We start from the raw sequence: 72,089 nt of genomic DNA on the forward strand, positions 1-72,089 counted from the left end.
TCAACAAGAAGGACATTGTGGATAAAGGTTTGACCATTCTTACCAACATCACCAATACCAACAGTTTTGGCTTTGTTATCATCTCCAAACGTTACCTTTCCACTTGCCTTTGGCTCGAGTTTAATGAATTATGATGCATCACCAGTCATATGTCTTGAACATCCACTATCAATGAACCATTTTGATTCTTTAGCAATGTTGTCCAGATTCACCTACACATAGACCCACAAGATAATACTTGGTGCCCTTTACATGTTGGGTCCTTGAGAGTTAGTAGTATGTCTAACCATCCACATGCATCTCATGCCATTTCTCATGTTTTTCTTAACATAATAGTTGCTATTCATGTGACCAAATTGACAGCAGAAACTGCACATAGTTGATAAATCACTCGAGTGAACAGGTTTAATGAATATGACTTGCCTTCTCCTGTGGATAGCAAACTTATTTGCATTTTGATTCAGTCTTACTTGATGAGTGTTAAAGTGAGGTGCAGTGTCATTCTTTTGAAGATGGTTCTGTTTCATATGGTGTAACAATTGACATAAATCATCCATCCTTTTTCTTAGGCTACATTGTTCACTCCTAAGTATGTCACAGAAATTTTTCTTTTTGTTAAGTTCAGCAAGCACATCAGTTTCAATCCTTTTCAGGTTCTCATTTTCATGCTTAAGACACCTGTTTTGTCGAAAAAGATTTGCATTGTCTTGTATTGGAAAGCTAATTTTCTGCTTTAGTTCCTTGTTTCTAACATGGGATTCTTTCAAGCTATTATGCATTTTTTCTAGGAAGGAAGTAACATCAACATCAGACTCACTATCACTATCAGTTTGAGAGTTACATTGGGTTACCTCATTGTGACGACCCCACCTCACCCTAAGGCGAACCAGAGGGTTCGGCGGGCCGCCTGCCCAGCTCTCGCCGGGACTCAGTCGCTCACTACAGTCCTCAAACAAATAATAATATAAATCTCAAATATACATCAAATTCTCCACAAATATACATCCAAGTCTCCAATAATTACATGTCACAAATGCAGCGGAAACTAATTCCCAACTATACATCAAATGATTCCAAATCCAAAACTGTACAAGATATAGGCCATCCATACACGTGCACAAGTACTACAAGTCCTTCCTTCGCCACGAGCCCTGTGGAGGGGAATAAAATAGTTTTTGGGGTGAGCTAGAAGCTCAGCGAGTAACCATTAAAATCAGTAATCAAATCGGTTTCACAATAGTTCATTTCAATGATGTCATGAATCAAATGATAAGTCCAGAAACAATTACATCATTTGCAAAACAGTAAATATGGATTATCAATAATTCAAGAAACATTTACAATGGAAAGCGATAGTAACATTCATGAAAGGATACATTCATTCTCCTGACATTTCCTCGCTCATTTGGTCATTCATTTCATTTCATTCACCCCGTCCCTGGCTTTTGGCCAGGCTCCACCAACCTACATAGGTAATACTCGAGTATACCAAACGTTCACCCAAGTTCCTAATCGCCTGACCGAGTCCGCTTCTGGCTCAAGACGACCGGTAACAAGGGGCAATGGCCAGTTCAGCCCAAAAGGCTTACATTCTTGCGCAAGTAACATTTCAATCGAAAATTTCACATTTATCGAGATCGAGTGCGATAAAGTACACACTCGCCTCGAAAACTCGTTTTGGAAATCATTATAAGCGCTTAACACGTTATCAACTAAAATACAAGTCATGAAGTCAAGAAATATAGCAAACAAGGCACACTCAAATGCCAGCACACATGATATGCAAGAAAACATTTCAAAAGTGACTTTGGAAACAGTTCAAAAGTAAATAATGTAAGAAACGGTTCATAAATAACTTTAGAAGTAGTTTGAGGTCACTCACCTCCATGGCTCAGAAATCATCCATCATATAACATTGCCTTGCTCAAATCCCAGTCTTAGATCACAAACTCAATTCAATCAAACCCTTTAAAACTTCGGACAGCACTTCCCCTAAATTTGCTTACTTTCCCAGCCATCATGGCTTCATTATTTCTTCAGCCAGTCCCAAAGGTACACACACAACAACAAGTTCATCCAATAGCCATTCAGCAAGCTCCAAGTAGTACAAAGACAAGTCAAGCTAGGAAAAAGTCCGGAAATGAAAGTTAAGCCCAAAACCAGAAAAACAGTTTTGACGTCATTTTACGGTAATGGTTCCAAAGGCGCTACGATTGTCAGATGAAGGTTCAAGACCCACCGTTTCGAAGCTAAGAGATAGGATTACAATATTACAGAAGGTCACTCAACTCAGTTTCGAGTGTAACCAGGTCAAAAATGCAAGAAACTACACCAGAACCGAAAAAACAGATTCACAGATCGCATTGTAGCGGAAACATCATAAATCAGGCTATCCAAGTCCAAATCTAGAAATTCCAAAACCAGCTGAAAGCTAAGAAACAGGGCTAAATTTCATCAGAAGACCTGAACAACCAATTCCGAAGCATTCCCAACCGAAATAACCAATTACAGACGCAACTATCAAATTCGGATAGAAACAGGGCAGCAGGGGTAATTCAGTCTTTTCACAAGCTACGTTGCTCCGATTGACCTGAAATTTTGTAGGCATCTCTGAAATATCATTCCCTACAACTTTCATGTTTTAACCCAAGGCCAAATCATGTATTTTCAGGATCAAAAATGGAAAACTACACGAAAACAGAATTCTGGGCGCGAAGCAGGTTTCATGGACAGTCAATGGTATTTCGGTCATTTCACATGCTACAGTGGTCCGATCAAGCTAAACTTTTGCAGGCAGCTAGATTATACCCTTGGATACAACTTTCATGTTTTGGCCAAAATCTAATTCTGTAAGGATCATGGTGAAAAGTCACGATCAGATTGGGTGAAAAGACAACCCTGTTCACTGAACTCCTACCTAGATCAGTCTGGGTATTTCTGTCTTATCTCAGGCTACCGAGCTCGGATTGGGCTGAAAATTTACAGGCAACTAGAAAACATCATTCTCTACAACTTTCATGTTTTGTTCTAAGGCCAATTCGGCCTCTAACTAGGTGCTATAGGGCCGAGCAGAATTGGAAACAAAATGAAACCCTAATCTGAAATTCATGCATTCAAGTGTTAATCCTCCATAAAATCACATCTTTAACCAATACAAACCATTAATTTGACATCATCAAGACCAAAGAAGGAATCCATTAGCTACTCACCTTGGAACCTCAAGAAAGGAAGCAACTTAGCACCACTTTCTTCCAAACCACTTCACAACCAACCTCACAACCACTAAACTAAGGGTTTTTATGGAGAAATTGGAAGTTTAAACGGTTGATTTGCTAGATCCAAGCAAGAAATTGAAGAAACAAGTTGAGAGCTTTCTTTCCATTGCTTGTAGAGAGAGAGAGTCGGCCAAGCAAGGTAAAATGAAGAAAATTAGGTCAAAATTAGCTTTAAGAAGATATAAATATCTTGGTCAAAAGTCCAAGGATGAATTGGATGGTGACACTTGTCACCTTTTGGTTTAAATCTTATCTTTTGTCTCTCCAATGATAATCCATATAAGTAACATCTAATTATCTCTTACCACCTTGTAAAATAATATCATTTAATACAAAACTCCAACAAGTTATCAAAAATATATTGCGTTTACCGCACTAGCGGGTCCCACGTCCAGTATAAGCTCTTAATTTCTCAAAAACTAACCGATACTAGAAAAATCATTTTAAAACTATTTTTGCTTATAAACTTTATCTGGGGAATTTTTCTAATCAAGAAAATGTAGAAAAGGCGGGCGTTAAAAAAAAATAAACCCTAGAAAATTAGAAAATTTCCGGGTTCTCAAACTCATTTTTTTCGAGGCGTCACACTCATCATCTCCAATGACCATGAAAGCTACTTGAGCGGGTTCCTCTTCTTCCTCAACTTCACTTTCTGAGTTGCAATCATTCCAGGTAATCAGGAAATTGTTGTACTTTGGTTTTCGTTCAACCTTGTTCTCCTTATTTTTCTTCATTGGACACTCATTTGCATAGTGTCCTGGTTGACCACATTCGAAACACTTATCAGTCTGCTTCTTGTTGAACTCCAGTTTTCCTTTGTTTCTGAAGTCATTGGACTAATTTGGGAAGGAATTGCTGGATCCACCTTTCCTGAATCTTCTCTTGTTGAGTATTCTTTTGAAGCCTCGTGTGATAAGTGCAATATCACTGTCATCATCTTTCAAATCATTCCCATCCTGTGAGGTTGTTTCATTTTCGTCTTGTGATGCTTTCAGAGCAATACTCTTTCTTACCTTGGTGTCTTCTTCATCCTGCATCTTAGACTTAAGTTTCAGTTCGTAAGAAGTTAGAGAGTTAATCAGAGATTCAATGGGTAAAGTATTCAGATCCTTGGCTTCCTCAATGGCTGTCACTTTGCTTTTCCAGTCCTTTGATAGAGCATTCAGGATTTTTCTATTCTTCTCACCTAGAGAGTACTCCTTGTCAAGCACCTCTAAATCCTTAATCAGATCATTAAATCTACAATACATTTTGTCAATGTTCTCATGAGGCTCCATCTTAAAAGATTCATACTTAGTGACCAGAATGGATTTCTTTTGCTCTCTCACATTCTTGCTTCCCTCATGAATCTCTCTAAGTTTATCCCAAATTTCTTTTGCAGATCTGTAGCATTTGACTCTAATGGACTCACTTGAGTCTAACGCACTGTATAGAACATTCATAGCCTTGGCATTTAGAGTGAGATGAGTTCTATCTTCAGCAGTCAACTCACTTCTGGTTTTTTGTCTCGGCCTATGAGTAGTTTCATCAATAATAGTTGCGTCATATGGACCTTCACTAACAATAAACCACAACTCAATATCAATAGATTGTAAGAATATAATCATCCTTTCCTTGCACCTCACATAGTTTGATCCATTGAACATTGGAGGTCTAGTGACAGATTGTCCCTCAAAGAACATGGCATTGTTGGTTGTCATGTTTACTCCCAAGCCGATTGAGCTTAATCTCTAGGAGACCAAGCTCTGATACCAATTGTAAGGATCGAAGACAACCTAATCGGGGGGGTGAATTAGGTTTTCTAAAACCAGCTAAGATATAGGTAACTCTTTTTCAAGCCTACCCTTCTTTTCTCAAAAACTACTCAATGGATCAGTTTATAAGAGAGCACAGATGTTCGTGAGATGAAGAGGTGAACAGTTTATATAGAAAAGCTATAAACAAAAGTAGAGAAACAAACCAGGTTTCAAACTCCACTTGAGTTTAAACTACACTTTATATAACAAGCTACTTCAAGTTGAGAAAACTTGCAACCAATATCTTGTGTACAAGGGAAGGATCACTTCCTTCTTGCCCCAAACCACACTTGGTCAAGCAAGGAAGTTTTGCAAACACTCGGATAACAGTCGTAATGCTACACTATTGAATAAGCTGTGTCACACCTGAAAAGCTACAAGAAAATTGCACAAGCTGAGAATACAAGAGTTCCTTTTGAGTATTCTAACGCTTGAATCACTCACGATTTGATGTAGACTTGATGTGCAAAGTTGCTCTGAGGTGGTTGATTTTTTTTCCTTTTATAGGAGACCAAGAAATTCTTCAATTAATGCTATCAACGGATAGAAGGCAACTGAAGAGTGAACTAGCCGTTGGTGCTGTCGGACATCCGATATTCAGTTTTTATGCGACCGAGCGAAGTCAATGAGTTTGAGAAATTTTCTTGAACCTCATAGGACGAGTCTGAGTTCTTCATACGTCCGAAGTTACGCAATGGATGTCGAACGTCCGATACTCTCCTTTTGTGCGTTCGACATCTTCCTTAGCACTTTTCACCTTTTTTTGATCTTCTTTTTGCTTTAAGTCCACAGACCTGTTTAGTGTCATTTCTGAAAAGGGTCTCTACAAAAAGTATTAGTAACATCCGTTTGTTTTGTAATCATCAAAAGATATGAATTGAGATAAACATTAAGGTTCTCACATCCTCCCCCCCTTAAATGAATTTTGTCCTCAAAATTCTCACCTTCTAATGAAAATTCAGGGTATTTCCTCTGTACATCTTCTTCCAGTTCCCAAGTTGTATCTTCTATTTCATGATTTTTTCATAGAATCTTCACCAAAGGAATTTTCTTATTTCGCAATTCCTTCACTTCTCTTTCCAAAATCTTAACTGGTCCTTTTTCATAAGTTAATGATTCATCCACTTCAATTCCTTCCAATTGCAACACGTGGCTTGGATCGGGGTGATATTTCTTGAGCATAGAAACATGAAATACATTGTGAATCTTGGCCATGCTCGAAGGCAATTGCAGTTGATACGCCACCTTTCTGATTCGTTTCAAAATTTCAAAAGGTCCAATATACCTCGGCTTTAACTTTTTACCCTTTTTGGACCCTACTCCTCCCTTCACGAGTTTAACTCTTAGGAACACTTTGTCTCCTACTTCAAATTCCAGATCTTTCCTCCTTGTGTCAGCGTAGCTTGTGAGAACCTGTAATTTTCTCATTTTCTAGGTTTTATTCTTTTTAATGGCATGTTTTCTGCATTTTCTTTATTAGGAAAATTTTTTCGATAATTTTTATGAGTAAATATAGTTTTTAGATGATTTTTCTAGTATCGGTTAGTTTTTGAGAAATTAAGAGCATATACCGGACGTGGGACCCGCTAGTGCGAAAAGTTTGGAAAAATATGGCCAACTAGGTTAAGATTTGGATACTGGGTTTAATTTACCGGGTGTTATGAGATAATTAGAGATTACCAAGTGGATTGGTGTGAGAGGAACAAGGAGATAACCATGCCTTGACTAAAAGTGACAAGTGTCACTTGGAGGTTGATTTCACTTTTTGACCACTATTCATTCTTTTACCAATAAATCAAAATATTGACCCAAAAATCCCTCAAATTTGCAAGCTCGAAGCCGGCTCTCTCCAAGGAAGAAAGAAAGGAAAACTCTCCAAATTCCAAGCTCTACTCTTGCTCAAATCCACCAAAACAACCATTTAATCTTGCATTTGTTCCATAAAACCCCTTCATTTAGTGATTGTGAGGTGATTGGTGGAGTTGTTTGGAAGGCTAAGGTGGTTAGTTGCTCCTTCTCTTGCATTACAAGGTGAGAAGCTAAGGGACTTCTCTTTTCTTTCCAATAATGCTTAATGAGTGACCTTTGTGAGTTGAAGTGATGATATTAGGTGTTATTTTGTGATTTTTGGTTGAAATTGGTGAAGTTTTATATTTATTTGTGATTTTTCTGTTTTCATATGATTATTATTTTGTGGCCATATATGATGATTGGAAATGATATTGAAGGAAGCTAGAAGGTGGAAAGTGTGGTTAAATGCAGAAAATTTCTGTTTTGGAAGGAAATTGTGGAAACTAGGGTTTCATTTCCTCTCATTCTGCCTGACACTGTTCATCATAGTTAGAGGCCGAATTAGCCTTGGGTTAAAACATGAAAGTTGTAGGGACTGATATTTTAGAGTTTCCTACAAAATTTCAGGCCAATCGGAGTAGCGTAGCTTGTGAAAAGACCAAAATACCCCTGCTGCCCTGTTTCTACCCGAACTTGATAATTGCTTCTGTAATTGATTAATTTGGTTGGGAATACTTCTGATTTGGTTGTTGATGTCTTCTTAAGAAATGTATCATGGTTTCTTAGCTTTCGGATGGCTTTGGAATCACTTGATTTGGGCTTTGGTAGCCTGAATTACAGTTCATTAGCCAGAATGCGGTTTGTTAACCTATTTTTGCAGTTCCGGTTTAGTATATTGAATTTTTGACCTGGTCTCACTAGAAACTGGATTGAGTGGCCTTCTTCAACATTGTATCCTTATCTGTTAGCTTCGAAACGGTGTATCTTGCACCTCCATTCGATAATTGTAGTGTCAATGGTGCCAAAACCGCAAAATGATGTCAAAAACTATTTTTAGGGTTTAAAGTTTAATTCCATTTCCGGATTTCTCTGGTTTACTCTAGTGCTTATACATTCTAGTGGAACCTTGTTTTGGTGGTATGTGGATTTGGTTATGACTTGTAATCGAGTCTTATTATGCTTATTTGAATATTTTAGGACGTGACGGTGGTCCAAGACGCTCTTTGAGAGGAAGTTGATGAAATTTCACTTGCTTGCTTGGTGAGTGTACTACTCACTTGTTTGTTTACAATGTGGCTTTGCTATATTTGAACTTGATGCCTTGAGGGCCTATGTGCCATTGAAACTGATTAAAGTGAGGGTGTACTTGATCGCCCTCACCCCTTTTGGTACTATATAAGACTGTCTACTGTTTTACTGTGGTATTTAAATGATACCTGATATACTGGATTTGGTGTCGTTTGGATGAGTATCCAACGGCCATTACTGTTACTACTGAGCTCAACCCCATTGGTAGTCGATTGAATTGAGCCGGCGAGGGCTTGGTCGTGAAAATTGACGAGCCATGGGGACTGTTATATGGAATCTTGTAGTAGTGAGACTCTTGATTCCGGTATACTCGAGTATTACTAAATTTCTACTGTTTGGAGTTCGGGCCCGGTAGGGGTATGTAGGGTGGAAGGAATGGAAATAAAGTGGAGCCTACGGTTGGTTACTCTTAAACATTGACGGAGGGTCAATGAGGTTCGATCAAGAATGCAAGCGAGGAAAGGGGCTTTTGAGACCCGCCCGTATCCTTTTATCAACTCTATTAATGTGTGCTCCTGGTTTACTTTTGATAATTTGAAATGAAAAGCTTTATGCTTATATGAACTTGGTTGCTTGAGTGATAGTATCTCACTGGGCATAAGCTCACTCTATTCCGTTTGTTTTCCTTACAATAAATTGAATACTTTTGGAAAGGCGATGAATATGGATTGCCGAGTTGAGATTATGTATATATATATTTTGAATAGCTCCTTTTGGGCAAAACCCTAAACTCATTTTGACCCAACCCATCGTTGAATTGTAATTTGCAACCGTACATGTATAAACTTATGGGATAATTTGGTATGCCATTTTGGTATGTAAATATTGAATTTCAAGATGTGTATGTTTGCGTGATGTGTGGCCGGATTCTGACGTGGCCGGTACTATTCACGGCCGGCTCCAATTTTCATTTTTTATTTTGTGATTGTGACTTGTAAGAGCACTTGTATGTTTCGGAACGTCTTGGATCGCGTTGAACTGTCCCGTAGTCCTGGCGAGAGCTGGGCAGGCAGTCCGCTAACCCATTTGGTTCGCCTTAGGGGAAGGTGGGGCTGTCACATAGCTTTTTTGCCGACTTTGGGCAGTTTGAAGCCTTTCCCTAATTAGTTTCACTTTCTTATGAGCTTCTTCCATCCAAGGTATAACCGTTGGATCTAAAATTTTCTTCTTTCCTATTTCATCCCAATGAATCGAAGACCGACACCTTCTCCCATACAAAGCTTCATAAGGTGCCATTTGAATTGATGCGTGATAGCTATTATTATAGGCAAATTCTACTAAGGCCATATATTGACTCCATTTACCTCCAAAATCCAATATACACAACCTCAGCATATTCTCCAAAGTCTAAATCGTCCTTTCCGACTGCCCGTCTGTTTGGGGATGATAAGCGGTACTAAACTTCAATTTGGTCCCCAATGTCTCTTGAAATTTCTGCCAAAAACACGAGACAAACCTTGGATCATGATCTGACACAATGCTTGTAGGAATACCATGCAATCTCATGATCTCTTCTGTGTATAACTTGGCCAATTTTTCCAAAGAAAAGCTCATATTCACAGGTAGAAAATGTGCGGACTTGGTAAGCCTGTCAACTATTACCCAAACCGCATCAAATCCTTTTTGACTTCGAGGCAACCCCGTTACAAAATCCATGGTTATGTGTTCCCACTTCCATTCTGGAATTTCTAGTGGCTGCAATAAACCAGAAAGTTTCTAATGTTCAGCTTTTACTTGTTGGCATATCAGACATTTTTGTACAAACTTTGCCACGTCTTTTTTCAAACCATCCCACCAGTATAATTCCTTCACATCGTGATACATTTTGTTCACTCCTGGGTGTATAGTATACCTTGATCGATGTGATTCTTTTAGAATCTCTTTCCTTAATTCTTCATCAATTGGAACCACAATTCGATCTCGAAACCTTAACACCCCTTCAAACCCTAATTTAAAGTCTAGGTTTTCTCCGTTTTGTACTTTCTCCAACTTTTCCTGGATCATAGGGTCCGTTTTCTATGCTTCCTTAATACGCTCCAACAATGTTGATTTCAACGTCAGGTTCCCAAATAAAACCTTCAATCTCTCCAAGCGAGGGTTCCAACTACTAACCTCTTCTAACATGCCCCATTCTTTTACCATTAACCCTGCTACTTGGGCCTTTCTGCTTAAAGCGTCTGCCACCACATTGGCTTTTCCTGGGTGGTAGTTTATTGAATAATCATAATCGTCCAAAAATTCTACCCATCGTCTTTGTCTCAAATTCAATTCCTTTTGGGAGAACAGGTACTTAAGGCTCTTATGGTTCATATAAACTTCAAAGGTCACACCGTACAAGTAATGTCTCCATTTCTTTAGGGCAAAGACTACTGCGGCCAGTTCCAGGTCATGCGTTAGATAATTTTGTTCGTGAGGCTTCAATTTTCTAGAGCCATAGGCAACCACTTTACACTTTTGCATTAGCACGCATCCTAGACCTTCCCTAGAAGCACCGGTGTGACGGCCCCACCTCCCCCTAAGGCGTACCAAAGGGTTCGGCGGGTCGCCTACCCAGTTCTCGCCGGGACTCACTCACTCACTACAGTCCTCCAATGAAGTATAAAATAAATATCAAGTATTACATCCAACTCTCCAAGAATTACATATCACGAGTACCAGAATGTAAAACCTAGAAAAATTGATAACTACAACCACCACGCCAACTATATACATCTTACTCGTCAACTTTTAACAAATACAAATTCAAGTATTCTATAGCTCAAAATCTAACCACCTTCCCGAGCGATCCCCGCGTCGGCCCCCTGCTAAGGAAAACAAAAGGAAAGGGGTAAGCTATATGCTTAGTAAGTAAACAGGGGAAAAAGTGTAAATTTCACGTAACAACAGTTACACAGTAAGAGTAAAGCAAAAGCAGAAAAGTAACATCACATAATAAGGATACAGGTGGCTCCAAAGACAAATCGTTTGCCATGCGTGACCTCCTGCCGACACTCCGTCGACCACAAATAATGGTCCGTAGAACTTCACTTGTACTCCCACCGTACACCTTATCACCCTCTCTAGCCAGACACCTCACAAACTTGCTCGAGCGAACGAAATTGAGCTTGGTTCACAAGCTCGGGTCACAAACTTGGTCCACATAATCGGTGAACCGGATTCACAAACTTGGTGACCTCAAATCAGATTGGACTGACTTCGACCAAGCCCTAACCGGCTCGAATAGTCCATCTAGGTCATGAGATCGGGCCCCAAACTCAGAAACTTCACAAAATTTACTCAAAAGTCACCCCGAACCACAAGCTCAAGGGGTTTAGTTCCAAAATGATTTATATACATATGCCATGTGTGACATCCCGAATATTAGGAGTTTATTTGTAAAGAAAATACTAAAGTGCATTTCTTTGGGTTTGATTTGAAACCTTATTTTGTTCCAAAAGACTGGAAACCCTAAACTTTAATCGAAAACCCTAATCTCGGCTAAGATTGAAAACCCTAACTTTGCTTATGATAAAACCCTAGTTTATGCGGTATTCTAGTGTGTGTTTTGGCACAAGAAAAAAATAGGATTCGTTATAGTTTACAGAGGTTTAACAAGTTTGAAAATGGTTAGTAAACTCTGGATTAGCAAACCTCTAGTGTTACAATATTAGAAAGCTTAAGTGGAGTTTTGTTTATCGCCCGTCTTTTCCACATTTTCTTTATTAGAAAATTCCCCAGATAATTTTATTGAGTGAATATAGGTTTTAGATGATTTTTCTAGTATCGGTTAGTTTTTGAGACATTAAGAACGTATGTCGGACGTGGGACCCACTAGTGCGAAAAGTTCGGAAAAATTCGGCCAACTAGGTTAAGTTTTGAATACCGGGTTTAAATTACCGGGTGTGATGAGATATTTATAGGTATCAAGTGGATTAGTGTGAGAGAGACAAAAAGTTAGGCATGAAATAATTATAGTGACAAGTGTCACTTTGTGATTGGGTTGGACTTTGACCTTTGGACCAACTTTACCAATAAATCAAAAATTGACCAAAATTCATTCATTTTCTTGTCTTCCTTGGCTGAATTAGAGAGAGAGAAAAGAGAGAAAATCCCTTCATCTTCCACTTCAATTTCTTGTCCAAATTTTGAGTTTTAACCGATTAATTTGCAAACTACTCCATAAAACTTGCTTTCCAAGTAGTTTCCAAGGTGTTTATGGAAGGATTTTTGGAGGACAAAGCCTAAGCTACCATTTTTCTTGAGTTTTCAAGGTATTTTACCAAGAACCTCTTCTTTACTTCAATTAATTGGTAATTAGTGGTTGAAAGTTGTAGTTTTGGTAGTTTATGAGTATATTTCATAGTTGGAAGTAGTATTATGGAAATTCCAGTTTAAGGTTTCATTTTTCCCCTTTCTATCCGTTTCTGTTCGACCAGGTTAGAGGCCGAATTGGCCTTAGTACAAAACATGAAAGTTGTATAGAATGATGTTTTCTAGTTTCCTGTAAAATTTCAGCCCAATCGGAGCAACGTAGCCTATGAAAAGACCGAAATACCCCTGCTGCCCTGTTTCTATCCGAGAATGATAATCAGCTTCTGTAATTGGTTGTTTTGACCAGGAATACTACTGATTTGGTTGTTGACGTCTTCTTAAAATTTATAGCCTTGTATCTTAACTTTCTAATGGCTTTGGAATCACTTCAATTGGAGTTGTAGGTGCTGAGATATGACTGCATAAGTCAGGACTGCTGCAGTACACTTTGAACTGGAAAATCTGGGGTTGTTTTGGTAAATATGACCTAGTTAGGATGAGAACTGGAATGTATTGTCTTCATGAAAGTTGTAGATATTGATGTATTTGAGGTGCCTGTAAAACTTCAGGTCATTTGGAGTAGTGTAGAGTGAGAAATGTCGAAATTACTATTGCTGTTCTGGGTTCATCAGGATGGCAGAACTGCACCTGTAATTGGCGGTTTTGACTGGAATTGCTTTGCATTTGGTTGTTGAGGTCTTCTGATGAAATGTAGCTTGATGTCTTAGCTACCATATGCCTTTGGAATTTCCGAATTTGGACCTGTATAGACTGAGTTGTACTGATTACAGCAGGATGAAGTTTGTAAACCTGTTTTTGTGGTTCTGGTTTAGTGTCTTGCATATTTGACCTGATTGTGATAGGAACTGGGCTGAGTGCCCTTCTACAACCTTTTAGCCCTTTCTCTTAGTTTCAAAATGGTATAAATTGTGTTGGAATCCGAGTTTCGTAGCTCCTGTAATGACTAAAACAAGATCGACCGTCAGAACTGCCTTTGAATCTGGACAGTTCTGACGGGTATTTTGACACCCGAATTTTGTTCTGTTCTGAGTGGATTCAGGTCTTGGCCAAAACATCAAAGTCTTAGCCCTATGTCTCAGATTTCTAATGCCTTTGGAATTTCCTGATTTGAACTTGTGAGCTGAGAGTTATGGTTCCGTAAACAGACCTTGTCTGTCATTCAAAATGCAAACTTCTGGTACCGTTTTCCATGATTTCGACTTGTTTTGATTTGGATCTAGTTTAAGGCGTCTTCATGAGAATTGTAGGCCTTCCTCATAGCTTCGAAATGGTGTCTCACTCACCTTGATCCGATATTCCTAGCCTAACCTTTGATCAAAACGGTTTGAGATGGCCGATTTGGCCGTTTCCGTTTGCCGTTCCGCGCGCGCGCGTGCGCCCATTTTGCCGTTTCCGCAATTATGTGTGCCAATTTTGCCGTTGTACTTGTTTTGGGACTGTTAGTAGCCGTTTGTGATATAAAGTGATAAAATCTTCTATTTCAGACAATGGTGAGTTAGGCGGAGCCGGTGGGGCCTACTACTAGCAAACACGCGCGAAGCGATTTTGCTTTTGTACTACTTTTGGTATTTTGAGTAAGTATTCAGGCCGCTCTTGTGTGTTCGATGCTTATGTGTTTCGATTTGTATGAAGAGGGTACCTAGGCGGGGGTGTACTTTATCGCACTCGACCTAAACCCTAATTTGTGCACATGTTTGTACATGACATATGTATATGAACCATTTTGGAACTAAACCCCTTGAGCTTGTGGTTCGGGGTGACTTTTGAGAAATTTTGTGAAGTTTGTAATTTTGGGGCCCGATCTCATGACCTAGATGGACTATTCGAGCCGGTTAGGGCTTGGTCAGAGCTAGTCCAACCTGGTCTGAGGTCACCAAGTTCGTAGGTTCCAGTTGTGAACCAAGTTTGTGACCCGAGCTTATGACTCAAGCTCAAGTTTGTGATTTCGTTCGCCCGGGCAAGTTTGTGAGGTGATTGGCCAGTGAGGGTGATAAGGTGTACGGTGGGAGTACAAGTGAAGTTCTACGGACCTTATTTATGGTCGACGGAGTGTCGACAGGAGATCACGCATGGCAAATGACTTGGCTTTGGAGCCATCTGTATCCTTATTATGTGATGTTACTTTTCTGCTTTTGCTTTACTTTTACTGTGTAACTGTTGTTACGTGAAATTTACGCTTTCGCCCCTGTTTACTTACTAAGCATATAGCTTACCCCTTTCCTTTTGTTTTCCTTAGCAGGGGCCGATGCGGGGACTTTTGGCACGTACACTAGTCTATTTAGGTTTGATTGTAATAGTTGGACATATAGTATGTTTGTTTCTTTGTTTTGGTGGTTTGCATAAGGACCCTTCTTAGGGTCTATCTTCTGCTGGTTGTGGTTATAGTATATTAGAGTGGGTTGACTCGATACTCTTGAAGCTATAAATAGAACTTTTGGTGGTTGTATATTTTGTATAAAATGCTCTTTCGATTTATCCAGTTTTATTGCTTTAAGTTTTGAGTCCTGGCGCGAGCTAGGCAGGCGGCCCGCCGATACCCTTGGGTTCGCCCTTGGGAGAAGTGGGGCTGTCACAATTGGTATCAGAGCTTAGTTTTCAGATCTCTGTAGTATATCCTAGGCTTGAAGTTTAGGATGCCGGACTGTGGGATACTTGGCTATTAAGGTAAATATTGAATGCTAAGATTTTGATATTTGACTTTTGTATTTTTCCCATAAGGCAAAGTGGGGATTGAGTTGATTGCACTTGGAGATGGCCAGTCCCAGTGTGAATCGACTTGGTTCTTACTTAATGTTGAAATTAGTTATTTGGACCTATTCTTTAGGTTTGCACCCTAGGGCCGCCGGGCCGGTACTGGTGGATTAGGTAGGTTCCGTAGGGGAGGCGCGTAGGGCCGTTGATGGAATTTCCTTTTGACTATCTGATATGTTTATTTTGTTATATCTGACATGTTTATTTTGTTATAACCAGTATGCCTGGTTTCTTTTGTTACCCGGTGATTGACTACATTTTTGGAGCCGTAGTGCTCATGTAAATAATGGATTTTGCACCGACCATATATCGGATAACTTGTATATTTTTAGTGTGATTTTGTAAAGATATGTATATTTGAGTATAATCTTTTGAGCTTATTTGTTTGAACCCGGCTTTTGAACTTATTCGTACTTGTGTGGTTGTAGACCGGCTACCACTCGTGTGGTTGAACTTTTGAGGCATTGCCTGTTGTGTTTTCTAGCACCGCTAGGGGTAATATTTCCAACCTGAGAAATTTTGACTTGAACCTAAGCCATGTTCTGAACTTTTCGAATATCAGAGATTTTTTTTCCAGCTCGAAGCTAGTTGGTTGAACCGAGCCCTTTTGCATGTTCTATTTGGTTACTTGTTTAGCTACCTGTTGGCTCGTTGTTAAGTGATAAATAAGATTGGAGCTTCTTAGTACTTGATTGCTTTCGAAGATTATTTGATCTGATTAGTGCAAGTTGGAATTTCGAGGACGAAATTCTTTTAAGGAGGGGAGATTGTGACATCCCGAATATTAGGAGTTTATTTGTAAAGAAAATACTAAAGTGCATTTCTTTGGGTTTGATTTGAAACCTTATTTTGTTCCAAAAGACTGGAAACCCTAAACTTTAATCGAAAACCCTAATCTCGGCTAAGATTGAAAACCCTAACTTTGCTTATGATAAAACCCTAGTTTATGCGGTATTCTAGTGTGTGTTTTGGCACAAGAAAAAAATAGGATTCGTTATAGTTTACAGAGGTTTAACAAGTTTGAAAATGGTTAGTAAACTCTGGATTAGCAAACCTCTAGTGTTACAATATTAGAAAGCTTAAGTGGAGTTTTGTTTATCGCCCGTCTTTTCCACATTTTCTTTATTAGAAAATTCCCCAGATAATTTTATTGAGTGAATATAGGTTTTAGATGATTTTTCTAGTATCGGTTAGTTTTTGAGACATTAAAAACGTATGTCGGACGTGGGGCCCACTAGTGCAAAAAGTTCGGAAAAATTCGGCCAACTAGGTTAAGTTTTGAATACCGGGTTTAAATTATCGGGTGTGATGAGATATTTATAGGTATCAAGTGGATTAGTGTGAGAGAGACAAAAAGTTAGGCATGAAATAATTATAGTGACAAGTGTCACTTTGTGATTGGGTTGGACTTTGACCTTTGGACCAACTTTACCAATAAATCAAAAATTGACCAAAATTCATTCATTTTCTTGTCTTCCTTGGCTGAATTAGAGAGAGAGAAAAGAGAGAAAATCCCTTCATCTTCCACTTCAATTTCTTGTCCAAATTTTGAGTTTTAACCGATTAATTTGCAAACTACTCCATAAAACTTGCTTTCCAAGTAGTTTCCAAGGTGTTTATGGAAGGATTTTTGGAGGACAAAGCCTAAGCTACCATTTTTCTTGAGTTTTCAAGGTATTTTACCAAGAACCTCTTCTTTACTTCAATTAATTGGTAATTAGTGGTTGAAAGTTGTAGTTTTGGTAGTTTATGAGTATATTTCATAGTTGGAAGTAGTATTATGGAAATTCCAGTTTAAGGTTTCATTTTTCCCCTTTCTATCCGTTTCTGTTCGACCAGGTTAGAGGCCGAATTGGCCTTAGTACAAAACATGAAAGTTGTAGAGAATGATGTTTTCTAGTTTCCTGTAAAATTTCAGCCCAATCGGAGCAACGTAACCTGTGAAAAGACCGAAATACCCTTGCTGCCCTGTTTCTATCCGAGAATGATAATCAGCTTCTGTAATTGGTTGTTTTGACCAGGAATACTACTGATTTGGTTGTTGACGTCTTCTTAAAATTTATAGCCTTGTATCTTAGCTTTCCAATGGCTTGAATACTTACTCAACGAACAAAAGAACAAAAGTTCGAAATTTGTGCCGCGAGGAGTAGGTAGTAGGCCCCACCGGTTCCACCTAGCTCACCACCGTCTGAAATAGAGGATTGCATCACATAACATCATAAACGGCTACTAATATGCCTAAAACAAGTAAAACGGCAAAATCGGCACATACGAGTGCTGAAACGGCATACGGAAACGGGAATGGCGGCCTAGCCGTTTTGCCGTAAAAACTGTTTTGAGCACAATCGAGGCTACGCATGTCAAATCAAGGCACATGAGGTATCGTTACGAAACTGAGAGAAAATTCTATAACTTTCATGAAGACACATAAATCCGGATCTGAACAGAGATGGGTCGAAAGTATGGAAAACAGTGCCAGAAATGTGCACTTTAAGGTGACGGACAGGGTAAGTTTGCTGGATTGTAACTCCCAGCTCACAAATCGAAATCAAGAAATTCTAGAGGCATTAGAAATCTGAGATATAAGGCTAAAACTTTGATGTTTTGGCCAAGACCTGAATCTATTCAGAACAAAACCAAAGTTGAGTGTCAAAGTACCCGGCAGAACTGTCCAGATTCAAGGCAGTTCTCACGATCGATCTTGTTTTGGTCATAACAGGAGCTACGGAACTCGGATTTTGACGCACTTTATACCGTTTCGAAGCCAAAACCAATATCTACATTTCTTATGAAAGAATTGACACCCAGATCGTACGGGATCAAAACGGAAAAATGCACGGTCAGAGGCTGAAATTCAAAACGTACACAATTTCAGGGTACAAAACAGGTGCAAGTATTTTGGCTATCACTTGGGCTACACTAATCAGTTTAAGGTGTTCTTGGTGGTGTTGAAAAGCTAAGACAGAGTACTAAAACTTCCATGTTTTGTAAAATGGCTAAATCAGCACGGATCATAGTGAATAAACACAATCAATTGGATGAACTGTCCAAAACGGATCACTGGAAATATCCTAGAGCAGTGAGGGTATTTTGGTCTTTTCATAGGCTACGTTGCTCTGATTGAGCTGAAATTCTGTAGGCAACTATAAAACATCATTTCCTACAACTTTCATGTTTTATGCTAAGCCTAATTCATCCTCTAACATGATGCAATAAAATCGGACAGAACAGGGTAGCTTGGTTTCCAAATTCTGAAATTTGCACCTTTACTCTATAAATTCATATCTAACAAGTGCTCTATCATCAAACCCACCAATTACTAGCTCAACAACATCAATTAAGAGGTAGATAACCATAATCAAGGCTGAAAATATAAACCCTAGTTAAACATACCAACATATCATTGAACCCATGAAATTTTCCCCATAAATCCATCAAAACTATAACTTTAAGCTTCTAGTTCACACATATAAGAAGTAGAGGGAAGTTTCTTACCAAATTCACCTTAATCCCTATATAAAGAAGCTGCCAAGACCTTCCTCTTCCCAAATCACTCCACCAAAACCCTTAAGCTTCCTTGGAGATCAACTTTTGTGGAGGAATTTGCAAGATTATCGGTTGAAACTCAAGATTGAGGCTTGAAATTGAGGTGCAAGGTGAAGTTTTTTCCTCTCTCGGTTTTCCTCTCAAGAATTTCGACCAAGACTAAGAAAAGGGGAAGAAATGAGGAAATTTTGGTCAAATTTCTGTTTTATGAAGGTTAAGACAAGTTGGTCAAAGTCCAACTTCCATAGATGCCTTGACACTTGTTTTCTTTCTAGCATTTTCTCTCATTTCTCTTGGTCAAATATTGTGGCTGATAATATGAGATATTTTGAGGGTCAAATATCTAAAATAAAATGAGAAGATTAAGGTAATAAAGTATGGGTCAAATGGTGTGTTTACCCGGTAACAAACGGTACCCGTCGGTTCGAGCCGATTTTCCTTAACTCACCCGGACTTGGGTTTTTTTCTTCCTATTCACTAACTTTTTATTATTGCATCTAATCACATATTATTTCTCACCCAAAAGTCACTCTTGAACACCAAATTTGATCCTTGCTCCGTACCGAAAAATCATCCGGCTAAAAATCGCGAAAACCCTAATTTGCTCCAATCTTGAAAACGAAGAGTGAAACCCTACTTTCTAGGTTCATTTGCACTTATTGAGGAATGATTGAGTAGTAGGATCATATTAAATGAATAATTTCCAAATAAAAGGAATTTTAAGAAAAGTGTGATGAATTTTACAATTCCATAGAATAAAATTAGGGTTTTGAGTCAAATATGAGGGATTTAAACATAACCTGCTAGTCACAAGTAAACTAGGGTTTTAAAGTACAAGTAAGGTTTCTAGTCTTTTTTTAAATAAAACAATGTTTTAAGACAAAATAAAATAAAGAAACCGTAATCCTTTCTTTGAGATTAAACAAAAATAGTATCCTAAATTTGGGGTATCACAATCTCCCCTTCTTCAATGAATTTCGTCCTCGAAATTGCAATCAACGAGCTAAGGGTTGGAATACCTGAAATAATCAAAAGATCAAAAGGTGTACATATATATACAAGTCACCAAAATGTTCACAATATAATGCACCATATACACCAAGAAACATTTCAAGTTAGACAAAGTCAAGTGCAGTAAGTACTATATATGTAGGTATTAACATACCACAAGTAAATGACATGTAGGGACAATGCAAGGGCAAAATGAAAGAAACGCGACTTGTCGTCCCACACTCAGTGAAACCACCCCCGTCCGGTTTCTTGCTCCACTTCCCAAGGTGCCCGTTGATATCTTGTACTCACTCTAGCCAGACAAAGCCTGTTCATGTTCCCAAAATTCTAGTCTCAAGTACTTAGCAGGGCCTAAACTCTGGAGTACTCAAGCACAAGAATCCGAAATAAGATAATTCACATCTCTAGCTGCAGTCCCAAGAGTAAACTATCTACAATCGAAATTCCTACCTGACGTACCTATCTATGGTCCTCAGATACCATGAGAAAGATTTAAGGCCTATAACATTTATGATCCATAACTTATGCTCGAACTAACACTTAGTCCTTCATACTTATTCGCCACGTCATCCAGGCTCACAATGCGCAGAGACCACGCGAAGCAGCTATAGGTTTTATCCCTCAATTGCTTAACTTTCAAATCAAATCAAATCAAATCAAATCAAATCCCACAGTCCGGCATCCTAAACTTTAACCTAGGATACACTACAGATATCTGAAGCCTAAGCTCTGATACCACCTGTGACGGCCCCACCTCCCCCTAAGACGTACCAAAGGGTTCGGCGGGTCGCCTGCCCAGCTCTCGCCGGGACTCACTCACTCACTACAGTCCTCCAATGAAGTATAAAATAAATATCAAGTATTACATCCAACTCTCCAAGAATTACATATCACGAGTACCAGAAAGTAAAACCTAGAAAAACTGATAACTACAACCACCACGCCAACTATATACATCTTACTCGTCAACTTTTAACAAATACAAATTCAAGTATTCTATAGCTCAAAATCTAACCACCTTCCCGAGCGATCCCCACGTCGGCCCCCTGCTAAGGAAAACAAAAGGAAAGGGGTAAGCTATATGCTTAGTAAGTAAACAGGGGAAAAAGTGTAAATTTCACGTAACAACAGTTACACAGTAAGAGTAAAGCAAAAGCAGAAAAGTAACATCACATAATAAGGATATAGGTGGCTCCAAAGCCAGATCGTTTGCCATGCGTGACCTCCTGCCGACACTCCGTCGACCACAAATAATGGTCCGCAGAACTTCACTTGTACTCCCACCGTACACCTTATCACCCTCTCTGGCCAGACACCTCACAAACTTGCTCGAGCGAACGAAATTGAGCTTGGTTCACAAGCTCGGGTCACAAACTTGGTCCACATAATCGGTGAACCGGATTCACAAACTTGGTGACCTCAAACCAGGTTGGACTGACTTCGACCAAGCCCTAACCGGCTCGAATAGTCCATCTAGGTCATGAGATTGGGCCCCAAACTCACTGTAACAGCCCCACTTTCCCCTAAGGCGAACCAAAGGGGTGAGCGGACTGCCTGCCCAGCTCTCGACAGGACTAACGATGCAGACCAGAACTATCTATAGCGATCCGGAACTTACAAACGAGCGTAAACAAGTCAAAATGGTAAAATAACCCAAAATAAAAAAAATGAAATCCGGAGTCGGCCATGAATAGTAACCGACCCGTCAGAACCCAACCGAAATAGCTAACAAACATTCACATCTGAACTTTAGCGTTTACAAATCAAAATGACATACAAAAGTTTTCAAAAGTTAATATATACACATGGTTTGCCAAATCAAAAGAGAAAACGCCCCAAAAGTACACTTAGGGTTTTAATACATGAGCTATACAAAAGATATGTTCGACTAGCTCAATTTGGCAGCCATTTGTCAAATCCAGACCAAAAGGGGTTTATTTTCCTGTAAGGAAAACAAAAGGAACAGAAAGGGGTGAGCTTGCGCTCAATGAGGTACCAAACATATAGCAGAAAAATCATGGCATTTCACATTTTACAAAATCAGATACACATGCTAGATGTAAAGCAAAGGAACCAAGGATTCAAATCAGAAGGATACGGGTGGCTCTCAGGAGCCAAATTTCCAGCGCCGTACTTGATCCAAATCGGTTGACTCTCCGTCAACGTATATAGGACCAATGCGTCCGTAGACCCCTCTTTACACCGAATTCCGTCCACCAAACACCCCTTTACCGGGCCCGCTCACCGTAACCGAACAGAAATGGTAATACTCGAGTATACCTGGAATCAAGGGTCTCAATACCCAAAATCCCCGAACAGACTACCGTGGTTCGTTATCTAATCGTCCAGGCCCTTGCCGGCCCGACTCGAATAACTTAGCCACAGGATTGAGCTCATAGGTCATAGAAATCCGAACAGATGCAGACACAGATAACAGATTCAGATAGGCACTCAAAATTGGCATATGGACAGACAAGAGAACGAGTGTGATAAAGTACACCCTCGTCTCCAACAATTAAACAGATTGCAGAGCAAAAATCAAGTTAAACAGCAATGGAGGGGAGTGGTACACTCACCGGCTCAACTTCAAAAGTTTTCACTTCAGATTGGCCTTAATCGCCAAGAAACCCTAAAATAATCAAAATAAACCAATTGAAGGTTTTACTTCCAGAATCGAGTAAACAGAATGCACATGTGAGGCTCGACTACTAGTCGTATGCCTCGCCAAATAATTACTAATGCAAGGGTGCAAAACATGATTTTCTTGGAAACGAAAAGGTAGGATGAAGACCTAGGCGCAAACAACCCAAAAGCCTTTCATTCTACCAAAAGGCAAACCCAACTTAAAGGAACCAAACGGCCTAGAAAATCGGGCAGCACTTCCCCTAAATTTCTTACTTTTCCAGCCATTAAGGCTTCATTCTATCCTCAAATCAGTCCCAACATCTCACACAAAATTCATCTCATTTCCCAAAAGCCGTTCACTAGGCTCAAAGTGGTACAGGTACAAAAGTTAACTAGGAAACAACCGAAATGAAAGCAAGCCCTAAAAGAGACTCGATAACGAGTCATAAACCAATGCCAACCACAACCCCAATAAGGTTTCATATGCATATATAAGCATGATAGCAAACCAGAAATTAAGAAAAGGGCTTTAACTTAGGCCTTGATAAGAAAACCGGTTTTGACGTCATAATGCGGTAATGGCACAACTCTCACTACAATTATCGGATGGGGGTGTAAGACCCACCGTTTCGAAGCTATGGAATAGGGCTACAACAATGTAGAAGGTCATTCAATCCAGTTCCTAGCCCAACTAGGTCAAAAATGCCAAACACTAAACCAGAATCACCAAAACAGGTTTGCAAAACACAGAAAACTGTAATCGGTATATCTCAGTCCATACAAGTCCAAATGCCGAAATTCCAAAGGCATAAGTTAGCTAAGACATCCAGCTACATTTCATCAGAAGACACCAACTTCAAAATCCAAACCAATTCCAGTCAAAAGGGCCAATTACTATCGCAGTTTTCGCATTCTGATCAAAACAGAACAGCTACAGTAAAAACGGCATAACTCATTCTACACTCATCCAAAGGACCTGAAATTTTACAGGCACCTCAAACACATCAATACCTACAACTTTCATGTTTTGAGCAAAGTCTAATTCGCCCTCTATCCCAGTGATCTAAAACCGGACAGAATTGGGATTTTATGAACCCTAACTTTCCATTTTTCACACCAAATCCAAAATTGATTGCATTTAACCACAATTCACACTCACTAGAGTCATAACCCCTCATTATCAACCATCATAAACAACCACAACACCATGATCACATTAAACAAGAAAATTCCTCAAAAAAATAAAAACTTCACTAAATCAACTCAAACCAAGAAATAAATCACATAATCCACCACTTTGGCTCCCATTAGGCACAATTTAAACATCATTAAGTATAGGAGGAAATGTAAGCTTCACTTACCTAGTAAACAAGAGAGAGGGAGATGTTGGACACCTTAGCTCTTCCAAAAACTTCACCAAACCAACCACTAACACCAACTAGAAAGATTTTATGGAGTGGAAACAACTTTAGTTGGTTGAGTTATGGAATTGGAGCAAGAGGAAATCAAGATTTGAAGAAGTTTTTTCTTCCTTTCTTGAGCTTGAGAGGGCCGGCCATAAGGAGGTAAGAAAGAGTGAATTTTGAGCAATTTTTTTGAGATATTTACTCAATTAGTCAAAAAGGTCAAAATAGTGAATAGTAAATCATAAAGTCCAACCAATGTCATGGTGACACTTGTCACCCCCATAAATGCATCCTTATCTTTCTTTTTCCTCTCACATCAATCACTTCACATCCTCTACTTATCTCTTAACACCCGATAAATTTCACACAGTATCCGGAATTTAACCTAATGGGCCGAATTTTTCCAAACTTTTCGCACTAGTGGGTCCCACGTCCAATATATATTCTTAATTTTCCAAAAACTCTCCAAGGCTAGAAAATTCATCTAAAAACTATAAATGCTCATAAAATCCACAAAGAAAATATTTCTAAGCCAGAAAATGCAGAAAACATGCAATTAAGGGGGAAAACCCTAGGAAAAAAATATTAGGGAAATACGGGTTCTCACACTCTCTCCCCCTTAAAAGAATTTCGTGCTCGAAATTCCTTATCAGCGGAATCCATCAAATCTAAGGTACAAGTCGGTCAAAATTAAGCCACACACATATATACAGCCAGTTAAGTCAGGTACAAACATAAACGATCCACCGAGGAATGGCCTTTCTAGTTCACCAAATCCTTTCTAACCTAGGCCCTCATATCTTTCGTATCCGGGCACAAGAATCTCGTCTAAGATAATTCACATCTCGAGCCGGCCGGTCCCAAGAGTAAACCATCCTTATTAAAGATTCCTACCCGACATACATACCTAGGTTCCTCGAGTCCCATGATAATGATTCGTACACTTATCACATGCCCGGTTCATATCTTACGCTCAAACGAGAACTTAGACATATTCATGAAATTAGGACCACAACACCACTTGGCCCAGTCTCACTCCGCGCAGATACCACGCGAAGTGGCTCTGATACCACTTGTAACAGCCCCACTTTCCCCTAAGGCGAACCAAAGGGGTGAGCGGACTGCCTGCCCAGCTCTCGCCAGGACTAACGATGCAGACCAGAACTATCTATAGCGATCCGGAACTTACAAACGAGCGTAAACAAGTCAAAATGGTAAAATAACCCAAAATAAAAAAAATGAAATCCGGAGTCGGCCATGAATAGTAACCGACCCGTCAGAACCCAACCGAAATAGCTAACAAACATTCACATCTGAACTTTAGCGTTTACAAATCAAAATGACATACAAAAGTTTTCAAAAGTTAATATATACACATGGTTTGCCAAATCAAAAGAGAAAACGCCCCAAAAGTACACTTAGGGTTTTAATACATGAGCTATACAAAAGATATGTTCGACTAGCTCAATTTGGCAGCCATTTGTCAAATCCAGACCAAAAGGGTTTTATTTTCCTGTAAGGAAAACAAAAGGAACAGAAAGGGGTGAGCTTGCGCTCAATGAGGTACCAAACATATAGCAGAAAAATCATGGCATTTCACATTTTACAAAATCAGATACACATGCTAGATGTAAAGCAAAGGAACCAAGGATTCAAATCAGAAGGATACGGGTGGCTCTCAGGAGCCAAATTTCCAGCGCCGTACTTGATCCAAATCGGTTGACTCTCCGTCAACGTATATAGGACCAATGCGTCCGTAGACCCCTCTTTACACCGAATTCCGTCCACCAAACACCCCTTTACCGGGCCCGCTCACCGTAACCGAACAGAAATGGTAATACTCGAGTATACCTGGAATCAAGGGTCTCAATACCCAAAATCCCCGAACAGACTACCGTGGTTCGTTATCTAATCGTCCAGGCCCTTGCCGGCCCGACTCGAATAACTTAGCCACAGGATTGAGCTCATAGGTCATAGAAATCCGAACAGATGCAGACACAGATAACAGATTCAGATAGGCACTCAAAATTGGCATATGGACAGACAAGAGAACGAGTGTGATAAAGTACACCCTCGTATCCAACAATTAAACAGATTGCAGAGCAAAAATCAAGTTAAACAGCAATGGAGGGGAGTGGTACACTCACCGGCTCAACTTCAAAAGTTTTCACTTCAGATTGGCCTTAATCGCCAAGAAACCCTAAAATAATCAAAATAAACCAATTGAAGGTTTTACTTCCAGAATCGAGTAAACAGAATGCACATGTGAGGCTCGACTACTAGTCGTATGCCTCGCCAAATAATTACTAATGCAAGGGTGCAAAACATGATTTTCTTGGAAACGAAAAGGTAGGATGAAGACCTAGGCGCAAACAACCCAAAAGCCTTTCATTCTACCAAAAGGCAAACCCAACTTAAAGGAACCAAACGGCCTAGAAAATCGGGCAGCACTTCCCCTAAATTTCTTACTTTTCCAGCCATTAAGGCTTCATTCTATCCTCAAATCAGTCCCAACATCTCACACAAAATTCATCTCATTTCCCAAAAGCCGTTCACTAGGCTCAAAGTGGTACAGGTACAAAAGTTAACTAGGAAACAACCGAAATGAAAGCAAGCCCTAAAAGAGACTCGATAACGAGTCATAAACCAATGCCAACCACAACCCCAATAAGGTTTCATATGCATATATAAGCATGATAGCAAACCAGAAATTAAGAAAAGGGCTTTAACTTAGGCCTTGATAAGAAAACCGGTTTTGACGTCATAATGCGGTAATGGCACAACTCTCACTACAATTATCGGATGGGGGTGTAAGACCCACCGTTTCGAAGCTATGGAATAGGGCTACAACAATGTAGAAGGTCATTCAATCCAGTTCCTAGCCCAACTAGGTCAAAAATGCCAAACACTAAACCAGAATCACCAAAACAGGTTTGCAAAACACAGAAAACTGTAATCGGTATATCTCAGTCCATACAAGTCCAAATGCCGAAATTCCAAAGGCATAAGTTAGCTAAGACATCCAGCTACATTTCATCAGAAGACACCAACTTCAAAATCCAAACCAATTCCAGTCAAAAGGGCCAATTACTATCGCAGTTTTCGCATTCTGATCAAAACAGAACATCTACAGTAAAAACGGCATAACTCATTCTACACTCATCCAAAGGACCTGAAATTTTACAGGCACCTCAAACACATCAATACCTACAACTTTCATGTTTTGAGCAAAGTCTAATTCGCCCTCTATCCCAGTGATCTAAAACCGGACAGAATTGGGATTTTATGAACCCTAACTTTCCATTTTTCACACCAAATCCAAAATTGATTGCATTTAACCACAATTCACACTCACTAGAGTCATAACCCCTCATTATCAACCATCATAAACAACCACAACACCATGATCACATTAAACCAGAAAATTCCTCAAAAAAATAAAAACTTCACTAAATCAACTCAAACCAAGAAATAAATCACATAATCCACCACTTTGGCTCCCATTAGGCACAATTTAAACATCATTAAGTATAGGAGGAAATGTAAGCTTCACTTACCTAGTAAACAAGAGAGAGGTAGATGTTGGACACCTTAGCTCTTCCAAAAACTTCACCAAACCAACCACTAACACCAACTAGAAAGATTTTATGGAGTGGAAACAACTTTAGTTGGTTGAGTTATGGAATTGGAGCAAGAGGAAATCAAGATTTGAAGAAGTTTTTTCTTCCTTTCTTGAGCTTGAGAGGGCCGGCCATAAGGAGGTAAGAAAGAGTGAATTTTGAGCAATTTTTTTGAGATATTTACTCAATTAGTCAAAAAGGTCAAAATAGTGAATAGTAAATCATAAAGTCCAACCAATGTCATGGTGACACTTGTCACCCCCATAAATGCATCCTTATCTTTCTTTTTCCTCTCACATCAATCACTTCACATCCTCTACTTATCTCTTAACACCCGATAAATTTCACACAGTATCCGGAATTTAACCTAATGGGCCGAATTTTTCCAAACTTTTCGCACTAGTGGGTCCCACGTCCAATATATATTCTTAATTTTCCAAAAACTCTCCAAGGCTAGAAAATTCATCTAAAAACTATAACTGCTCATAAAATCCACAAAGAAAATATTTCTAAGCCAGAAAATGCAGAAAACATGCAATTAAGGGGGAAAACCCTAGGAAAAAAATATTAGGGAAATACGGGTTCTCACACTCTCTCCCCCTTAAAAGAATTTCGTGCTCGAAATTCCTTATCAGCGGAATCCATCAAATCGAAGGTACAAGTCGGTCAAAATTAAGCCACACACATATATACAGCCAGTTAAGTCAGGTACAAACATAAACGATCCACCGAGGAATGGCCTTTCTATTTCACCAAATCCTTTCTAACCTAGGCCCTCATATCTTTCGTATCCGGGCACAAGAATCTCGTCTAAGATAATTCACATCTCGAGCCGGCCGGTCCCAAGAGTAAACCATCCTTATTAAAGATTCCTACCCGACATACATACCTAGGTTCCTCGAGTCCCATGATAATGATTCGTACACTTATCACATGCCCGGTTCATATCTTACGCTCAAACGAGAACTTAGACATATTCATGAAATTAGGACCACAACACCACTTGGCCCAGTCTCACTCCGCGCAGAGACCACGCGAAGTGGCTCTGATACCACTTGTAACAGCCCCACTTTCCCCTAAGGCGAACCAAAGGGGTGAGCGGACTGCCTGCCCAGCTCTCGACAGGACTAACGATGCAGACCAGAACTATCTATAGCGATCCGGAACTTACAAACGAGCGTAAACAAGTCAAAATGGTAAAATAACCCAAAATAAAAAAAATGAAATCCGGAGCCGGCCATGAATAGTAACCGACCCGTCAGAACCCAACCGAAATAGCTAACAAACATTCACATCTGAACTTTAGCGTTTACAAATCAAAATGACATACAAAAGTTTTCAAAAGTTAATATATACACATGGTTTGCCAAATCAAAAGAGAAAACGCCCCAAAAGTACACTTAGGGTTTTAATACATGAGCTATACAAAAGATATGTTCGACTAGCTCAATTTGGCAGCCATTTGTCAAATCCAGACCAAAAGGGGTTTATTTTCCTGTAAGGAAAACAAAAGGAACAGAAAGGGGTGAGCTTGCGCTCAATGAGGTACCAAACATATAGCAGAAAAATCATGGCATTTCACATTTTACAAAATCAGATACACATGCTAGATGTAAAGCAAAGGAACCAAGGATTCAAATCAGAAGGATACGGGTGGCTCTCAGGAGCCAAATTTCCAGCGCCGTACTTGATCCAAATCGGTTGACTCTCCGTCAACGTATATAGGACCAATGCGTCCGTAGACCCCTCTTTACACCGAATTCCGTCCACCAAACACCCCTTTACCGGGCCCGCTCACCGTAACCGAACAGAAATGGTAATACTCGAGTATACCTGGAATCAAGGGTCTCAATACCCAAAATCCCCGAACAGACTACCGTGGTTCGTTATCTAATCGTCCAGGCCCTTGCCGGCCCGACTCGAATAACTTAGCCACAGGATTGAGCTCATAGGTCATAGAAATCCGAACAGATGCAGACACAGATAACAGATTCAGATAGGCACTCAAAATTGGCATATGGACAGACAAGAGAACGAGTGTGATAAAGTACACCCTCGTCTCCAACAATTAAACAGATTGCAGAGCAAAAATCAAGTTAAACAGCAATGGAGGGGAGTGGTACACTCACCGGCTCAACTTCAAAAGTTTTCACTTCAGATTGGCCTTAATCGCCAAGAAACCCTAAAATAATCAAAATAAACCAATTGAAGGTTTTACTTCCAGAATCGAGTAAACAGAATGCACATGTGAGGCTCGACTACTAGTCGTATGCCTCGCCAAATAATTACTAATGCAAGGGTGCAAAACATGATTTTCTTGGAAACGAAAAGGTAGGATGAAGACCTAGGCGCAAACAACCCAAAAGCCTTTCATTCTACCAAAAGGCAAACCCAACTTAAAGGAACCAAACGGCCTAGAAAATCGGGCAGCACTTCCCCTAAATTTCTTACTTTTCCAGCCATTAAGGCTTCATTCTATCCTCAAATCAGTCCCAACATCTCACACAAAATTCATCTCATTTCCCAAAAGCCGTTCACTAGGCTCAAAGTGGTACAGGTACAAAAGTTAACTAGGAAACAACCGAAATGAAAGCAAGCCCTAAAAGAGACTCGATAACGAGTCATAAACCAATGCCAACCACAACCCCAATAAGGTTTCATATGCATATATAAGCATCATAGGTAACCAGAAATTAAGAAATGGCTTTAACTTAGGCCTTAACAAAAAAACGTATTTGACCTCATAATGCGGTAATGACACCACTTTCACTACGGTTATCGGATGGGGGTGCAAGACCCACCGTTTCGAAGCTATGAAACAGGGCTACAACAATGTAGAAGGTCACTCAATCCAGTTCCTGGCACAACTAGGTCAAAAATGCCAAACACTAAACCAGAATCACCAAAACAGGTTTGCAAAACACAGAAAACTGTAATCAGTATATCTAAGTCCATACAAGTCCAAATACCGAAATTCCAAAGGCATAAGTTAGCTAAGACATCCAGCTACATTTCATCAGAAGACACCAACTTCAAATTCCAAACCAATTCCAGTCAAAAGGGCCAATTACTATCGCAGTTTTCGCATTCTGATCAAAACAGAACAGCTACAGTAAAAACGGCATAACTCACTCTACACTCATCCAAATGATCTCACATTTTACAGGCACCTCAAACACATCAATACCTACAACTTTCATGTTTTGAGCAAAGTCTAATTCGGCCTCTATCCCAGTGATCTAAAACCGGACAGAATTGGGATTTTATGAACCCTAACTTTCCATTTTTCACACCAAATCCAAAATTGATTGCATTTAACCACAATTCACACTCACTAGAGTCATAACCCCTCATTATCAACCATCATAAACAACCACAACACCATGATCACATTAAACCAGAAAATTCCTCAAAAAAATAAAAAATTCACTAAATCAACTCAAACCAAGAAATAAATCACATAATCCACCACTTTGGCTCCCATTAGGCACAATTTAAACATCATTAAGTATAGGAGGAAGTGTAAGCTTCACTTACCTAGTAAACAAGAGAGAGGGAGATGTTGGACACCTTAGCTCTTCCAAAAACTTCACCAAACCAACCACTAACACCAACTAGAAAGATTTTATGGAGTGGAAACAACTTTAGTTGGTTGAGTTATGGAATTGGAGCAAGAGGAAATCAAGATTTGAAGAAGTTTTTTCTTCCTTTCTTGAGCTTGAGAGGGCCGGCCATAAGGAGGTAAGAAAGAGTGAATTTTGAGCAATTTTTTTGAGATATTTACTCAATTAGTCAAAAGGTCAAAATAGTGAATAGTAAATCTTAAAGTCCAACCAATGTCATGGTGACACTTGTCACCCCCATAAATGCATCCTTATCTTTCTTTTTCCTCTCACATCAATCACTTCACATCCTCTACTTATCTCTTAACACCCGATAAATTTCACACAGTATCCGGAATTTAACCTAATGGGCCGAATTTTTCCAAACTTTTCGCACTAGTGGGTCCCACGTCCAATATATATTCTTAATTTTCTAAAAACTCTCCAAGGCTAGAAAAATCATCTAAAAACTATAACTGCTCATAAAATCCACCAAGAAAATATTTCTAAGCCAGAAAATGCAGAAAACATGCAATTAAGGGGGAAAACCCTAGGAAAAAAATATTAGGGAAATACGGGTTCTCACACTCACAAACTTCACAAAATTTACTCAAAAGTCACCCCAAACCACAAGCTCAAGGGGTTTAGTTCCAAAATGATTTATATACATATGCCATGTACAAATACGTGTGCAAATTAGGGTTTAGGTCGAGTGCGATAAAGTACACCCTCGCCTATCGTACCCTTTTCATACATATCAAAACACATAAGCAACGAACGCATAAGAATGACCTGAATACTTACTCAACGAACAAAAGAACAAAAGTTCGAAATTTGTGCCGTAAGGAGTAGCTAGTAGGCCCCACCGGCTCCACCTAGCTCACCACCGTCTGAAATAGAGGATTGCATCACATAACATCATAAACGGCTACTAATATGCCTAAGACAAGTAAAACGGCAAAATCGGCACATACGAGTGCTGAAACGGCATACGGAAACGGGAATGGCGGCCTAGCCGTTTTGCCGTAAAAACTGTTTTGAGCACAATCGAGGCTACGCATGCCAGATCAAGGCACATGAGGTATCGTTACGAAACTGAGAGAAAATTCTATAACTTTCATGAAGACACATAAATCCGGATCTGAACAGAGATGGGTCGAAAGTATGGAAAACAGTGCCAGAAATGTGCACTTTAAGGTGACGGACAGGGTAAGTTTGCTGGATTGTAACTCCCAGCTCACAAATCAAAATCAAGAAATTCCAGAGGCATTAGAAATCTGAGATATAAGGCTAAAACTTTGATGTTTTGGCCAAGACCAGAATCTATTCAGAACAAAACCAAAGTTGAGTGTCAAAGTACCCGGCAGAACTGTCCAGATTCAAGGCAGTTCTCACGATCGATCTTGTTTTGGTCATAACAGGAGCTACGGAACTCGGATTTCGACGCACTTTATACCGTTTCGAAGCCAAAACCAATATCTACATTTCTTATGAAGGAATTGACACCCAGATCGTACGGGATCAAAACGGAAAAATGCACGGTCAGAGGCTGAAATTCAAAACGTACACAATTTCAGGGTACAAAACAGGTGCAAGTATTTTGGCTATAACTTGGGCTACACTGATCCGTTTAAGGTGTTCTTGGTGGTGTTGAAAATCTAAGACAGAGTACTAAAACTTTCATGTTTTGTAAAATGGCTAAATCAGCACGGATCATAGTGAATAAACACAATCAATTGGATGAACTGTCCAAAACGGATCACTGGAAATATCCTAGAGCAGTGAGGGTATTTTGGTCTTTTCATAGGCTACGTTGCTCTGATTGAGCTGAAATCCTGTAGGCAACTATAAAACATCATTTCCTACAACTTTCATGTTTTATGCTAAGCCTAATTCATCCTCTAATATGATGCAATAAAATCGGACAGAACAGGGTAGCTTGGTTTCCAAATTCTGAAATTTGCACCTTTACTCTATAAATTCATATCTAACAAGTGCTCTATCATCAAACCCACCAATTACTAGCTCAACAACATCAATTAAGAGGTACATAACCATAATCAAGGCTGAAAATATAAACCCTAGTTAAACATACCAACATATCATTGAACCCATGAAATTTTCCCCATAAATCCATCAAAACTATAACTTTAAGCTTCTAGTTCACACATATAAGAAGTAGAGGGAAGTTTCTTACCAAATTCACCTTAATCCCTATATAAAGAAGCTGCCAAGACCTTCCTCTTCCCAAATCACTCCACCAAAACCCTTAAGCTTCCTTGGAGATCAACTTTTGTGGAGGAATTTGCAAGATTATCGGTTGAAACTCAAGATTGAGGCTTGAAATTGAGGTGCAAGGTGAAGTTTTTTCCTCTCTTGGTTTTCCTCTCAAGAATTTCGACCAAGACAAAGAAAAGGGGAAGAAATGAGGAAATTTTGGTCAAATTTCTGTTTTATGAAGGTTAAGACAAGTTGGTCAAAGTCCAACTTCCATAGATGCCTTGACACTTGTTTTCTTTCTAGCATTTTCTCTCATTTCTCTTGGTCAAATATTTTGGCTGATAATATGAGATATTTTGAGGGTCAAATATCTAAAATAAAATGAGAAGATTAAGGTAATAAAGTATGGGTCAAATGGTGTGTTTACCCGGTAACAAACGGTACCCGTCGGTTCGAGCCGATTTTCCTTAACTCACCCGGACTAGGGTTTTTTTCTTCCTATTCACTAACTTTTTATTATTGCATCTAATGACATATCATTTCTCACCCAAATGTCACTCTTAAACACCAAATTTGATCCTTGCTCCGTACCGAAAAATCATCCGGCGAAAAATCGCGAAAACCCTAATTTGCTCCAATCTTGAAAACGAAGAGTGAAACCCTACTTTCTAGGTTCATTTGCACTTATTGAGGAATGATTGAGTAGTAGGATCATATTAAATGAATAATTTCCAAATAAAAGGAATTTTAAGAAAAGTGTGATGAATTTTACAATTCCATAGAATAAAATTAGGGTTTTGAGTCAAATATGAGGGATTTAAACATAACCTGCTAGTCACAAGTAAACTAGGGTTTTAAAGTACAAGTAAGGTTTCTAGTATGTTTTTAAATAAAACAATGTTTTAAGACAAAATAAAATAAAGAAACCGTAATCCTTTCTTTGAGATTAAACAAAAATAGTATCCTAAAATTTGGGGTATCACAACCGGAATATACGACATAACCTTCTATTCCATCGGGCAATGCTAAAACAGGAGCTGATGTTAAGCTCTTCTTTAACTCTTGAAAGCTTGACTTGCACTTCGGAGTCCAAATAAACTTATTATTTTTCTTTATCAGCTCTGTCATAGGTCCAGCAATCTTTGAAAAGTCCTTAATGAACCGCCTATAATAACCTGCTAGACCAAAGAGACTTCTAACCTCTGTTGGAGTTTCTGGCTGCTTCCACATTGTAACTGCCTCAACTTTTGCCGGATCTACAGCAATTCCATCTTTAGAAACTTTGTGCCCCAGAAAAGAAATTTCATCCAGCCAAAATTCACACTTACTAAATTTAGCATCCAATTTATGCTCTCTTAAAATCTGCAGAACCACTTTCAAGTGTTGAACATGTTTTTCTCGAGTCTTAGAATATACTAGGATATCATCAATAAAAACTACTACAAACTGATCCAAGTACTTTTTAAAGACTCTCTGCATTAAGTCCATGAAAGCAGCTGGTGCATTGGTTAACCCAAATGGCATGACTGCAAACTCAAAATGTCCATATCTTGTATTAAAAGCAGTCTTAGGTATGTCTTCCTTCTTAATTTTCAACTGATAATACCCTTGCCTCAAGTCCAGCTTGGAGAAAACTACTGATCCTTGCAGCTGATCAAATAAGCTGTCAATCAATGGTAGAGGATATTTATTTTTAATTGTACCTTCATTTAAACCTCGATAATCAATACATAACCTCAAACTTCCATCATTTTTCTTAACAAATAGAACAGGTGCGCCCCATGGTGAATCACTTTCTCTAATAAAACCTCTCTCCAATAGGTCCTGTAATTGAATTTTCAATTCTTTTAACTCTGCAGGAGCCATTCGGTATGGAGTCTTAGAAATCGGGGCCATTCCCGGCACTAGTTCAATCTTAAACTCCACTTCTCTCTCCGGGGGTAATGTTTTTAATTCTTCGGAAAACACATCTAGAAATTCCCTTACCACTGGCACATCCTCCAACTTTACTTGATCTCTGGGAGCGTTAATCAGGAAAGCTAAGAAACCTTGCGCTCCTCTATACAACATTTTCCTTTCCCGAACTCCCGAAACCATAGCAGACGATGCTAACCTACCTTTCACATCCAATTTCAGGGTTGCTTCCCCGGGAATCCAAAATTCTACCACTTTTGCTCTACAATCAAGCTTAGCATGGTAATGAGCTAGGAAATCCATTCCTATGATAACATCATACCCTTTTATGTCCAAACTGACTAGGTCTACTAGCATCTTACACTCTCCAACCCAGAATTCGCAGTTTTTATAGGCCAGGTTAGTGATTATACTCTTATTACCCAAAGGTGTCGTAACTTCAAGATCGAAGGGTAATTTAACAGGTTGTACATTAATTCCGGACATAAAAATTGGATTCACAAATGAATGAGTTGGAGCAAGTTAGGGTTTTCACGTGTATCCGTAGTGTAATTATCCGGTATGGAGCAAGGATCAAATTTGGTGCTTAAGAGTGACTTTTGGGTGAGAAATAGTATGTGATTAGGAGCAATGATAAAAAGTTAGTGAATAGGAAGTAAAAACCCTATTACGTGTGATTTAAGGAAAAACGGTGCGAACTGACGTGTACTGTGCACTATCGATTGAACACACCACTTGATCACCGCTTTCTTACCATACAAGCTCATTACTATTTGGGTAAAATATTCCCTCATTCTCAGCTGCTTTGGCCGAAAATGTTTACCAAATTTGCAAGGAAAAGAAACAAAAAAATGAGTGGAAATTGGTGGTGACACTTGTTGGCTATTGAGGGCCTTGACCAAGACCAAATAGTCTTGCCTTCTTATCACCATGGAGCTTCATTTCTTCATCATTTTTCTGCTACTTTGGCCTAGAGAGAGGGAGAGAAAAACCAAGGGAGAGCTGCACCAATTCCTCTTGGGTTTGAGTCATCTAAGTGAGGAAACAAGAAACTAAACCGATTAAAACCTTCCTTGAGTGTTTAGCTAGTGGTGTGTTGGTGAAATTTTGGAAGGAAAAGCTAGGGCTGCTCTTGGTAGTCACTTTAGCAAGGTAATAATGCTGATTTCCCCATTTCTTACTCTTAATCTTGCTTAACTTGGCATAGCACCTTAAATTTGTGGTGGATAATAGCTATTATAATGATTTGAGTGGATATAGTGTATGTTTTTTTTGAGTTACATGAGTTAGGGTTTGAAGGAGTTCCTACCTATACTTGATGTATGGATAGTATATGTTGTATCTAAGCTTATATAAGAGGTTGTGGTAATGATTGAAGCAGGAAATGAAGAAAGTTTCTTTTGAAACCGTAAAATTTCAGATTTCTGGAAAATTGTAGTTCAGTTCTGTCCGGTTCCAGTTTGTGGTGTTAGAGGCTGAATTAGGCTTAGAATAAAAAATAAAAGTTGTATATAATGATGTTTTATAGGTGCCTACAAAATTTCAGCTCAATCGGAGTAATGTAACCTGTGAAAAGACCAATATACCCTCACTGCCCTAGGATGCATCCAGTGATCCGTTTTAGACAGTTCATCCAATTGACCGTGTCTATTCACTATGATCCGTGCTGATTTAGCCATTTTACAAAACATAAAAGTTTTAGTACTCTGTCTTAGCTTTTTAATACCCCCAAGAACGCCTTAAACGGACTCTGGTAGCCTGAGATATGGCCATTTAAAGGTAGTACAGTTAACTGGCCAGTTAGTTGGAAGTTGGTTCTGTGAATTGGGAATTTGACTAGGTTACACTGGAATTTGGACTAAGTGGTCTTCATCAAAATTGTAGCCCTATGTCTTAGCTTCGAAACAGTATAATTTACACCTCAATCCGATAAGCGTAGCCTCAGAAGTGTCCATTCTGTAAAAACACATCAAATCTGTCTTTTGTTAAGTTTCATTTCCGCACTTGTTATTAGCTTGATTTTTGGTCCTTGTATTGTCTTGAGCCTATTGAACGGCTATTAAAATGAATTTTTGTTTTGTGTAACTTTGGGCTTGATTGAGGAAAAGAATGAAGCCATAAATGGCTGGAAATAGGAAAATACAAAGGGCATACTGCCCAAATTTACGCTCGAGGACTAGAAAAATATACTTGCGACTTGAGTAAGGTTTAAGAGTGATTACTACTTGAACCACCTAGGATACTTGTGTCTTCTCGTTCCGAGGTATATGAGTAAGGACTTGGCCGAACTTGTACCCTTGAAAAATAAAATAATGACTACTCGAAGTATGTTTTCCTCGTACTTTTGAATCAAATGGCATTTCCAAGTATAAATGTTACAAAGTTTTACCGTTTCAAAAGCGAGCAAGTGTTTCATGACTACTCTCTAAGTGAATTTCAATTTCTTGATTCTTATTGAACGAAACATCTACGTTTCGAACCTTAGTCGATTTTCAAAGTTCTTAAGTTCAGTTTTATCGCAGATTTGGACTCCAAACCCGGAGTACCACCCAGACGCGAACACTAGAGGCATTACTTTTGGTGAGTGCTTCCAAATATCTGATTGAACTTGATATTTGTGATTTATCTTTGACCAACGTGATTACGTGATATATAAGTGATTTGATAGGGCAAGGGTGTACTTTATTGCACTTGCCCTATCCAGATTTGTTCTTGTTTATCGATTTCACTTGACTTGCTTTACATGCATACGACTTGTATCTTGCCTGGAATTCCAGAAACCCTGTGGCTAGTTAATCGAGTCGAGCCGGCAAGGGCTTGGTCGATTAGATAACGAACCCTGGGTAACTAGTAATGTCGAGTGGAGTGTTATCTCCTCGGCTAATCGGTATACTCGAGTATTACCACCCATGTTTCATGTGGCGTGCGGGCCCGAAAAAGGGGGTTGATCGGTGGACAGAGACTGGCGTGAAGTGGGGTTTTATTTCTGGACTAGTTTATTACTTGAAAGTTGACGGAGTGTCAACTACCACTCGATCAAGCTGGGATAGAGCCAAGACATGAGCCACTGTATCCTTACATGTGAATATGATCCATATATATATTTCTTGACTACCTGAAGTATTAGTTCTTTGATTGGACTTGTTTGCTCGCTATTTCACTATCACACTGTTATTACTTTGTTTGATGGCCAATTTGATATTTGGAACTTCACTGAGCTTTGGCTCACTCCGTTAGTTTTGTTTTCCTTACAGGGGTATGAGCGAGGCGTGAGATGTGTAAAGACTAGCGTAGTCTAGTTGTTTTGACTTTTGACTTGTACTCGCGCTATTCCTCGAATAGAATGTCTTGTATTTGGATTGTATACACTTTGAACCAGTTTGGGTATATTGAGGCTTTGTACCTTGATTGTGCATCAATGTAAATTATAAGCTTGAATTGCGATGTTATTTATGGTCCATGGATGTATACACATGATACGAGTGAGTGAGTCCAGGCGAGAGTTGGGCAGGCTGTCCGCCGAACCCTTTGGTACGCCTTAGGGGGAGGTGGGGTCGTCACACTTCCCACTCGGATTGAGTGTGATACATGCTGCCGCTTCGGCATTTACAAATCAAGCACAAGTAGATCAAGTCAATTGCACCAATAAACACGTACATATCATATTAGGACAGGTGCGATAAAGTACACTCTTCCCCTACCATACCAATCAAATATCATTCGATCGCATTAGTCAAGTATTAAAAACAAGTGTCAAGTTCAATCAGGTATTTGGAAGCACTCACCAAAGATGTAGTGCCTTTACGGGTCACGTTCAGGTATTATTCCTTGTTGGGAGTCCAAATTTGCGATAAAATATCATTTAAGAGCTTTAAAAAGTAACTAAGGTTCGAAACTTAAATGTTTCGTTTAACGAGACTCAAGTAATTGAAACTCATTTAGAGAGGTATTCGTAAAGCTCATGCTCGCTCTTAAAACTTTGAAACTTTGAAGCAATTATACGTTAAAATACCATTTGAGTCGAAGAAATGGAGAAAATGTATTTCTCTTAGTCATAAATTTTATTTTTCCGTGGCTACAAGTTTTGGCCGAATTCTAACTTATATACCTCTATGAATGAAGACTTGAATACCCTAGACGATTCAAGTAAGATTTGTTCCTGAATCTTTACTCAAGTCGCGAGTACCTCAACTTAACTCTCGAGTGAAAATTTGGGCAGTACATCCTATGTGTTTTGTGAGACCCCGAAAATTTTCTTATTTTCCGGGCATTTATTTTGGGAATTTTGAGTATATTTTAGGGTTTTCTATTATATGTAGGTTTTCTGGGGAAAAATTTTATGATAAAATGTGAATTTTATAGCATATTCTGGGTTTAGGTCAAGTTTGGGCTATTAGGGGTGTACAGTGCATGTGGGACCCGCTAAAATGATTGGTACCGGGAAATGTAACTTTGGGAAATTTTATTTACGGAAGCCTAGTACTTAGTGTTATGGGTTAATTAGATGTTAGTCATATTAATTAAGTGTTACAAGACACAAATTGAGATAAGCTTGAAGAACACATGTTGCAATTTCATTGGCCCTTGAATTTTTGACTTTTCCTACACCTTTACTAAAACAAAAATTGACCCAAAATTCTTTATTTTTCCCCTCCTCTTTGCCGACCAACAAGGAAGAAAGAAAGAAAGAAAGTTCTTCAATTTTTGCTTCAATCTCTTGCCAAATCTTGAAACCCAACCGATTAATTCACAAATTCTTCCATAAAACTTGCTTGCTAGGAGTGTTTGAGGTGTTTGGTGGATTTTGTTTGAAGAGAGAGGCCCCCATCTACCTTGTATCCAACATTTGTAAGGTAAGCAAGTTAGGAAATGCTTATTTCTTGGTTGTAAGATGAAATTTATTGGTGATAGAGGGTAAAGATGCAATTTTATGGGCTATTTTAAGATTTATGGTTGAGTTGTGGAAATTTTCTATTTATTGAGGAATTTTCTGTTTTATATGATAACTTGTGGTTGAGTTGGGTGTGGTGGATTTATATGGCTTGATTTAGAGCCTTGGTGTGTTAATGGTGTTTAATTGTAGAAAATTTCAGCATTTGTAGGATTTTCGGTTTGTAGGTTTTGGTATAAATTGGGGTTTTTCTATGTATGGTATATATGCTAGTAGTTGATGTGTATTTGATTGTATTGTGGCTTAAATGGGATGAATGGACTAAATTGTGATATATAAGTTGAATGGTTGTGGTTAGGTTGGAAATGTGAAGAAATTAAGGGGTTATGCCGTCCAAATGGTTAGAAATATAGATGGTTTGGCATTGAGAAGGATTTGAGTAGAAATGGATGAGTTTTGGGCTTTTACTCACATTCCACACCTTAATGTTTCATTGTATTGGCTTTTGAGCAACTTGCATTAGTAAGTTAAACTTGTACGTTGAATTGTGTTTGAGTCTTCAATATGGTTATTTGCTTGTTTTAGGTCGTACCGGTGGGCCGGGACCTACACCTGATTCAAACGTGTGACTTGCTTGAAAATTTGGTGAGTGTACCAGTATATGATGAACATACTTGTTATGTGATTTTAAATGTCTTGATTTGGGTCGAGAGTGTACTTGATCGCTCTTGACCACTTACTTGCATTTACCATTATTGTTTGGATGTGAAGTGGTATATATACATGATTTGACATTTGATGGGGCAATGCCTTAATATTAATGTGAAATTGAGCTCATGCCCTTAGACCGTTATTCGAGTCGAGCCGGCAAGGGCTTGGGCGATTCGTTAATGAGCCTTTGGGTTCTTGATAGGCGAGTGGAGTGTTAACTCCTCGACCTTGTGGTATACTCGAGTATTACCCTTTTGGAACTATGAGGCGGCGGGCCCGAATAGGGGGTGAATGGTGGAAGGAAATGGTGCGAAGTGGTGTCTACGGATCTTGGTTTGTTTAAATGGTTGACGGAGTGTCAACGTGTGCGATCAAGTATGGCAATCGGAAACCGGCCCTTGAGGGTCACATGTATCCTTTTATATGTGTATGTTTGTATGAAGGTGTTTATGTATATGTGTTAATAGTTGTATCATGAAATTGTGCATTTGGTACCTCACGAGCGTAAGCTCACCCACCTCACTTTGTTTTCCTTACAGGAATACTAAGGACCGATGTTTTCCTATGAGTTGAGCCGTGATATAGATAGTTTTGAAAGCTCCTCGAACATTTGAAACTTCGATGTATTTGAACTCAAGTGTTTGTGTTTGAATTGTATAAGGACACTTTCTTATGTATAGATGACATGTATATATGGTTTACCAAGTCTTGGATTCATTATATGGTGTATTTGTACAATCGCCGGTTTTAAAAATGAAAGCAGGAAATTTTGAAAAAACCACTGCCTGGAATCCGGCCTAGAATCCGGCCAGTTTCTGGCCGGATATAAGGCCGGATAGGCAGGGGAAAAAAAAAAGAAAATTTTGGACTCTGGCTACTGCCCAGAATCCGGCCAGAGCAATCCGGCCAACTTCCGGCCGGATTGTTGGCCGGATTGGCAGGGGACATTTCGAAAATTTTTGGTCCGGCCTCTGCCTCCTATCCGGCCAGATTCTGGCCGGATAGTGACGTGGCCGGTTACTGTTCATCCGCGGCAAATTTTCGTTTTTCGTTTTCTTGTCCGTTTGAAGTGCTCAAGCGCTATACTTTCTTGCGTAATGATAATATGGGTATAAGAACAAGTTAATGGGTTAAATCGTTCACTTTGTTGAATTTTCCCTTTATATATTTAAACGCGATTCGATTGTTTGTGACCCGTAGTCCTGGCGAGAGCTGGGCAGGCGGTCCGTCGACCCCTCTGGTTCGCCTTAGGGGAAGATGGGGTCGTCACAAGTGGTATCAGTGTGACAGCCCCACCTCACCCTAAGGCGAACCAAAGGGTTCGGCGGACCGCCTGCCCAGCTCTCGCCAGGACTAACGATGCAGACTAGAGCTATCTATTGCGATCCGGAACTTACAAACGAGTGGAAACAAGTTAAAATGGTAAAATAACACAAAATAAAAAAAATGAAATCCGGAGTCGGCCATGAATAGTAACCGACCCGTCAGAACCCAATCGAAAGAGCACGCAAACATTCACATTTGAACTTTAGCGATTACAATCCAAAATGACATACAAAAGTTTTTAAAAGTTGATACATATACACGGTTTGCCAAATCAAAAGAGAAAACGCCCCAAAAGTACACTTAGAGTTTTAATACATGAGCTATACAAAAGATATGTTCCACTAGCTCAATTTGGCAGCCATTTGTCAAATCCAGACCAAAAGTGTTTATTTTCCTGTAAGGAAAACAAAAGGGACAGAAAGGGGTGAGCTTGCGCTCAATGAGGTACTAAACATATAGCAGAAAAATCATGGCATTTCACATTTTACAAATCAGATACACATGCCAGATGTAAAGCAAAGGAACCAATGATTCAAATCAGAAGGATACGGGTGGCTCTCAGGAGCCAAATTTCCAGCGCAGTACTTGATCCAAACCGGTTGACTCTCCGTCAACGTATATAGAACCAAAACGTCCGTAGACCCCTCTTCACACCGAATTCTGTCCACCAAACACCCCCTTTACCGGGCCCGCTCACCGTAACCGAACAGAAATGGTAATACTCGAGTATACCGGAATCAAGGGTCTCAATACCCAAAAATCCCCGAACAGACTACCGTGGTTCGTTATCTAATCGTCCAGGCCCTTGCCGGCCCGACTCGAATAACTTAGCCACAGGATTGAGCTCATAGGTCATAGAAATCCGAACAGATGCAGACACAGATAACAGATTCAGATACAGATACAGAATAGCATATTCAGATAGCAGATTCAGACGGCAGATTCAGATAGGCACTCAAAATTGGCATATGAACAGACAAGAGAACGAGTGTGATAAAGTACACCCTCGTCTCAAACAAATTAAACAGATTGCAGAGCAGAAATCAAGTTAAACATCAATGGAGGGGAGTGGTACACTCACCGGTTCAACTTCAAAAGTTTTCACTTCAGATTGGCCTTAATCGCCAAAAACCCTAAAATAATCAAAATAAACCAATTGAAGGTTTCACATCCAAAATCAAGTAAACGGAATGCGCAAGTGAGGCTCGACTACACGTCGTACGCCTTGCCAAATAAATACTAGTGCGAGGGTGGAAAACATGATTTTCTTGGAACAAAAAGATAACATGAAGACCTAGGCGCCAAACAACCCAAAAGCCTTTTATTTCTATCAAGAGGCAAATCCAACTTAAAGAACCAAACGGCCTAGAAAATTGGGCAGCACTTCCCCTGGATTCCTTACTTTTCCAGCCATTAAGGCTTCATTATTTCCTCAAATCAGTCCCAACATCTCACACAAAAGTCATCTCATTTCCCAAAAGTCATTCACTAGGCTCAAAGTAAAAGTTAACTAGGAAATGACCGGAATAAAAGTAAGCCTTAAAACATACAAACAAGTACAATGAGACTCGATAACTGATCATAAATCAATGCCAAATATGACCCCAATAGGGTTCCATGAACATATACAAACAGTAGAGAAAACCAGAAAATTCGGAAATGCAATTAGCTTTGGCCTTGAAAAACAGTTTTTGACCTCTTTTTGCGGTAATGGCACCAAATGCCCTATGATTATCGGATGAAGGTGTAAGACCCACCATTTCGAAGCTAAAAGACAGGGCTACAACATCACAGAAGGTCACTCAGCCCAGTTTTGAGTGTAAACAGGTCAAAAATGCAAAATACTACATCAAAAACGTAAAACAGATTCACCAAAACACATTCTAGCGGAAATATCATAACTCAGGCTCTACAAGTCCAAATCCAGAAATTCCAAAACCAGATGAAAGCTAAGAAACAGGGCTAAATTTCTTCAGAAGGCCTCAACAACTAATTCGGAAGCAATCCAGACCAAAACAACCAATAACAGTCACAAATCCCAATTTCGGGTAAAACCAGAACAGCAATAGTAATTTCGACTTATCTCATTTTACATTACTCCGATTGATCTGAAATTTTGTAGGCACCTATAAAATATCATTCTCCACAACTTTCATGTTTTGAGCTAAGGCCAATTCGGCCTCTAACTATGAGATATAAATTCGGGCAGAATGAAGAATCAAGAACCCTAATTTTTCAATTTTTGGTCCAAAACAGAAATTGATTGCAATTGTCCACTTTTTCCACCTCATAGAGTACTTAAACATCATTTCCAATCATCATACATGACCACATAATCATACTCATATGAAAACAGAAAAATCCCCAAAAATTATAAAATTTCACCAATTCAACCAAAACCAAGAAATAATCCATAAAGTTGCACCTTATACCACCACTAATCATGATTTAAGCATCAATTAAAGAAGGAGGGTGATTCTTCACAACTTACCTTAAGAACAAGAGAGAGAGAGCTATTGGTCACCTTAACTTTCCAAGAAACTCCACCAAACAACTCACTATCACTCCCTTAAGTGTTTCTATGGAACAAAAACAAGTTTAGATGGTTGAATTCTTGGATTTGAGCAAGAGAGAATCAAGAAGTTGAAGAGGTTTTCTTTCTTCCTTTCCTAGAGAGAAATTCAGCCAAGCTTGAAGAAAAATGGAAGATATTTGGTCAATTTTTGGTTTTATTTAATAATTGGTAAAAGGTTGAATAGTAAGTCAATTGTAGGATTTAATCTCCAAGTGACACATGTCAAGACACTTGTCCCTCTCATTAATGTCATGCCTAACCTTTTTGTCTTTCTCACACCTATGCACTTGGCACCTCTAAATATCTAATAACACCCGGTAAATTAAACCCAGTATCCAAAACTTAACCGAACTGGCCGAATTTTTCCGAACTTTTCGCACTAGTGGGTCCCACGTCCGATATACACTCTTAATTTCTCAAAAACTAGCCGATACTAGAAAAATCATTTTAAAAATTATATTTACTCATAAAATTTATCTAGAAAATTTTCCGGATACAAAAAGTGCAGAAAACAAACCAATGAAAATAAGAAAACCTGGAAATATAATAAAACCTAGAAAATGGAAAAATTACGGGTTCTCACACTCTCTCCCCCTTAAAGAAATTTCGCCCTCGAAATTTTACCTTCAAAATTTAAAGTAACCAGACCTAGTCCCAGACCCAATTAAAATAACCCCGTCCGATCCCTCACGTCACTTACTATGCAAACTAGATATCCAATAACCTCTTGGACTCATTCCAGCCGAACAAAGCCCATTCATGTTCCCAAAATGCAAATCTCACATACTTAACACCGCCTCAACTCTGGAGTACTCAGGCACAAGAATCCGAAATAAGACAATTCACCTCTCGAGCTGGCCAGTCCCAAGAGTAAACCATCTACAATCGAAATTCCTACCAGACGTACCTATCTATGGTCCTCAATTACCACGGAAAAGTTTTAAGGCCTATAACGTTCATAATTCAGAGCTTAGGCTCAAACGAGCACTTATTCCTTCATACCTATTCACGACTTAGTCCAGGCTTACTCCGCGCAGAGACCACGCGAAGCAGGCTCTGATACCACCTGTGACAGCCCCACCTCACCCTAAGGCGAACCAAAGGGTTCGGCGGACCGCCTGCCCAGCTCTCGCCAGGACTAACGATGCAGACTAGAGCTATCTATTGCGATCCGGAACTTACAAACGAGTGGAAACAAGTTAAAATGGTAAAATAACACAAAATAAAAAAAATGAAATCCGGAGTCGGCCATGAATAGTAACCGACCCGTCAGAACCCAATCGAAAGAGCACGCAAACATTCACATTTGAACTTTAGCGATTACAATCCAAAATGACATACAAAAGTTTTTAAAAGTTGATACATATACACGGTTTGCCAAATCAAAAGAGAAAACGCCCCAAAAGTACACTTAGAGTTTTAATACATGAGCTATACAAAAGATATGTTCCACTAGCTCAATTTGGCAGCCATTTGTCAAATCCAGACCAAAAGTGTTTATTTTCCTGTAAGGAAAACAAAAGGGACAGAAAGGGGTGAGCTTGCGCTCAATGAGGTACTAAACATATAGCAGAAAAATCATGGCATTTCACATTTTACAAATCAGATACACATGCCAGATGTAAAGCAAAGGAACCAATGATTCAAATCAGAAGGATACGGGTGGCTCTCAGGAGCCAAATTTCCAGCGCAGTACTTGATCCAAACCGGTTGACTCTCCGTCAACGTATATAGAACCAAAACGTCCGTAGACCCCTCTTCACACCGAATTCTGTCCACCAAACACCCCCTTTACCGGGCCCGCTCACCGTAACCGAACAGAAATGGTAATACTCGAGTATACCGGAATCAAGGGTCTCAATACCCAAAAATCCCCGAAAAGACTACCGTGGTTCGTTATCTAATCGTCCAGGCCCTTGCCGGCCCAACTCGAATAACTTAGCCACAGGATTGAGCTCATAGGTCATAGAAATCCGAACAGATGCAGACACAGATAACAGATTCAGATACAGATACAGAATAGCATATTCAGATAGCAGATTCAGACGGCAGATTCAGATAGGCACTCAAAATTGGCATATGAACAGACAAGAGAACGAGTGTGATAAAGTACACCCTCGTCTCAAACAAATTAAACAGATTGCAGAGCAGAAATCAAGTTAAACATCAATGGAGGGGAGTGGTACACTCACCGGTTCAACTTCAAAAGTTTTCACTTCAGATTGGCCTTAATCGCCAAAAACCCTAAAATAATCAAAATAAACCAATTGAAGGTTTCACATCCAAAATCAAGTAAACGGAATGCGCAAGTGAGGCTCGACTACACGTCGTACGCCTTGCCAAATAAATACTAGTGCGACTGTGACGGCCCCACCTCCCCCTAAGGCGAACCAGAGGGTTCGGCGGGCCGCCTGCCCAGCTCTCGCCGGGACTCAGTCGATCACTACAATCCTCAAATGAATTACAATATAAATCTCAAATATACATCACATGGTCCACAAACATACATCCAAGTCTCCAATAATTACATGTCACAAATGCAGCGGAAACTGATTCCAATCGTGGAATGTATATTTACATCCATATCAATTTCAAATATTTATACAAGATCAACTCGTACATAAAATAGATCCAAACTTAAACTGTACACGATATAAGCCATCCAGTCACGTGAATAAGCACAACAAGCCCTTCCTTCGCCTTGAGCCCTGTGGGGGGGGGGAAATAAAACATTTTTGGGGTGAGCTAAAAGCCCAGTGAGTAACCAGTAAAATCAGTAATCAAATAGTTTTCACAAAAATTCATTTCATTGATGTCATGGTTCAGAAATCAGATGTACGTATTTTTGCTCTCGTGAGCCAGTGAAATCATTGTAATGTTTTAGAAGTTTAATAAGTAACCGGGGGTAAAAATGTAATTTTGTTACAGGTCAACATTTGCACAGTGAGAGTAAAACAAAAGCAGAAAATGACACCACATGGTAATTCCACAAAGCTCAATGAGCTAAAATCTCAATAAGGTTCCGAACATGAAATTTCATAACAAAGCCAACACATTAACCATCAATAATCAATAATTCAAGAAACAATTACAATGGAAAGCGATAGTAACATATTCATTAAAAGGATACCGCTCACATGGAGCTATTCATTTGTTCGTTCCCCTGACATTTCCCCTTATTCCTCCAATTATTTGAAAATTTCATTTTTATAAATAAACCCTCGTTCATCTTTTTATTCGTTCATCCCCTTTTCCGGACGTTGACCGGACTCCACCCATCCGGACGTAGCCGGACTACAAGGTAATACTCGAGTATACCAAATTCACCCAGGGTCACCATATCGCCCGACCGAGTCCGCTTCTGGCTCGAGTCGATCGGTAACAAAGGGCAGTGGCCAATTCAGCCCAAAGGCTTACATCATGCGCAACTAGCATTTAATCATTAATCATTGAAAACTTCATATTTATTTAGGTCGAGTGCGATAAAGTACACACTCGCCTAGAAAACTCGTTTTAACAATCATCGAAAGCACTTAACACATTATCAATCAATAATAACAAGCCAATAAGTCAAGAATTACAGCAAACAAGGAACACTCATATGCAAGCACGCATGATATGCAAGAAAACAGTTCAAAGTAACTTTGGAAATAGTTTAAAAGTAAATAATGCAAGAAAACGGTACAAAAGTAACTTCAGAAATAGTTTGAGGTCACTCACCTCAATGGCTCAGAAGTCATCCATCATGTATCATTGCCTTGCTCAAACCCAAGTCTTAGATCACAAACTCAATGCAAACAAATCCTTTAAAAGTTCGGACAGCACTTCCCCTACATTTGCTAACTTTTCCAGCCATCATGGCTTCATTATTTCCTCAGCCAGTCCCAAAGGTACACACACAACAACAAGTTCATCCATAGTCATTCAGAAAGCTCCAAGTAATACTAGTGCAAGTCAAGCTAGGGGGGAAAAAATCCAGAAATGAAACTTAAGCTCAAAACCAGAAAAACAGTTTTGACGTCATTTTGCGGTAATGGTACCAAAGGCGTTATGATTGTCGGAAGAAGGTGCAAGACCCACCGTTTCGAAGATAAGAGATAGCTCTACAACAATGTAGAAGGCCACTCAGTCCAAATCCTAGCACAACTAGGTCAAATGTGCCAAGTACTCAACCGGAAACACCAAAAACAGGTTTACAAATCACATAATGCTGTAATTGGTATAACTCGGTCTGTATAGGTCCAAATGCATTGATTCCAAAGGCATATGGAAGCTAAGACATCCAGCTACATTTCATCAGAAGACACCAACACCTAAATCCAAAGCAATTCCAGTCAAAATGGCCAATTACAAGTACAGTTTTCGCATTCTGATCAACCCAGAACAGCAACAGTAAAATCGGCATATCTCACTCTACACTAATCCAAATGACCTGAAATTTTACAGGCACTTCAAACTCATCAATACCTACAACTTTCATGTTTTGAGCAAAGTCCAATTCGGCCTCTAACATGGTGCAATAAATTCGGGCAGAATGAAGAACTACAAAACCTAATTTTCTGAAATTTCTTCCAAAACAGAAATTGATTGCACTTAATCACTTTTTCCACCTCCTAGAGTCATTAAACATCATTTCCAATCATCATACATGACCACCCAATCATATCCCTATGAAAACAGAAAAATCCCCAAAAATAATAAAACTTCACCAATTCAACCAAACTCAAGAAATAATCCATGAAATTGCATCTTATAACACCACTAATCATGAATTGAACATCATTAGAGGAAGGAGAGGTGTTCATCCACCACTTACCTTAGCAAAACAAGAGGGAGAGCTACTTGTCACCTTAAGCTTCCAAACAACTTCACCAAACAACTCACTATCACTAAAAGAAGAGGTTTTATGGAGTAGAAACTAGATCAAGCAAGTGTTTTGGAGGATTTGAGCTAGATAATTGCCAAACTTTGAAGAGGTTTTTTTCTTCCTTCTTTGCTAGAGAGAGAATCAGCCAAGAGGTTGAAGACAAGAATGAATTTTGTGTGATTTTTAAGATATTTAAGCAATTGGTCAAAAAGTCAAGAAAATGAATAGTAAGTCATAAGCTATTTCCAATACAATGGTGACACTTGTCACCTCCATAAATGCAATCTTATCTTTTCTTTTTCCTCTCACATCAATCAATTCACATCCTCTACTTATCCCTTAACACCCGATAAATTTTACACAGTATCCGGAATTTAACCTAATTGGTCGAATTTTTTCGAACTTTTCGCACTTGTGGGTCCCACGTCCGTTATATATTCTTAATTTTCTAAAAACTCTCCAATACTAGGAAAATCATTTTAAAACTATTTTTGCTCATAAACTTTATCTGGGGAATTTTTCTAATCAAGAAAATGTAGAAAAACGGGCGATTAAAAAAATAAACCCTAGAAAATTACAAAATTTCCGGGTTCTCAAACTCATTTTTTTTTCGGGGCGTCACAATCTCCCCTCCTTAAAAGAATGTCGTCTTCGACATTCTCACTTGTACCAATCAAGTTAAGACATCCCGCACAAATCTCTCAAGAGTCAAATCAAACCCACAGTCCGGCATCCTAAACTTCAAGCCTAGGATACACTACAAAGATCTGAAGCCTAGGCTCTGATACCAACTGTGACGGCCCCACCTCCCCCTAAGGCGAACCAGAGGGTTCGGCGGGCCGCCTGCCCAGCTCTCGCCGGGACTCAGTCGATCACTACAATCCTCAAATGAATTACAATATAAATCTCAAATATACATCACATGGTCCACAAACATACATCCAAGTCTCCAATAATTACATGTCACAAATGCAGCGGAAACTGATTCCAATCGTGGAATGTATATTTACATCCATATCAATTTCAAATATTTATACAAGATCAACTCGTACATAAAATAGATCCAAACTTAAACTGTACACGATATAAGCCATCCAGTCACGTGAATAAGCACAACAAGCCCTTCCTTCGCCTTGAGCCCTGTGGGGGGGGGAAATAAAACATTTTTGGGGTGAGCTAAAAGCCCAGTGAGTAACCAGTAAAATCAGTAATCAAATAGTTTTCACAAAAATTCATTTCATTGATGTCATGGTTCAGAAATCAGATGTACGTATTTTTGCTCTCGTGAGCCAGTGAAATCATTGTAATGTTTTAGAAGTTTAATAAGTAACCGGGGGTAAAAATGTAATTTTGTTACAGGTCAACATTTGCACAGTGAGAGTAAAACAAAAGCAGAAAATGACACCACATGGTAATTCCACAAAGCTCAATGAGCTAAAATCTCAATAAGGTTCCGAACATGAAATTTCATAACAAAGCCAACACATTAACCATCAATAATCAATAATTCAAGAAACAATTACAATGGAAAGCGATAGTAACATATTCATTAAAAGGATACCGCTCACATGGAGCTATTCATTTGTTCGTTCCCCTGACATTTCCCCTTATTCCTCCAATTATTTGAAAATTTCATTTTTATAAATAAACCCTCGTTCATCTTTTTATTCGTTCATCCCCTTTTCCGGACGTTGACCGGACTCCACCCATCCGGACGTAGCCGGACTACAAGGTAATACTCGAGTATACCAAATTCACCCAGGGTCACCATATCGCCCGACCGAGTCCGCTTCTGGCTCGAGTCGATCGGTAACAAAGGGCAGTGGCCAATTCAGCCCAAAGGCTTACATCATGCGCAACTAGCATTTAATCATTAATCATTGAAAACTTCATATTTATTTAGGTCGAGTGCGATAAAGTACACACTCGCCTAGAAAACTCGTTTTAACAATCATCGAAAGCACTTAACACATTATCAATCAATAATAACAAGCCAATAAGTCAAGAATTACAGCAAACAAGGAACACTCATATGCAAGCACGCATGATATGCAAGAAAACAGTTCAAAGTAACTTTGGAAATAGTTTAAAAGTAAATAATGCAAGAAAACGGTACAAAAGTAACTTCAGAAATAGTTTGAGGTCACTCACCTCAATGGCTCAGAAGTCATCCATCATGTATCATTGCCTTGCTCAAACCCAAGTCTTAGATCACAAACTCAATGCAAACAAATCCTTTAAAAGTTCGGACAGCACTTCCCCTACATTTGCTAACTTTTCCAGCCATCATGGCTTCATTATTTCCTCAGCCAGTCCCAAAGGTACACACACAACAACAAGTTCATCCATAGTCATTCAGAAAGCTCCAAGTAATACTAGTGCAAGTCAAGCTAGGGGGGAAAAAATCCAGAAATGAAACTTAAGCTCAAAACCAGAAAAACAGTTTTGACGTCATTTTGCGGTAATGGTACCAAAGGCGTTATGATTGTCGGAAGAAGGTGCAAGACCCACCGTTTCGAAGATAAGAGATAGCTCTACAACAATGTAGAAGGCCACTCAGTCCAAATCCTAGCACAACTAGGTCAAATGTGCCAAGTACTCAACCGGAAACACCAAAAACAGGTTTACAAATCACATAATGCTGTAATTGGTATAACTCGGTCTGTATAGGTCCAAATGCATTGATTCCAAAGGCATATGGAAGCTAAGACATCCAGCTACATTTCATCAGAAGACACCAACACCTAAATCCAAAGCAATTCCAGTCAAAATGGCCAATTACAAGTACAGTTTTCGCATTCTGATCAACCCAGAACAGCAACAGTAAAATCGGCATATCTCACTCTACACTAATCCAAATGACCTGAAATTTTACAGGCACTTCAAACTCATCAATACCTACAACTTTCATGTTTTGAGCAAAGTCCAATTCGGCCTCTAACATGGTGCAATAAATTCGGGCAGAATGAAGAACTACAAAACCTAATTTTCTGAAATTTCTTCCAAAACAGAAATTGATTGCACTTAATCACTTTTTCCACCTCCTAGAGTCATTAAACATCATTTCCAATCATCATACATGACCACCCAATCATATCCCTATGAAAACAGAAAAATCCCCAAAAATAATAAAACTTCACCAATTCAACCAAACTCAAGAAATAATCCATGAAATTGCATCTTATAACACCACTAATCATGAATTGAACATCATTAGAGGAAGGAGAGGTGTTCATCCACCACTTACCTTAGCAAAACAAGAGGGAGAGCTACTTGTCACCTTAAGCTTCCAAACAACTTCACCAAACAACTCACTATCACTAAAAGAAGAGGTTTTATGGAGTAGAAACTAGATCAAGCAAGTGTTTTGGAGGATTTGAGCTAGATAATTGCCAAACTTTGAAGAGGTTTTTTTCTTCCTTCTTTGCTAGAGAGAGAATCAGCCAAGAGGTTGAAGACAAGAATGAATTTTGTGTGATTTTTAAGATATTTAAGCAATTGGTCAAAAAGTCAAGAAAATGAATAGTAAGTCATAAGCTATTTCCAATACAATGGTGACACTTGTCACCTCCATAAATGCAATCTTATCTTTTCTTTTTCCTCTCACATCAATCAATTCACATCCTCTACTTATCCCTTAACACCCGATAAATTTTACACAGTATCCGGAATTTAACCTAATTGGTCGAATTTTTTCGAACTTTTCGCACTTGTGGGTCCCACGTCCGTTATATATTCTTAATTTTCTAAAAACTCTCCAATACTAGGAAAATCATTTTAAAACTATTTTTGCTCATAAACTTTATCTGGGGAATTTTTCTAATCAAGAAAATGTAGAAAAACGGGCGATTAAAAAAATAAACCCTAGAAAATTACAAAATTTCCGGGTTCTCAAACTCATTTTTTTTTCGGGGCGTCACAATCTCCCCTCCTTAAAAGAATGTCGTCTTCGACATTCTCACTTGTACCAATCAAGTTAAGACATCCCGCACAAATCTCTCAAGAGTCAAATCAAACCCACAGTCCGGCATCCTAAACTTCAAGCCTAGGATACACTACAAAGATCTGAAGCCTAGGCTCTGATACCAACTGTGACGGCCCCACCTCCCCCTAAGGCGAACCAGAGGGTTCGGCGGGCCGCCTGCCCAGCTCTCGCCGGGACTCAGTCGATCACTACAATCCTCAAATGAATTACAATATAAATCTCAAATATACATCACATGGTCCACAAACATACATCCAAGTCTCCAATAATTACATGTCACAAATGCAGCGGAAACTGATTCCAATCGTGGAATGTATATTTACATCCATATCAATTTCAAATATTTATACAAGATCAACTCGTACATAAAATAGATCCAAACTTAAACTGTACACGATATAAGCCATCCAGTCACGTGAATAAGCACAACAAGCCCTTCCTTCGCCTTGAGCCCTGTGGGGGGGGGAAATAAAACATTTTTGGGGTGAGCTAAAAGCCCAGTGAGTAACCAGTAAAATCAGTAATCAAATAGTTTTCACAAAAATTCATTTCATTGATGTCATGGTTCAGAAATCAGATGTACGTATTTTTGCTCTCGTGAGCCAGTGAAATCATTGTAATGTTTTAGAAGTTTAATAAGTAACCGGGGGTAAAAATGTAATTTTGTTACAGGTCAACATTTGCACAGTGAGAGTAAAACAAAAGCAGAAAATGACACCACATGGTAATTCCACAAAGCTCAATGAGCTAAAATCTCAATAAGGTTCCGAACATGAAATTTCATAACAAAGCCAACACATTAACCATCAATAATCAATAATTCAAGAAACAATTACAATGGAAAGCGATAGTAACATATTCATTAAAAGGATACCGCTCACATGGAGCTATTCATTTGTTCGTTCCCCTGACATTTCCCCTTATTCCTCCAATTATTTGAAAATTTCATTTTTATAAATAAACCCTCGTTCATCTTTTTATTCGTTCATCCCCTTTTCCGGACGTTGACCGGACTCCACCCATCCGGACGTAGCCGGACTACAAGGTAATACTCGAGTATACCAAATTCACCCAGGGTCACCATATCGCCCGACCGAGTCCGCTTCTGGCTCGAGTCGATCGGTAACAAAGGGCAGTGGCCAATTCAGCCCAAAGGCTTACATCATGCGCAACTAGCATTTAATCATTAATCATTGAAAACTTCATATTTATTTAGGTCGAGTGCGATAAAGTACACACTCGCCTAGAAAACTCGTTTTAACAATCATCGAAAGCACTTAACACATTATCAATCAATAATAACAAGCCAATAAGTCAAGAATTACAGCAAACAAGGAACACTCATATGCAAGCACGCATGATATGCAAGAAAACAGTTCAAAGTAACTTTGGAAATAGTTTAAAAGTAAATAATGCAAGAAAACGGTACAAAAGTAACTTCAGAAATAGTTTGAGGTCACTCACCTCAATGGCTCAGAAGTCATCCATCATGTATCATTGCCTTGCTCAAACCCAAGTCTTAGATCACAAACTCAATGCAAACAAATCCTTTAAAAGTTCGGACAGCACTTCCCCTACATTTGCTAACTTTTCCAGCCATCATGGCTTCATTATTTCCTCAGCCAGTCCCAAAGGTACACACACAACAACAAGTTCATCCATAGTCATTCAGAAAGCTCCAAGTAATACTAGTGCAAGTCAAGCTAGGGGGGAAAAAATCCAGAAATGAAACTTAAGCTCAAAACCAGAAAAACAGTTTTGACGTCATTTTGCGGTAATGGTACCAAAGGCGTTATGATTGTCGGAAGAAGGTGCAAGACCCACCGTTTCGAAGATAAGAGATAGCTCTACAACAATGTAGAAGGCCACTCAGTCCAAATCCTAGCACAACTAGGTCAAATGTGCCAAGTACTCAACCGGAAACACCAAAAACAGGTTTACAAATCACATAATGCTGTAATTGGTATAACTCGGTCTGTATAGGTCCAAATGCATTGATTCCAAAGGCATATGGAAGCTAAGACATCCAGCTACATTTCATCAGAAGACACCAACACCTAAATCCAAAGCAATTCCAGTCAAAATGGCCAATTACAAGTACAGTTTTCGCATTCTGATCAACCCAGAACAGCAACAGTAAAATCGGCATATCTCACTCTACACTAATCCAAATGACCTGAAATTTTACAGGCACTTCAAACTCATCAATACCTACAACTTTCATGTTTTGAGCAAAGTCCAATTCGGCCTCTAACATGGTGCAATAAATTCGGGCAGAATGAAGAACTACAAAACCTAATTTTCTGAAATTTCTTCCAAAACAGAAATTGATTGCACTTAATCACTTTTTCCACCTCCTAGAGTCATTAAACATCATTTCCAATCATCATACATGACCACCCAATCATATCCCTATGAAAACAGAAAAATCCCCAAAAATAATAAAACTTCACCAATTCAACCAAACTCAAGAAATAATCCATGAAATTGCATCTTATAACACCACTAATCATGAATTGAACATCATTAGAGGAAGGAGAGGTGTTCATCCACCACTTACCTTAGCAAAACAAGAGGGAGAGCTACTTGTCACCTTAAGCTTCCAAACAACTTCACCAAACAACTCACTATCACTAAAAGAAGAGGTTTTATGGAGTAGAAACTAGATCAAGCAAGTGTTTTGGAGGATTTGAGCTAGATAATTGCCAAACTTTGAAGAGGTTTTTTTCTTCCTTCTTTGCTAGAGAGAGAATCAGCCAAGAGGTTGAAGACAAGAATGAATTTTGTGTGATTTTTAAGATATTTAAGCAATTGGTCAAAAAGTCAAGAAAATGAATAGTAAGTCATAAGCTATTTCCAATACAATGGTGACACTTGTCACCTCCATAAATGCAATCTTATCTTTTCTTTTTCCTCTCACATCAATCAATTCACATCCTCTACTTATCCCTTAACACCCGATAAATTTTACACAGTATCCGGAATTTAACCTAATTGGTCGAATTTTTTCGAACTTTTCGCACTTGTGGGTCCCACGTCCGTTATATATTCTTAATTTTCTAAAAACTCTCCAATACTAGGAAAATCATTTTAAAACTATTTTTGCTCATAAACTTTATCTGGGGAATTTTTCTAATCAAGAAAATGTAGAAAAACGGGCGATTAAAAAAATAAACCCTAGAAAATTACAAAATTTCCGGGTTCTCAAACTCATTTTTTTTTCGGGGCGTCACAATCTCCCCTCCTTAAAAGAATGTCGTCTTCGACATTCTCACTTGTACCAATCAAGTTAAGACATCCCGCACAAATCTCTCAAGAGTCAAATCAAACCCACAGTCCGGCATCCTAAACTTCAAGCCTAGGATACACTACAAAGATCTGAAGCCTAGGCTCTGATACCAACTGTGACGGCCCCACCTCCCCCTAAGGCGAACCAGAGGGTTCGGCGGGCCGCCTGCCCAGCTCTCGCCGGGACTCAGTCGATCACTACAATCCTCAAATGAATTACAATATAAATCTCAAATATACATCACATGGTCCACAAACATACATCCAAGTCTCCAATAATTACATGTCACAAATGCAGCGGAAACTGATTCCAATCGTGGAATGTATATTTACATCCATATCAATTTCAAATATTTATACAAGATCAACTCGTACATAAAATAGATCCAAACTTAAACTGTACACGATATAAGCCATCCAGTCACGTGAATAAGCACAACAAGCCCTTCCTTCGCCTTGAGCCCTGTGGGGGGGGGAAATAAAACATTTTTGGGGTGAGCTAAAAGCCCAGTGAGTAACCAGTAAAATCAGTAATCAAATAGTTTTCACAAAAATTCATTTCATTGATGTCATGGTTCAGAAATCAGATGTACGTATTTTTGCTCTCGTGAGCCAGTGAAATCATTGTAATGTTTTAGAAGTTTAATAAGTAACCGGGGGTAAAAATGTAATTTTGTTACAGGTCAACATTTGCACAGTGAGAGTAAAACAAAAGCAGAAAATGACACCACATGGTAATTCCACAAAGCTCAATGAGCTAAAATCTCAATAAGGTTCCGAACATGAAATTTCATAACAAAGCCAACACATTAACCATCAATAATCAATAATTCAAGAAACAATTACAATGGAAAGCGATAGTAACATATTCATTAAAAGGATACCGCTCACATGGAGCTATTCATTTGTTCGTTCCCCTGACATTTCCCCTTATTCCTCCAATTATTTGAAAATTTCATTTTTATAAATAAACCCTCGTTCATCTTTTTATTCGTTCATCCCCTTTTCCGGACGTTGACCGGACTCCACCCATCCGGACGTAGCCGGACTACAAGGTAATACTCGAGTATACCAAATTCACCCAGGGTCACCATATCGCCCGACCGAGTCCGCTTCTGGCTCGAGTCGATCGGTAACAAAGGGCAGTGGCCAATTCAGCCCAAAGGCTTACATCATGCGCAACTAGCATTTAATCATTAATCATTGAAAACTTCATATTTATTTAGGTCGAGTGCGATAAAGTACACACTCGCCTAGAAAACTCGTTTTAACAATCATCGAAAGCACTTAACACATTATCAATCAATAATAACAAGCCAATAAGTCAAGAATTACAGCAAACAAGGAACACTCATATGCAAGCACGCATGATATGCAAGAAAACAGTTCAAAGTAACTTTGGAAATAGTTTAAAAGTAAATAATGCAAGAAAACGGTACAAAAGTAACTTCAGAAATAGTTTGAGGTCACTCACCTCAATGGCTCAGAAGTCATCCATCATGTATCATTGCCTTGCTCAAACCCAAGTCTTAGATCACAAACTCAATGCAAACAAATCCTTTAAAAGTTCGGACAGCACTTCCCCTACATTTGCTAACTTTTCCAGCCATCATGGCTTCATTATTTCCTCAGCCAGTCCCAAAGGTACACACACAACAACAAGTTCATCCATAGTCATTCAGAAAGCTCCAAGTAATACTAGTGCAAGTCAAGCTAGGGGGGAAAAAATCCAGAAATGAAACTTAAGCTCAAAACCAGAAAAACAGTTTTGACGTCATTTTGCGGTAATGGTACCAAAGGCGTTATGATTGTCGGAAGAAGGTGCAAGACCCACCGTTTCGAAGATAAGAGATAGCTCTACAACAATGTAGAAGGCCACTCAGTCCAAATCCTAGCACAACTAGGTCAAATGTGCCAAGTACTCAACCGGAAACACCAAAAACAGGTTTACAAATCACATAATGCTGTAATTGGTATAACTCGGTCTGTATAGGTCCAAATGCATTGATTCCAAAGGCATATGGAAGCTAAGACATCCAGCTACATTTCATCAGAAGACACCAACACCTAAATCCAAAGCAATTCCAGTCAAAATGGCCAATTACAAGTACAGTTTTCGCATTCTGATCAACCCAGAACAGCAACAGTAAAATCGGCATATCTCACTCTACACTAATCCAAATGACCTGAAATTTTACAGGCACTTCAAACTCATCAATACCTACAACTTTCATGTTTTGAGCAAAGTCCAATTCGGCCTCTAACATGGTGCAATAAATTCGGGCAGAATGAAGAACTACAAAACCTAATTTTCTGAAATTTCTTCCAAAACAGAAATTGATTGCACTTAATCACTTTTTCCACCTCCTAGAGTCATTAAACATCATTTCCAATCATCATACATGACCACCCAATCATATCCCTATGAAAACAGAAAAATCCCCAAAAATAATAAAACTTCACCAATTCAACCAAACTCAAGAAATAATCCATGAAATTGCATCTTATAACACCACTAATCATGAATTGAACATCATTAGAGGAAGGAGAGGTGTTCATCCACCACTTACCTTAGCAAAACAAGAGGGAGAGCTACTTGTCACCTTAAGCTTCCAAACAACTTCACCAAACAACTCACTATCACTAAAAGAAGAGGTTTTATGGAGTAGAAACTAGATCAAGCAAGTGTTTTGGAGGATTTGAGCTAGATAATTGCCAAACTTTGAAGAGGTTTTTTTCTTCCTTCTTTGCTAGAGAGAGAATCAGCCAAGAGGTTGAAGACAAGAATGAATTTTGTGTGATTTTTAAGATATTTAAGCAATTGGTCAAAAAGTCAAGAAAATGAATAGTAAGTCATAAGCTATTTCCAATACAATGGTGACACTTGTCACCTCCATAAATGCAATCTTATCTTTTCTTTTTCCTCTCACATCAATCAATTCACATCCTCTACTTATCCCTTAACACCCGATAAATTTTACACAGTATCCGGAATTTAACCTAATTGGTCGAATTTTTTCGAACTTTTCGCACTTGTGGGTCCCACGTCCGTTATATATTCTTAATTTTCTAAAAACTCTCCAATACTAGGAAAATCATTTTAAAACTATTTTTGCTCATAAACTTTATCTGGGGAATTTTTCTAATCAAGAAAATGTAGAAAAACGGGCGATTAAAAAAATAAACCCTAGAAAATTACAAAATTTCCGGGTTCTCAAACTCATTTTTTTTTCGGGGCGTCACAATCTCCCCTCCTTAAAAGAATGTCGTCTTCGACATTCTCACTTGTACCAATCAAGTTAAGACATCCCGCACAAATCTCTCAAGAGTCAAATCAAACCCACAGTCCGGCATCCTAAACTTCAAGCCTAGGATACACTACAAAGATCTGAAGCCTAGGCTCTGATACCAACTGTGACGGCCCCACCTCCCCCTAAGGCGAACCAGAGGGTTCGGCGGGCCGCCTGCCCAGCTCTCGCCGGGACTCAGTCGATCACTACAATCCTCAAATGAATTACAATATAAATCTCAAATATACATCACATGGTCCACAAACATACATCCAAGTCTCCAATAATTACATGTCACAAATGCAGCGGAAACTGATTCCAATCGTGGAATGTATATTTACATCCATATCAATTTCAAATATTTATACAAGATCAACTCGTACATAAAATAGATCCAAACTTAAACTGTACACGATATAAGCCATCCAGTCACGTGAATAAGCACAACAAGCCCTTCCTTCGCCTTGAGCCCTGTGGGGGGGGGAAATAAAACATTTTTGGGGTGAGCTAAAAGCCCAGTGAGTAACCAGTAAAATCAGTAATCAAATAGTTTTCACAAAAATTCATTTCATTGATGTCATGGTTCAGAAATCAGATGTACGTATTTTTGCTCTCGTGAGCCAGTGAAATCATTGTAATGTTTTAGAAGTTTAATAAGTAACCGGGGGTAAAAATGTAATTTTGTTACAGGTCAACATTTGCACAGTGAGAGTAAAACAAAAGCAGAAAATGACACCACATGGTAATTCCACAAAGCTCAATGAGCTAAAATCTCAATAAGGTTCCGAACATGAAATTTCATAACAAAGCCAACACATTAACCATCAATAATCAATAATTCAAGAAACAATTACAATGGAAAGCGATAGTAACATATTCATTAAAAGGATACCGCTCACATGGAGCTATTCATTTGTTCGTTCCCCTGACATTTCCCCTTATTCCTCCAATTATTTGAAAATTTCATTTTTATAAATAAACCCTCGTTCATCTTTTTATTCGTTCATCCCCTTTTCCGGACGTTGACCGGACTCCACCCATCCGGACGTAGCCGGACTACAAGGTAATACTCGAGTATACCAAATTCACCCAGGGTCACCATATCGCCCGACCGAGTCCGCTTCTGGCTCGAGTCGATCGGTAACAAAGGGCAGTGGCCAATTCAGCCCAAAGGCTTACATCATGCGCAACTAGCATTTAATCATTAATCATTGAAAACTTCATATTTATTTAGGTCGAGTGCGATAAAGTACACACTCGCCTAGAAAACTCGTTTTAACAATCATCGAAAGCACTTAACACATTATCAATCAATAATAACAAGCCAATAAGTCAAGAATTACAGCAAACAAGGAACACTCATATGCAAGCACGCATGATATGCAAGAAAACAGTTCAAAGTAACTTTGGAAATAGTTTAAAAGTAAATAATGCAAGAAAACGGTACAAAAGTAACTTCAGAAATAGTTTGAGGTCACTCACCTCAATGGCTCAGAAGTCATCCATCATGTATCATTGCCTTGCTCAAACCCAAGTCTTAGATCACAAACTCAATGCAAACAAATCCTTTAAAAGTTCGGACAGCACTTCCCCTACATTTGCTAACTTTTCCAGCCATCATGGCTTCATTATTTCCTCAGCCAGTCCCAAAGGTACACACACAACAACAAGTTCATCCATAGTCATTCAGAAAGCTCCAAGTAATACTAGTGCAAGTCAAGCTAGGGGGGAAAAAATCCAGAAATGAAACTTAAGCTCAAAACCAGAAAAACAGTTTTGACGTCATTTTGCGGTAATGGTACCAAAGGCGTTATGATTGTCGGAAGAAGGTGCAAGACCCACCGTTTCGAAGATAAGAGATAGCTCTACAACAATGTAGAAGGCCACTCAGTCCAAATCCTAGCACAACTAGGTCAAATGTGCCAAGTACTCAACCGGAAACACCAAAAACAGGTTTACAAATCACATAATGCTGTAATTGGTATAACTCGGTCTGTATAGGTCCAAATGCATTGATTCCAAAGGCATATGGAAGCTAAGACATCCAGCTACATTTCATCAGAAGACACCAACACCTAAATCCAAAGCAATTCCAGTCAAAATGGCCAATTACAAGTACAGTTTTCGCATTCTGATCAACCCAGAACAGCAACAGTAAAATCGGCATATCTCACTCTACACTAATCCAAATGACCTGAAATTTTACAGGCACTTCAAACTCATCAATACCTACAACTTTCATGTTTTGAGCAAAGTCCAATTCGGCCTCTAACATGGTGCAATAAATTCGGGCAGAATGAAGAACTACAAAACCTAATTTTCTGAAATTTCTTCCAAAACAGAAATTGATTGCACTTAATCACTTTTTCCACCTCCTAGAGTCATTAAACATCATTTCCAATCATCATACATGACCACCCAATCATATCCCTATGAAAACAGAAAAATCCCCAAAAATAATAAAACTTCACCAATTCAACCAAACTCAAGAAATAATCCATGAAATTGCATCTTATAACACCACTAATCATGAATTGAACATCATTAGAGGAAGGAGAGGTGTTCATCCACCACTTACCTTAGCAAAACAAGAGGGAGAGCTACTTGTCACCTTAAGCTTCCAAACAACTTCACCAAACAACTCACTATCACTAAAAGAAGAGGTTTTATGGAGTAGAAACTAGATCAAGCAAGTGTTTTGGAGGATTTGAGCTAGATAATTGCCAAACTTTGAAGAGGTTTTTTTCTTCCTTCTTTGCTAGAGAGAGAATCAGCCAAGAGGTTGAAGACAAGAATGAATTTTGTGTGATTTTTAAGATATTTAAGCAATTGGTCAAAAAGTCAAGAAAATGAATAGTAAGTCATAAGCTATTTCCAATACAATGGTGACACTTGTCACCTCCATAAATGCAATCTTATCTTTTCTTTTTCCTCTCACATCAATCAATTCACATCCTCTACTTATCCCTTAACACCCGATAAATTTTACACAGTATCCGGAATTTAACCTAATTGGTCGAATTTTTTCGAACTTTTCGCACTTGTGGGTCCCACGTCCGTTATATATTCTTAATTTTCTAAAAACTCTCCAATACTAGGAAAATCATTTTAAAACTATTTTTGCTCATAAACTTTATCTGGGGAATTTTTCTAATCAAGAAAATGTAGAAAAACGGGCGATTAAAAAAATAAACCCTAGAAAATTACAAAATTTCCGGGTTCTCAAACTCATTTTTTTTTCGGGGCGTCACAATCTCCCCTCCTTAAAAGAATGTCGTCTTCGACATTCTCACTTGTACCAATCAAGTTAAGACATCCCGCACAAATCTCTCAAGAGTCAAATCAAACCCACAGTCCGGCATCCTAAACTTCAAGCCTAGGATACACTACAAAGATCTGAAGCCTAGGCTCTGATACCAACTGTGACGGCCCCACCTCCCCCTAAGGCGAACCAGAGGGTTCGGCGGGCCGCCTGCCCAGCTCTCGCCGGGACTCAGTCGATCACTACAATCCTCAAATGAATTACAATATAAATCTCAAATATACATCACATGGTCCACAAACATACATCCAAGTCTCCAATAATTACATGTCACAAATGCAGCGGAAACTGATTCCAATCGTGGAATGTATATTTACATCCATATCAATTTCAAATATTTATACAAGATCAACTCGTACATAAAATAGATCCAAACTTAAACTGTACACGATATAAGCCATCCAGTCACGTGAATAAGCACAACAAGCCCTTCCTTCGCCTTGAGCCCTGTGGGGGGGGGGAAATAAAACATTTTTGGGGTGAGCTAAAAGCCCAGTGAGTAACCAGTAAAATCAGTAATCAAATAGTTTTCACAAAAATTCATTTCATTGATGTCATGGTTCAGAAATCAGATGTACGTATTTTTGCTCTCGTGAGCCAGTGAAATCATTGTAATGTTTTAGAAGTTTAATAAGTAACCGGGGGTAAAAATGTAATTTTGTTACAGGTCAACATTTGCACAGTGAGAGTAAAACAAAAGCAGAAAATGACACCACATGGTAATTCCACAAAGCTCAATGAGCTAAAATCTCAATAAGGTTCCGAACATGAAATTTCATAACAAAGCCAACACATTAACCATCAATAATCAATAATTCAAGAAACAATTACAATGGAAAGCGATAGTAACATATTCATTAAAAGGATACCGCTCACATGGAGCTATTCATTTGTTCGTTCCCCTGACATTTCCCCTTATTCCTCCAATTATTTGAAAATTTCATTTTTATAAATAAACCCTCGTTCATCTTTTTATTCGTTCATCCCCTTTTCCGGACGTTGACCGGACTCCACCCATCCGGACGTAGCCGGACTACAAGGTAATACTCGAGTATACCAAATTCACCCAGGGTCACCATATCGCCCGACCGAGTCCGCTTCTGGCTCGAGTCGATCGGTAACAAAGGGCAGTGGCCAATTCAGCCCAAAGGCTTACATCATGCGCAACTAGCATTTAATCATTAATCATTGAAAACTTCATATTTATTTAGGTCGAGTGCGATAAAGTACACACTCGCCTAGAAAACTCGTTTTAACAATCATCGAAAGCACTTAACACATTATCAATCAATAATAACAAGCCAATAAGTCAAGAATTACAGCAAACAAGGAACACTCATATGCAAGCACGCATGATATGCAAGAAAACAGTTCAAAGTAACTTTGGAAATAGTTTAAAAGTAAATAATGCAAGAAAACGGTACAAAAGTAACTTCAGAAATAGTTTGAGGTCACTCACCTCAATGGCTCAGAAGTCATCCATCATGTATCATTGCCTTGCTCAAACCCAAGTCTTAGATCACAAACTCAATGCAAACAAATCCTTTAAAAGTTCGGACAGCACTTCCCCTACATTTGCTAACTTTTCCAGCCATCATGGCTTCATTATTTCCTCAGCCAGTCCCAAAGGTACACACACAACAACAAGTTCATCCATAGTCATTCAGAAAGCTCCAAGTAATACTAGTGCAAGTCAAGCTAGGGGGGAAAAAATCCAGAAATGAAACTTAAGCTCAAAACCAGAAAAACAGTTTTGACGTCATTTTGCGGTAATGGTACCAAAGGCGTTATGATTGTCGGAAGAAGGTGCAAGACCCACCGTTTCGAAGATAAGAGATAGCTCTACAACAATGTAGAAGGCCACTCAGTCCAAATCCTAGCACAACTAGGTCAAATGTGCCAAGTACTCAACCGGAAACACCAAAAACAGGTTTACAAATCACATAATGCTGTAATTGGTATAACTCGGTCTGTATAGGTCCAAATGCATTGATTCCAAAGGCATATGGAAGCTAAGACATCCAGCTACATTTCATCAGAAGACACCAACACCTAAATCCAAAGCAATTCCAGTCAAAATGGCCAATTACAAGTACAGTTTTCGCATTCTGATCAACCCAGAACAGCAACAGTAAAATCGGCATATCTCACTCTACACTAATCCAAATGACCTGAAATTTTACAGGCACTTCAAACTCATCAATACCTACAACTTTCATGTTTTGAGCAAAGTCCAATTCGGCCTCTAACATGGTGCAATAAATTCGGGCAGAATGAAGAACTACAAAACCTAATTTTCTGAAATTTCTTCCAAAACAGAAATTGATTGCACTTAATCACTTTTTCCACCTCCTAGAGTCATTAAACATCATTTCCAATCATCATACATGACCACCCAATCATATCCCTATGAAAACAGAAAAATCCCCAAAAATAATAAAACTTCACCAATTCAACCAAACTCAAGAAATAATCCATGAAATTGCATCTTATAACACCACTAATCATGAATTGAACATCATTAGAGGAAGGAGAGGTGTTCATCCACCACTTACCTTAGCAAAACAAGAGGGAGAGCTACTTGTCACCTTAAGCTTCCAAACAACTTCACCAAACAACTCACTATCACTAAAAGAAGAGGTTTTATGGAGTAGAAACTAGATCAAGCAAGTGTTTTGGAGGATTTGAGCTAGATAATTGCCAAACTTTGAAGAGGTTTTTTTCTTCCTTCTTTGCTAGAGAGAGAATCAGCCAAGAGGTTGAAGACAAGAATGAATTTTGTGTGATTTTTAAGATATTTAAGCAATTGGTCAAAAAGTCAAGAAAATGAATAGTAAGTCATAAGCTATTTCCAATACAATGGTGACACTTGTCACCTCCATAAATGCAATCTTATCTTTTCTTTTTCCTCTCACATCAATCAATTCACATCCTCTACTTATCCCTTAACACCCGATAAATTTTACACAGTATCCGGAATTTAACCTAATTGGTCGAATTTTTTCGAACTTTTCGCACTTGTGGGTCCCACGTCCGTTATATATTCTTAATTTTCTAAAAACTCTCCAATACTAGGAAAATCATTTTAAAACTATTTTTGCTCATAAACTTTATCTGGGGAATTTTTCTAATCAAGAAAATGTAGAAAAACGGGCGATTAAAAAAATAAACCCTAGAAAATTACAAAATTTCCGGGTTCTCAAACTCATTTTTTTTTCGGGGCGTCACAATCTCCCCTCCTTAAAAGAATGTCGTCTTCGACATTCTCACTTGTACCAATCAAGTTAAGACATCCCGCACAAATCTCTCAAGAGTCAAATCAAACCCACAGTCCGGCATCCTAAACTTCAAGCCTAGGATACACTACAAAGATCTGAAGCCTAGGCTCTGATACCAACTGTGACGGCCCCACCTCCCCCTAAGGCGAACCAGAGGGTTCGGCGGGCCGCCTGCCCAGCTCTCGCCGGGACTCAGTCGATCACTACAATCCTCAAATGAATTACAATATAAATCTCAAATATACATCACATGGTCCACAAACATACATCCAAGTCTCCAATAATTACATGTCACAAATGCAGCGGAAACTGATTCCAATCGTGGAATGTATATTTACATCCATATCAATTTCAAATATTTATACAAGATCAACTCGTACATAAAATAGATCCAAACTTAAACTGTACACGATATAAGCCATCCAGTCACGTGAATAAGCACAACAAGCCCTTCCTTCGCCTTGAGCCCTGTGGGGGGGGGGAAATAAAACATTTTTGGGGTGAGCTAAAAGCCCAGTGAGTAACCAGTAAAATCAGTAATCAAATAGTTTTCACAAAAATTCATTTCATTGATGTCATGGTTCAGAAATCAGATGTACGTATTTTTGCTCTCGTGAGCCAGTGAAATCATTGTAATGTTTTAGAAGTTTAATAAGTAACCGGGGGTAAAAATGTAATTTTGTTACAGGTCAACATTTGCACAGTGAGAGTAAAACAAAAGCAGAAAATGACACCACATGGTAATTCCACAAAGCTCAATGAGCTAAAATCTCAATAAGGTTCCGAACATGAAATTTCATAACAAAGCCAACACATTAACCATCAATAATCAATAATTCAAGAAACAATTACAATGGAAAGCGATAGTAACATATTCATTAAAAGGATACCGCTCACATGGAGCTATTCATTTGTTCGTTCCCCTGACATTTCCCCTTATTCCTCCAATTATTTGAAAATTTCATTTTTATAAATAAACCCTCGTTCATCTTTTTATTCGTTCATCCCCTTTTCCGGACGTTGACCGGACTCCACCCATCCGGACGTAGCCGGACTACAAGGTAATACTCGAGTATACCAAATTCACCCAGGGTCACCATATCGCCCGACCGAGTCCGCTTCTGGCTCGAGTCGATCGGTAACAAAGGGCAGTGGCCAATTCAGCCCAAAGGCTTACATCATGCGCAACTAGCATTTAATCATTAATCATTGAAAACTTCATATTTATTTAGGTCGAGTGCGATAAAGTACACACTCGCCTAGAAAACTCGTTTTAACAATCATCGAAAGCACTTAACACATTATCAATCAATAATAACAAGCCAATAAGTCAAGAATTACAGCAAACAAGGAACACTCATATGCAAGCACGCATGATATGCAAGAAAACAGTTCAAAGTAACTTTGGAAATAGTTTAAAAGTAAATAATGCAAGAAAACGGTACAAAAGTAACTTCAGAAATAGTTTGAGGTCACTCACCTCAATGGCTCAGAAGTCATCCATCATGTATCATTGCCTTGCTCAAACCCAAGTCTTAGATCACAAACTCAATGCAAACAAATCCTTTAAAAGTTCGGACAGCACTTCCCCTACATTTGCTAACTTTTCCAGCCATCATGGCTTCATTATTTCCTCAGCCAGTCCCAAAGGTACACACACAACAACAAGTTCATCCATAGTCATTCAGAAAGCTCCAAGTAATACTAGTGCAAGTCAAGCTAGGGGGGAAAAAATCCAGAAATGAAACTTAAGCTCAAAACCAGAAAAACAGTTTTGACGTCATTTTGCGGTAATGGTACCAAAGGCGTTATGATTGTCGGAAGAAGGTGCAAGACCCACCGTTTCGAAGATAAGAGATAGCTCTACAACAATGTAGAAGGCCACTCAGTCCAAATCCTAGCACAACTAGGTCAAATGTGCCAAGTACTCAACCGGAAACACCAAAAACAGGTTTACAAATCACATAATGCTGTAATTGGTATAACTCGGTCTGTATAGGTCCAAATGCATTGATTCCAAAGGCATATGGAAGCTAAGACATCCAGCTACATTTCATCAGAAGACACCAACACCTAAATCCAAAGCAATTCCAGTCAAAATGGCCAATTACAAGTACAGTTTTCGCATTCTGATCAACCCAGAACAGCAACAGTAAAATCGGCATATCTCACTCTACACTAATCCAAATGACCTGAAATTTTACAGGCACTTCAAACTCATCAATACCTACAACTTTCATGTTTTGAGCAAAGTCCAATTCGGCCTCTAACATGGTGCAATAAATTCGGGCAGAATGAAGAACTACAAAACCTAATTTTCTGAAATTTCTTCCAAAACAGAAATTGATTGCACTTAATCACTTTTTCCACCTCCTAGAGTCATTAAACATCATTTCCAATCATCATACATGACCACCCAATCATATCCCTATGAAAACAGAAAAATCCCCAAAAATAATAAAACTTCACCAATTCAACCAAACTCAAGAAATAATCCATGAAATTGCATCTTATAACACCACTAATCATGAATTGAACATCATTAGAGGAAGGAGAGGTGTTCATCCACCACTTACCTTAGCAAAACAAGAGGGAGAGCTACTTGTCACCTTAAGCTTCCAAACAACTTCACCAAACAACTCACTATCACTAAAAGAAGAGGTTTTATGGAGTAGAAACTAGATCAAGCAAGTGTTTTGGAGGATTTGAGCTAGATAATTGCCAAACTTTGAAGAGGTTTTTTTCTTCCTTCTTTGCTAGAGAGAGAATCAGCCAAGAGGTTGAAGACAAGAATGAATTTTGTGTGATTTTTAAGATATTTAAGCAATTGGTCAAAAAGTCAAGAAAATGAATAGTAAGTCATAAGCTATTTCCAATACAATGGTGACACTTGTCACCTCCATAAATGCAATCTTATCTTTTCTTTTTCCTCTCACATCAATCAATTCACATCCTCTACTTATCCCTTAACACCCGATAAATTTTACACAGTATCCGGAATTTAACCTAATTGGTCGAATTTTTTCGAACTTTTCGCACTTGTGGGTCCCACGTCCGTTATATATTCTTAATTTTCTAAAAACTCTCCAATACTAGGAAAATCATTTTAAAACTATTTTTGCTCATAAACTTTATCTGGGGAATTTTTCTAATCAAGAAAATGTAGAAAAACGGGCGATTAAAAAAATAAACCCTAGAAAATTACAAAATTTCCGGGTTCTCAAACTCATTTTTTTTTCGGGGCGTCACAACATGACCACATAATCATACTCATATGAAAACAGAAAAATCCCCAAAAATTATAAAATTTCACCAATTCAACCAAAACCAAGAAATAATCCATAAAGTTGCACCTTATACCACCACTAATCATGATTTAAGCATCAATTAAAGAAGGAGGGTGATTCTTCACAACTTACCTTAAGAACAAGAGAGAGAGAGCTATTGGTCACCTTAACTTTCCAAGAAACTCCACCAAACAACTCACTATCACTCCCTTAAGTGTTTCTATGGAACAAAAACAAGTTTAGATGGTTGAATTCTTGGATTTGAGCAAGAGAGAATCAAGAAGTTGAAGAGGTTTTCTTTCTTCCTTTCCTAGAGAGAAATTCAGCCAAGCTTGAAGAAAAATGGAAGATATTTGGTCAATTTTTGGTTTTATTTAATAATTGGTAAAAGGTTGAATAGTAAGTCAATTGTAGGATTTAATCTCCAAGTGACACATGTCAAGACACTTGTCCCTCTCATTAATGTCATGCCTAACCTTTTTGTCTTTCTCACACCTATGCACTTGGCACCTCTAAATATCTAATAACACCCGGTAAATTAAACCCAGTATCCAAAACTTAACCGAACTGGCCGAATTTTTCCGAACTTTTCGCACTAGTGGGTCCCACGTCCGATATACACTCTTAATTTCTCAAAAACTAGCCGATACTAGAAAAATCATTTTAAAAATTATATTTACTCATAAAATTTATCTAGAAAATTTTCCGGATACAAAAAGTGCAGAAAACAAACCAATGAAAATAAGAAAACCTGGAAATATAATAAAACCTAGAAAATGGAAAAATTACGGGTTCTCACACTCTCTCCCCCTTAAAGAAATTTCGCCCTCGAAATTTTACCTTCAAAATTTAAAGTAACCAGACCTAGTCCCAGACCCAATTAAAATAACCCCGTCCGATCCCTCACGTCACTTACTATGCAAACTAGATATCCAATAACCTCTTGGACTCATTCCAGCCGAACAAAGCCCATTCATGTTCCCAAAATGCAAATCTCACATACTTAACACCGCCTCAACTCTGGAGTACTCAGGCACAAGAATCCGAAATAAGACAATTCACCTCTCGAGCTGGCCAGTCCCAAGAGTAAACCATCTACAATCGAAATTCCTACCAGACGTACCTATCTATGGTCCTCAATTACCACGGAAAAGTTTTAAGGCCTATAACGTTCATAATTCAGAGCTTAGGCTCAAACGAGCACTTATTCCTTCATACCTATTCACGACTTAGTCCAGGCTCACTCCGCGCAGAGACCACGCGAAGCAGGCTCTGATACCACCTGTGACAGCCCCACCTCACCCTAAGGCGAACCAAAGGGTTCGGCGGACCGCCTGCCCAGCTCTCGCCAGGACTAACGATGCAGACTAGAGCTATCTATTGCGATCCGGAACTTACAAACGAGTGGAAACAAGTTAAAATGGTAAAATAACACAAAATAAAAAAAATGAAATCCGGAGTCGGCCATGAATAGTAACCGACCCGTCAGAACCCAATCGAAAGAGCACGCAAACATTCACATTTGAACTTTAGCGATTACAATCCAAAATGACATACAAAAGTTTTTAAAAGTTGATACATATACACGGTTTGCCAAATCAAAAGAGAAAACGCCCCAAAAGTACACTTAGAGTTTTAATACATGAGCTATACAAAAGATATGTTCCACTAGCTCAATTTGGCAGCCATTTGTCAAATCCAGACCAAAAGTGTTTATTTTCCTGTAAGGAAAACAAAAGGGACAGAAAGGGGTGAGCTTGCGCTCAATGAGGTACTAAACATATAGCAGAAAAATCATGGCATTTCACATTTTACAAATCAGATACACATGCCAGATGTAAAGCAAAGGAACCAATGATTCAAATCAGAAGGATACGGGTGGCTCTCAGGAGCCAAATTTCCAGCGCAGTACTTGATCCAAACCGGTTGACTCTCCGTCAACGTATATAGAACCAAAACGTCCGTAGACCCCTCTTCACACCGAATTCTGTCCACCAAACACCCCCTTTACCGGGCCCGCTCACCGTAACCGAACAGAAATGGTAATACTCGAGTATACCGGAATCAAGGGTCTCAATACCCAAAAATCCCCG

This window comes from Coffea arabica, chromosome 9c (assembly GCF_036785885.1).
Source record: "Coffea arabica cultivar ET-39 chromosome 9c, Coffea Arabica ET-39 HiFi, whole genome shotgun sequence".
Classification (NCBI taxonomy): Eukaryota; Viridiplantae; Streptophyta; class Magnoliopsida; order Gentianales; family Rubiaceae; genus Coffea; species Coffea arabica.